This window comes from Centruroides vittatus, unplaced genomic scaffold (assembly GCF_030686945.1).
Source record: "Centruroides vittatus isolate TY-2023 unplaced genomic scaffold, ASM3068694v2 scaffold_2520, whole genome shotgun sequence".
In the NCBI taxonomy this organism is placed as follows: Eukaryota; Metazoa; Arthropoda; class Arachnida; order Scorpiones; family Buthidae; genus Centruroides; species Centruroides vittatus.
In genome coordinates this window covers 1,179,881-1,238,730 of record NW_027122689.1, presented here as the reverse complement: position 1 = coordinate 1,238,730, position 58,850 = coordinate 1,179,881, and the positions used below count along the sequence as shown (strand labels likewise).

General features: G+C 37.4%; 3 protein-coding genes and 1 long non-coding RNA gene across 5 annotated transcripts; 2 read left to right on the top strand and 2 right to left on the bottom strand.

Annotated features, from left to right (window-relative positions):
* The first annotated feature begins 3,241 nt into the window (after positions 1-3,241).
* Positions 3,242-20,197, top strand: LOC136987522 (tRNA (cytidine(32)/guanosine(34)-2'-O)-methyltransferase-like). Of its 2 annotated transcripts, none has more exons than XM_067285262.1 (3): positions 3,242-3,265; positions 7,077-7,159; positions 19,134-20,197. In XM_067285262.1, the coding sequence occupies exon 3, from the start codon at positions 19,151-19,153 to the stop codon at positions 20,093-20,095; it is 945 nt and encodes a 314-aa protein (XP_067141363.1). In that variant the 5' UTR covers positions 3,242-3,265; positions 7,077-7,159; positions 19,134-19,150; the 3' UTR covers positions 20,096-20,197. The 2 variants fall into 2 exon arrangements, with proteins under 2 accessions (XP_067141363.1, XP_067141362.1); XM_067285261.1 differs by having other exon boundaries at positions 3,255-3,389.
* On the bottom strand, positions 11,024-20,544 carry LOC136987523 (uncharacterized). Its single transcript, XR_010882620.1, has 3 exons — positions 20,401-20,544; positions 14,193-14,620; positions 11,024-11,177 (listed from the first exon to the last, which is right to left on the bottom strand). It is a non-coding gene; the product is annotated as an uncharacterized lncRNA (long non-coding RNA).
* A 2,317-nt stretch (positions 20,545-22,861) lies between these two features.
* Positions 22,862-33,249, top strand: LOC136987546 (uncharacterized). Its single transcript, XM_067285290.1, has 10 exons — positions 22,862-23,105; positions 23,191-23,379; positions 27,757-27,972; positions 28,045-28,191; positions 30,546-30,749; positions 31,440-31,628; positions 31,690-31,881; positions 31,950-32,165; positions 32,240-32,386; positions 32,455-33,249. The coding sequence occupies exons 1-10, from the start codon at positions 22,952-22,954 to the stop codon at positions 32,658-32,660; spliced, it is 1,860 nt and encodes a 619-aa protein (XP_067141391.1). The 5' UTR covers positions 22,862-22,951; the 3' UTR covers positions 32,661-33,249.
* Positions 32,958-50,815, bottom strand: LOC136987605 (E-selectin-like). Its single transcript, XM_067285369.1, has 19 exons — positions 50,464-50,815; positions 41,682-41,799; positions 41,261-41,319; positions 40,999-41,190; positions 40,467-40,553; positions 40,187-40,309; positions 39,833-40,117; positions 39,132-39,281; positions 36,407-36,589; positions 36,146-36,325; positions 35,892-36,065; positions 35,648-35,827; positions 35,401-35,580; positions 35,131-35,328; positions 33,522-33,566; positions 33,394-33,441; positions 33,255-33,327; positions 33,080-33,179; positions 32,958-33,034 (listed from the first exon to the last, which is right to left on the bottom strand). The coding sequence occupies exons 1-18, from the start codon at positions 50,528-50,530 to the stop codon at positions 33,092-33,094; spliced, it is 2,430 nt and encodes an 809-aa protein (XP_067141470.1). The 5' UTR covers positions 50,531-50,815; the 3' UTR covers positions 32,958-33,034; positions 33,080-33,091.
* Positions 50,816-58,850: the final 8,035 nt, after the last annotated feature.

Below are 58,850 nucleotides of genomic sequence, written 5' to 3'. Positions count from 1 at the left end.
TTGACAAAAAGGAAGAATTAAAAACATTAAGTTAAAATTAAAAATATATGCCTTTACGGTTACCTCGGACATCCAGAGAGATGAATCATCGCGTGACCGTGGAGAGCCAGCATTAAACTTCCATCGCAAGACCAGACATTTCGCATCTCCCACCGTTACACATCGCCGTATAGTAACTCACTTTTCGGGTTTGTTCGACGTAGCTTCAATCACGCGACCAACCAGTACGTTCGCCGTCTGCGTGGATAAGGCATCGACGTATGCAAATTATCTAAACACGTCATTAGTCGATCACTGGCAAAAGGTATCGGCGCCAAGTTAAGCCGCGAACTTTGTTTTAATTTCTTTTATGAATTGCACAAATGTTATTTTTTATTAGACTTTTTAATTAAACACGAAAATATCTGTAGCTTCTAACACCAAATGGTATACAAAGATAATTCGGTATTAAAAGAAATCGCAATCAACAGAAAATTGCCGACTGGGATGTATTTAAAGAACGAATAACGTAACCTTTCTAGATATTTGGCTGGATTCTTAATGCTTAAATGTAACGAAAACGTATGCTTAGTAAAAGTTTTCTGCTGGATATCTAAAAAGGTTTGGTTATTCTCTTTTTAGAAACGCCATTATAAAAACGAAACTTGGAAATCTTTTCCTATTAATAAACCAGACCCTAGTTGATTTTCATGCTTGGAGTGAAGCGTTGTCTCGTTGAATTATCCAATTTCTTCCACCGATTACGATCTAAATGCATTTAAATTATTTTTTAAACATACCCTGATATTTTGAATAATCCATTTTTTCATTAACAATGACAATAACTTTATAAATTTCTGAAATTTTGCAGGGCAGTTTGTATATTAGGGAAATTGATGCTGTTAAATTTTCGTGGTTAAATGTCAACAGGGTGAGAGATAAAGGGGTTAATTGGATTTACATTGATTCGTATGGAAATAATTGCCTCGGTTTTCGTCGGTTCTTTTCGGACGGATTATCGATGGAAACCGAGGTATCACTGATATCTGTCTATCGATACGATAATTTTCTCCCTGAAGGTTGGCAAGCTTCACTCTGTAGTTTGAGTTTAGTATTGGCGTTGCCCGAATGACTCTGTCGTAATATTCTATAGAACGAAAAGAGAATAATCATTTCGTTATAAGTAAATAAGAGCGATGGATGTCCTTCGTCCCGAATTAACGTGGATAGACGGTCGCTGCTATCGTAAAAATAACGTTCAGAATCGATTTAATAACGTTGAGGAGAGAAATGGTATGATTAAAGCGTTCATTTTAATTATTATTTTATTAACGTTAGTGTATTGTGACTATAATCTATTGATTTAATCAGCAACAACTGTAAAGGACGTGTCGAACCCACATCTCACTGCTGGATGAGGGAGGTAGATAAACAGAATATCTGTCTCATAGGTGTCTTCAGCATAGGAGGTAGAGTTCACAATGATGTCGGGCCTTTTCTAATATGATAAGTACGAGCGATGTGCCTCAAATGAAGATCCAGAGGTGGTTTCCTACGGATGACCTGAAGAGAATAATTCGAGGCAGTAGAATACGCTCTTGTGAGCTTGAGAAGGGCCCTGCGCTGAGCAAATTGAAGACGGCGGTAGTTGTGACTGAGAAAGACAGCGCTTTTCCAGACGGCCACAGCATACGAGATAATGGGAATGAAGACCGCATTGTAAATACAGTTTAAGGCAGCATGATTAAGCCCCCAGTGTTACAAAGGATTGCTAAATCCTTTAGCAATCCTTTGTAAGTTATTGAAAATAAGAGTGGTTTTATCAGTAATCTGATGGATGTGAGACCCTAAGACAGTTTATGCTCCAGAACACCAAAAAACCTCAGAGAGTAAAGATATGGAGAGCTGCTATAATCAATTCACATAGAGTTAGGATATGCTCGAACACTATGAGGCTGTCCATAAATTATGTCCACATTTTTCTTGAAATTTTTACTCGCCCTTCTCCTCCGGTTCCAGTTCGTACAAGTTTCCGTAAACCCCTCCTTTCCGCGGACGTCCAACAAAACCTTTATCACTTTATAAATGATAGATACCTTAACTAGAAACGAATGATACAAGAATTTTTGAAATAGATATAATAAAATGCATTAACTGTATAAAATTTAATGTAATGATTAAGTCCGACCCTATTCCCATGGGCGTAGCCAGGAAGGGGCAAGGGTGGGCACGGCCCCCCAGTTAACTGGTCAGAGCCGGATTTTAGGCGATTGGAGCGATTGGTACCAATCGGGCCCCGCATCACATCAAAATTTATATATTTAAAAATAGTACATGTTATAAAAATAAATATCTAGGTATATTGTTATGAAAAATAAAACAACATTTTTCAATATGTAAATTAATTGTTAATTAATTTTGTTATTTAAAGTTTGAGGGGCCCCGCAAAAAAGAATTCGATCGGGCCTCGCAACTATTGGAACCGGTGCTGAACTTGTTACCCCTCCCCAGAAAATTACAGCCTCTATTAGGCCCCCATAATAAAACCCTGGCTACGCCAATCCCTATTCCAGATATCACACACGATCCCCTTTATCTCTCCACCCTTTTTTTTTTTTTTTGTAACTCTTTCCGCCCAGTGGGCACTAAGAGGGCCTCTTATAGCAAGCCCATTATGGGTTCGGCCAGGCCCACAATGGGGCGGCCGGGTGGTGAGGGACGGGGACCGACATATCCGGACGGACCACCCCCCGAAAAATTCCTGGGGATTTCTCGACCCGTCCGGATTCGATCCCGGGTCCCCCAGGGCGGTAGGCTGCTAACCTTGACCGCTCGGCCATCCGGCCATCTCTCCACCCTTGCGACATTTAACCACGAAAATTTAACATCATCAATTTCCCTAATACACAAACCGCCTTGCAAAATTTCAGAAATTTATAAAGATATTGTCATTATTAATGAAAAAAATGGATTATTTAAAATATCAGGGTATGTTAAAACATAATTTAAATGCATTTAGATCCTCGTCGGTAGAATTAGATATTTCAACGAGACAACGCTTCACTTCATGCATGAAAATCAACTAAGATCTCTGGTCTCGATTTTAAATACAATTAAGAGAGAAGACGTTGGTGTATTGCTTAAACATAACTACCAAAATGGATGGCATTTAATTATTTGAAGACGAATTGTTACATTATTTTAAATCGCTATTTAGATGTAGATTCTATGATGGAACGCGAGTAGTTGGCAACACTTAACATGCCAGGAAACGAGTGGTGTACACGTGAGTAGGCCTATGGGTTTGTTATTAAACATTTTTACGGGAAAGTCAAGATTTAATCGATATTTTAATTAGGATCGACGGGCAGAGCGGAATCGAACGCCATTATCTATTGGTAAAAGTTAAAGTACGTAATGTATGAATGAACATTAGAAATCGGTAGCCAAAATAAGATTTTTCACGTAATGGTTTTAGTTTTACTTCTAATTAATGGCACTGAAAATTAACACTGACACATTAATATTATCCAACAGTAACTGAGGAACACAAGAGTGTAAACATTAGTTCTAAATCGCGGCAACTGGATTTGTGTCAGTTTCGGGTCGTAGATACAATCCTTATCATTTGTTTATTGCACTGTCGACGTTGTTGAACTCGTTATACGTTAAATAAAATGGAATGTAGTGAGTGTGGTTTAAAATATACCGGTACAATATTTGTGTTTTCTATTCATAATTATAAATGCTTTGTTCGAAATTATTAGTTAAAAGTGACAATAAAATATTTATGAATAGACACCTTGCTTAAAACAATTATTCTATAAAAACTTAATATTGTAAGATTATGAGATGGAATTATGAATAAAATAAAACATAGGGGGACTAAAATTTATGATCTATGACGGTCATGATATATAGAACTATTACGCTTAATGGTCGTTTCCAAACCGTTCGTTATAATGTACAGTACTCAGTGGTATTTGCCACTTTGTATTTCTGTCTCCATTTCTTAAAGTCACTAAATGAATTAAATGTCTGATTATAATTAGATATAGTAATATCGTGTAGCTCTCTGAAATGTAACGATACTTCTTTTTTTATGAAATTTGCCGAACACAAACTACATTTAAATAATTTTAAAACTTCATCATTCCTGTTATAGTCTTTCTTTTTATGCTTCTCTTTCATATGTCTGTTCAAATTTTGCTTATACTTGTGTATATATATATATATATATATATATACATATTGCATATATTGCATTCCATTTTCAACAAAGACAAATCTGGTTGCCGCCATTGGCACTGTTTGCCGTAGCGGCATAATTTAGAAGTAACATTTACCGGAGAGCTTGACTCTTGTATTGAGGAACCGGAATGGCTGTGAGCAAGCATCTGATAGGGGCATCACATTTTCAAAGACAGTGTTTTGCAAAAAGAATTTTGAAAATTTTGATTGTAATTTTTTTTAAAAAAATGATTACATTTGTATTAAAAATAAATGAATTGTATTTTTCCGAGTCGACGTCTAAAAATACGAAGGTGGCAAAACGTAAAGTCCCGGTCCCGTGAGGAACCTGTGGGACCGATCTTTGTGATGTTCCAAATTCTTTGCCATTTCTTGTTCTGCACGGTGACGAATATCGAAACGTGCTACGATTCCTCCGTCGGACGGCAATTCTCTTCTCGACGGCATCCGGTCCGTTGCAATTTTGCTAGAAGCCGCGCTCGGCTAACGTGAGACCGATCCGGAATCTGTTTTACCACTTTGTTTAACTTATCGTCTGATTGTCCGATACTGCAGACATCTTTAAAATGATACGATGTTGCTCTCCATTTTTTCATATTGTATTGTTATGATGTCATTCTTATTATAGAGTGGCGTTTCCCAAATTAGGGTCTGTGGATTAGTTCTAGAGTCCACAAAAGTTATATTTTCCTCTAGAAATTTAGCTTCTGTCAGTCATTCCTGGTTAATGGATAAATGACTAAGAAGAGCTTAACAATGTTTTCTCAACAACTTTATCCTTTGGTCTGGCCTTTATTTGTACCTTAAAATAAAAAAGTAATATAAAAAAAATTTTTTTAAAGTCAATTCTTACTTAGGTCAACAAAGAAAAATTTTATTCTAGTTACTTTTTATTAAATAATTACAATTAATATAAATATGTATATACATATGCTGAATATCTTATATAAGAGAAATTTTTTCTCCCATATAAAACTAAAATTAATTAATTAAATTTAACTAATGAATTAATATTTGAAAAAACTGTATTAACATCAAGTGTCATCCACTACAAGTTTTAAAAAATGTATTTGAACTTGAGTGGCTGAATAAAAAGTATTTTATTAACGATTGAAAATTTGAACAAGATATATCTTATATATAAAATTCTCGTGTCACAATGTTAGTTACCGTACTCCTCCGAAACGGCTTTACCGATTTTTACCAAATTTGATATGCATATTCAGTAGGTCTGAGAATCGGCTACTATCTATTTTTCATACCCCTACACCATCTCCCCCCTTTCAAAAATATATTTATATATAAATTAAGGCTTTTATGTCCAACAGATGGCGCTACCTTCCGACGAACTAAGTTTGCTTTTCTGTCAGGCATTATGCTTTTCTGTGAGAATGGACTGAAGCAGATCATTTTCTATCTATCTATATAAATAATATATAACGTTCGTTTGTTCTTTTCTATGTTGTTTATATTAGTTTTAGTTTACGTTGTTTAGCATCGCGCGTGAGTTCTTTTGTATTTTATTTAAATTTGAAATTGGTTATTCGGAACAGTATTCGAATGTTGTTAGCCTGACGATGGCCATGGAATGGGCCGAAAACGTTTGTTTATGATTAAAGTTAAAGGTTCTCAGCATCAAGGTGTTGTTGTCTTACAGTGTAATAGAGTCTGAGTGAGGTTAGGAGAATAACTATTAATTATTCCTATTTTATTAAAATTATTACTTAATATAAATATTAATATAAATAAAATATAACGTTCGTTTGTTCCTACCGATTCCTTTGAAATTTTGACACAACGTTGCATTCGAATACGCACGTGTTTTTATATAATATACATGTCGAAATTCCCCCCAGTGGGGGGAGATGGACGGGATTAAGGCTTACCGTGAAGAACTCGGCTTCTATTATACTATTTTACATGCGTTTTTTGCGTTTTTAATTGCGTTTTAATAGGTTATGTCAACAGAATATACACTAAAAAGAGATTTTTCGATATTCCCCAGCGGGAAAAGTGACGGGATTAAGGCTTACTGTGAAGAACTCGGCTTTTATTATACTATTTTAGATGCGTTTTTGATTGCGTTTTAATAGGGTACGTCAAGAGAATATACACTAAGAAGGAATTTTTTGAAATTTCCCCCACGGGGGAAGTGTTACACATTTATAATAGATACATTTTGAGCCACAACAACGCGTGGCCGGGTCAGCTAGTAAATATATATAGGGAGAGTGTGAACTAATAGTAAGAATTTAAAAAGAAATTAAAGGATTGTAGGTTCCGATCAATAGCGGGGTGGAAACTACGGTGATGGGAGTCTGTAAACACAACACAAAAAAATAGCTTTGAGGAGAGGTATGGATGCGTGCAAACGTGTGTAACTATAGTAGGGGCGTATCTTGTAAGCGATGCGACGTAAGAGTTTTGATGTGACGTGTAATAAAACGTGTGTTAAAAGTTAGATTTATTTTTGACTCTAATTCATATATATATATGGACGTACTACGTAGAGTCCATACGAAGTATACGTAGAGAGTCGGCAAACATTTGTCGATTTTCAAATCTGTCCTAGATATCGGTAGCGTGGGAACGGCTATTGGAGAATAAGATGGCAATCGTTATTACTAGATATATACTGTGCATTGTTTTATTTTCACTAGCTTATTCATAATAGAATGTTAACCATTACTTTTGGTACAATCCTTGAATTTGTTACCTTATATAAAAATAGTTAATACTAAACTAATATAAACAAATGAATTTCTATGAAACATTTGATCAATATTAAAGAAATAATTAAATATCATGTCATAAAACAATTATTTATTTGTTTTAATTGTTTTTAGTATGATGTTTACCTTAGAGAAGTAACTGCCACTGCTGCTCCAGTTTGTTTCTTGTTATCTACACCTATATTCAAATTTTACAGGTATTTGAAATATTTTAAATGATTAACATAAATTAATGTTTATAACCAGTTTCTTTACATTAATATTTTAATCTTACAAGCAATGAACACTATTTTCAGAAACACCATTTATGTTATTTGTAATAAATAATTTAGTCTGATCCCATAACTTAGTTTACTGTAATGAGAGTATAGTTCTATTTTTAAACATTTCTATTAAAACATTTCACAAACAGCTGTGAAAAAGTTTAGTTTCTATTTAACAAATAAATCTTGAATTTTATTTTATATGGTTTTTATACATGATATATGAAATTTTGTGACTTAAACATGGCTTAAACAGTTTGTTTCCTTGCAATATTCAGTTAAGTTGACAAATTGTATGGTTAATCATGCAAATGACTACTGTTTCTTATAAAACTATTTCTGTAATACAAACTATCAAAAGTCAAAGCATTAAAAGATATTTTAGACAATAGATACATTAATTTCAAAACTCTATACTGTTGATGTTGATAAATTTTGGGCAATCTGCAAATAAAAATTTATTCAAATAGAAAAAGCATTATACATTGAAAGATCCTTTTTCTGAATAAAATCTATAATTTTATTTGGATGGTCTAACTTTGATATTCTAAACTTTAATGAAAAACTGAATAATACCTTTGTTATCTTATATTTAAAGAAACTACTTTAGATTATTCAGTAGCATTTCATCTTATGTTTCGTATTTCTATTTCCAAATTTTCAAAATAAATATCCAAAAACTATTCCTTTGTATCTAAGTACAATATGGTGAAGTCTGATTTTGCATTTCCAAATAATGTAGTATATGTTTGTGTGGGTAAAAACCTGTACAGAACTGATATTTTGTTTGTATCACAAGAATTGAATGAAATCATTAAATCAATGCTGCTCAAAATGCATCTGCAGATCAGTTCCAGAAAATCTGCAAAGCATCATTAGGCATCTAGTAATTATTTATTTATTTATTTATTTTCCTAAAAATATACTGATAGAATAGAATAAAAATAAGAATAAATTGTGTTTTACACACAAAAACTTTGAATTGTCTTTTGAGAAAATTTAATTTTCATATAGGATCTGCAAACATTATTTCATTTTTGAAGGGATCTATAGATCTTAATAGTTTGGGAAATGCTATTATATGTGATATTTCATTATTGTGCTGCTGAAATCTTTAAGTGCCAAATCCAAAATTTTACAGGACGCATAAAAAACTACATCATAAATAACTACACATGACATGTAACAATTTTTGAGAGTAATAAAGAAATCAGTGTCAAGAAGGTAGAATAGAGTAACATTGATGACTAGTAAAATAAGGTAAACTATCACTTACATGTTTTCCATCCACAGCATATCTGCTCACTAGGGTATGTACCGTATATGATTTTATAAGGTCACAACCAAGATAATAACTTAGCTTTAAGGCTGTAAATGCTTAAAATAATTAATTATATTTCCAGATAAAATGATTATAGAGCACAATACCCATATAGAGCAGTAACAATATAAAAGAGAAGCAACAGCAGTTATTGTTTTGATATTAATGTGGCCAGTATGAGTGGCACTTGTGTGGAAATCCTTTAATTTCTTGTAAATGCTTGAAGTTATCATTCATTTTCAAATAAGAAGTATACATATGGCACACAAGAGTTGATGCATCTTTCCTGATCCTTCTTGGAAGCTCAGCCCAATTATAAACACACATTTTATAGTATAATTCCTTTCTGGGAGTGTATTTAAATGAAACATCTGTGACAGCAGGGCCTCCTATGGAATTTCCTGGCCTAACGGAAGACAAAAACTTTAATTTGGTGTAATCTGCAAAGAATTGGTGGTCAAGATAATGAATCTGGTATGGTTGGTTTGGTCTTGCTTTTATATAAACAGAGCTATAGTCAGATGATAGGTTAATTTCTCTGTTTTTTAGTTTTCTCTGTGAATATTGGATAACAGTAACAACCTTTTCTAAACACAATTTTAGCAAAGCTTTATAGTGATGGATGCACAATTTTGTGCATTCATCACTATAAAGCACAAAGACAGACAGATTTTTTTTTAGTTTGGTTTCAAGGAAATCTGTCATGCATGATGCAAATATGTAAAGACACTGAACACATCTTATGCACTTTTCTAGCAATTAAGTTTAATTAAAACAAATGTTTCCTGCTAATTAGAAAATTCTTGAGAATTCCATAATCCTGCATCTGCAAGTGTATAGGAATGTTACCGTTAATTCAATGATCCAAAACTTATGATTGAATTATGTCCATTTTGATTGATTATGTACATAACTAGATGCATTTTTGGCCGACTTATATTTTATGGTCCTTACATTTTATTTTAAATTAATTTTGTACTTATACCTAGCCCTTAATAATTTTAGTTTCTGATGAGGAGCCATAAAATGTAAGTCGGCCAGAGATGCCTCTAGTTATGTATTTAATCAATCAAAATGAACATAATTAAACTATAAGTTTTGGATCATTGAATTAACGGTAACATTCCTATACACTTGCAGATGCAGGATTATGGAATTCTCAAGAATTTTCTAATTGGAATATAGCTGGTGATCCCAACAAGAAAGGAATGTTTTCTAATAAGCCTTCATCAGGTTTTTAAATAGAGATTCTATTTTTATTAGTATGTTCCAAAAATAGTGTGTCTATTTAAAAACCTGATAGCTTATCAATCAGGCTGAAAACATTTGTTCTAATTAAAGTTAATTGCTGGAAGAGTGTAGAAGGTATGTGCAGTGTCTTTATATACTGTGATAGTTTCAGCTTTGGCTATTACTAATGCATGATGCAGACATGGATGCAGTCAAATCCTCACTTTCATTTCAAACATAACAAGACACTTCCCTGGTTATTATGTCATGTAATGTAAAATTATGAACACACAATTTTATTTTATAGCATAAGACACGTTCCTTTGACATTTATGAAAGTTTGATGGCTTGAAGATCCATTGTATAAACTGCATTATCTCCTTACTGCTTCTTTATCCCTAGACTTCCAGTTTCTCATTTCATCTTTTTGCTGTTGATGCTTTTTGCAAACTTCCTTACTTTGTGAAATAGATCCAGATTTTGAGCTTAAAGATGTCTAAGAATACTTTTCTACAAATGGGTGTTTCATTTCATTCCTTACATTTGGCAGAATAAATCTTGTACAACTCAGATTTTGGTATTATGACTGGTTCTAAATACAGTTTTGGCAGCTGTTTCAGAAACATGATTGCAATTTTTTTTTTCTAGCTTCCTTTGTTGCATCCATTTCACTTTGAGATCTTCATACAGTCTTGGTAGTGCATACGCTGCTGGTCTCTCAATACCAATTCTTAACACACCACTCCCTTAGACCCAATGTTTCCAGAAACATTCTTTTACAGACTTAATCTCATTGTTCACCTTTAATGTGTAATTAAAAGTGCCTGACTTACATCAGGTACTCATCTCATGTTTACATGGTCTTTTTTGGTGACTTTACTTTTATCAGATTGCTGATATAGACCTTTGACTCCAGTTCTTATTGTTCTGAAAATAGGTGAATAAGTTTTGTCTCTCATCTTCCAGAATATTTGCACAGGCATGACCATAATTCTTCAACATTCTGTTGACATGCAAGGTAGATCTATTTACCTCACGGTGCAGATGTTACTATGTTTTTTATCAGCCTCATCCGTTTAAAGCCATGATAAAGTCTCCTCTCCTATTCTTCTCCCCATTGATACTCTTTATCCATTCTTTTGGCTTTGATTTGCAATTCCTCTTATGCAATGTGTTGCCTTCTGAAATTGCATTGTCAGCCATATCATCAGCAATTTCTTTATTTTCAATGCAGTTGTCTTCTCAGGATCTTGTCTCTTTGGTGACTCATTTTTGCTAATAGTGAGGTTGCAGCTGAAGTTTTCAACATGAAAATGTCGGCTGTAACCTTGTTATTATCCTCACTGTTGGAGCTTTCATCTGGGATGTAACTAGATTCAATAGACAAAAAGTTTCCTTCTGCTTCCTCTTGCTCACTTTGATCTGGAAAGTCTGCTTCTCGATGGAATGTTGCTTTTGTTTGTGCTCTGAGGAATCTTGTTTTTATGTGGTTTTTTGGTGATAAATCATGATGGAATTTGTATACAGTTTTTTCGGAAGACAGGACGGACGATAATTTGTCAAGTAGGACCTTTTAAATCGAACATTTGTGAAATACGGTCGAAAACGGTACTTTTTTCGATTATCCGGTATTTCCGCAATCCGGTAAACCGGATTTGAGACGGCGTCTAACGCGTATTGTCGTCTTACTATTCGACACAAAATTTGGGGGTCCTAGGACCATTTTTCGCTGAGATAAGCGGAAAAGTGCCGATACTTCCGGTCGGTAATCGAACGCCGATATTACGCTTCCGGCTTTACGGATCCCAATTCTATCCGGTCATTTCTTCGGGGACACGATCAGTAACCTGTGTTAAAAATTTTAAGCAAATCCACCGAATAGAATTTAAATTATGGCGATTCTAGAATTTAATAAATTATCAACATCTTACTCAACATTGGTTGTCATGGCTACGGTCATTGATCTTTTGCCATAGAGCGTATAAGAACAACCGGAAGTTCGAGTCTTTATTGGAGCTGATATTTATAGTCCTACTTATTAGCTCTAATTTATTCCCATTGCACTTTATATTATTGATATAATTAGACATTTAATATTGGGATGGAATTATACATTAGGGAACAATTTTCGCAGGATGCAAAACGTATCATGGACGAAGTTAAAACATATGCCATTAATAACCCGAATGGTAAATTTCATGTTACATCACACATGAAATTTATTTTAGATCAATTCCAAAAATTAATTGACTCTGCCGAATCCTCATTTGACAAAATGAAATCTATGGAGCCTTTTATAGATAGAATTAATACATTGGCAACCAAGTCTGATTTGACTGAAATGATTAACACAGGAAAAATTTCTGATATTCAGGGTACCATATTAAGAAAACTGGACGCAATTGAACATAATCTCATTCAAACTGTAGGAGATGGGAATCAGGCAGTTATACAGAGAGAGGTATTAGAGAAAATATCTGCGATAGAAAGAAAAATTACAGAAAGTACAGATAAGGTTATTACAGATAAATTAAGAGAAACTGGAAATCGAATTAATGCCCAAATTATTCAACATTCTACAAAAATTATGAATAAATTAAATGTGGATTCCATCTTAACGAAAGCTCAAAAAATTGAGGAAAGCCTTGATAAGCTGAGGAACGAAGGCCCAATTTCTGACATCATTAACAACCAAATACATATGCAGGAACAACTGATTAATATAAAAGATAAAGTTGTTCTAAAGACAACTCAGGAGAATTTGAGTGGCCTTGGGGCGGCCTTGCCTGACGCCCCCATCTCAGAAATTCTTAAAAATCAGACATACATTCAAGAAAAACTGGAGAACTTGGCATCATACAGACACACAGACACTCCTCCACAAAGAAACTATAGTCAAGCTCTGAAAAACGGCAAGCTTTTTAACACTGATAAAAGACTGAGACACTTAGGAACAAACAGGGAGGTACTTCTCCTATACAGTAAAGACAGCGAGAAAAGTTGCAATAAAGTGCGGCAGATATTATTTGAGATGGTCAAACCATCGCAGTTAGGTATTGGAATTGACAAAGTGAGAAACATTGGAGGTGGAGGAGTTGCTATAGAGATTGGGAACCCTGAAAACGCTCTTAAGCTTGAGCGGCACATAGCTACAGAAGTTCCCCAATTATTGATAAGGAAGCCTCGGAAATTGCTGCCACATGTGGCCATTTTTTCAGTTCCTACTGAGATTACTAGGGAAGAGCTACCATTGTACATTTACAGACAAAATGACCTTATCAGTGAAACATATAAGGAAGAGGAATTCAACGAGGCTTTCAGGGCGAAATTCAGAATGGGAAGGAAAAATAAATATTACAACAATTGGGTTATTCAGGTAACACCTAGTCTAAGAAATCAACTTTTAAAGATAGAAAAACTGTCAATTCAATGGTCAAAATGTAAAACAACAGATTTTTGCCCAGTGCTCCAATGCTTTCGGTGTTGTCGGTATGGCCATTCCACAGCAATGTGCAGCCAAGAGATGCCCACATGTAGCCACTGCTCTGGACAACATACCTATAACGAATGCACAAATATAGACCAACCTCCGGTATGTTGTAACTGTAGACATGAACACACCATGGCTGGGCATAATGCCAGAGATAGTTCTTGTAGGGTATACACGAGAATCAAAACCAATCTAATAAATAGAACTGACTATGGAATTACAGCCTAAGACTAAATTAGCTTCCTGCAATACAATATAGGTAAAAGCATTGCTTCTACTTCTATCTTAACTTCTATCATCAATCAATTTGATCTCATTCTTTGCCAACAGCCATATTGTGTGTTCCTGGATTTCGTTAACTCTAGCTCACCGTGTATTCATCGTCTTCACATCTAAATACTTAGTAACTACTTTAAAAGAGCTACAAGAGTCCTACAAAAGTGCCAAGAGAGTGCTTCAAGAGTGTGACAATCATTCACGTCAAACACGCATCGAAAACGATAGTGAGATGCGTGAATGAAATAGAATTGTAGAATTTGACGTCAATATTGAAGAGAAAGGTACGAATAGCTGCAAATATAACTAGACCAAATGGAACTGACGCTAAAGAAAGTCCATATGCAGCAAAGAGACGACGCAATTTTACAAAACAATTATTGCAAGTTTACCGTCTCGGCGAAGACGCCTCTAGTTTATAAAATTGTTCGTGCTATGTTTGTTATTGTCTGTGCTCTGTGCTCTGTGTTTTTTTTTTTTTTTTTTTTTTTGTCTAATGTCACTATATTGGTAGTTGATGTTATGCTTTATTCTGGTTAAATAATTTACATATCTGTAACTCATATATTTATTGTAACTCTGTTATATTTCATCCGGTTATGTACCTTTGGTATCTTTTTAATTAAATAACTGAACTGACTGAACTGAACTGAACTCTTGCTCACTTTCTTCAGTTGTGCCTTCATCAGATAACTGACTATCTGCAATGTTATGAAATAGCCATAACTGTGTCCACAGAATTTAAATTATTTATTTATGTACTTATTAAATGCAAAGAATGTCATAGTACTTAGTCTTACGAGTGTGATCTTACAATAAAATTAAAATGATGTACTGTATAGTAATTAAACTAACCCTCAATTTGACATTAAACATTTATATCATTATTGGTACATTTCATGTTGACTTTTATTCTGTTTTGCCAATGTTTCTTACAATGCTACAGACAAGCAAGTACAATTAGGCCTAAATTAAATTACAAATGTAGAAAGTATTATTATGAAAACATTATACCTAATAACGGTACAGTAGAGCATCGATTATCCGACTCAATTGGGGACTGGGGTTGGTCGGATAACTGAAAAGTATGAAAAATACATTATTAGTGTAGTATATTAGTACATCGCTATTAACCAACTTCACGTTAAATTTTCATCGATGTTAAGCCTAACAAAATTTCTTTTTAAATAATAATCGTCACTATTGTATCGTTAAAAATTATTTCTTTATTTTGCACAAAATAAATACAGTACTGTACTGTGTATTGAAAAATATAAAACAAAAAAATATATATTCGGGTTACATATTTTACATAAAGTATTGATGATACATAAGTAAAGATACATTAGAAAAAGAAGTCCAAAATTTTCTTCTCAGCTGACACTCGTTTTTTTGCCGCTAAATCTCGCACACATTTTAAAAACAGCAATTGGATAGCGTCGTTAAATAAAATTAAGCCTGGCTTAAATACTGGCCTCCCTTTCATGGTCGAGCCAGTGTTGCCAGCTAAAAGACGCAAAAATTTAACAAAAAATAATATTAAAGTACCAAGACATAGCCAAATATTGTAGCGCCACATCACTAGCGGGCATTTGAATTTGCCGACTAGAACGCGGTCGGTTAACCGACGTGACGGTCGATCGGGGGTCGGATAATCGATGCTCTACCGTACTAACAAATTTAATATTGTCTATGCTATTAGTAACAAGAATGCATAAATTTATTGTTATAGTATTCATTTTAATGAGTAGTCCTAAATTATTATGGAACTGTATATGTTAAATCAAAAGTGCCCATATCACTGGGATTATTAGTAGAGTTGTTTCCATGATCAGTTTTGGCAGGACAGCTAATCAAGATGATGATGATAACACTGATGATAGTGTGCTTTTTACTGTAGATGTGAGAAATGAAGCATTTCCCATCCATGCTCTTGAGTTCTGATTCATTATTATTGCACTATCAACAACTGTGTAACTGACAACTTTGGCTCACAAAACATCAATTTGAAAACCACATATCTATCACTATTATACACTGGTATTATCCTCTGGAAATTGTCTGCTTAATCCCATCCACTATAATAATTGTAAGTGCTGCTGTTTCTTAACACAGTGAGATAGCACAATGTAATAGCAAGACAGACATATGTTTAATCCACTTTTGGGACAAGGCTAGAACATGCTGCAATGACTATTTGCAGCATCTTTTCACATTGCACTTATATAGTTATCAATGAGTAGTTTAGTAGACATATTCAGTAGACAAATAACAAATTATAAATGTGAATATCGTCACCAGGGGGACCTTTTTAATCTGCATTTTCCAGCGCTCTCCTCTCTGTGGATAAAAGGACGAAACACCCCGAAAAGGCAAGATGGAGAAACAAGGAGAGTCGTACATCAGCAGTTCCGATTTTAGAAAATATTTTATTTTTAATTGGAAACTTTTTTGTGTTTTAATAAGGACTTTTTAGCTTTTTTCGACGGCTCGTAGCCTAAAAAGAAAGGTCGGTCGCCGAGAATGTATCGTCTGGAACACAAACTAATGGACGGTGATCCCTACTTGGGCGAATTTGTCTGTAAATATTTAAACTTAAAAATAACCATCGGACGAAAAAATAACAAAAAAAAAGTTTAGTAGACAATTAGTATATGTGGTTGTCATACTATTTTGTTTACTGTTTTGAAGGTATCTATTGGCTCTGTTGGCTAGCTGCTTAAGTGGTTGTTGCATAACATCCATGGAAAAGAAAAGTAATCAATTTTATATTTTTAGCACACTCCACTATAGTGGTGAAGTGCTTATGTTAAAACTTTTGCCTCTGTCAGATGTCCACGCACACGCGCAATGATTTCACTTTCATTACCTACGTGTTATGTTCCGTTCAATTCATTTATTGTGCATGTACAACAACTACTTGATTCCAAAAATTTATAAAATTTATTTTAAACAAAATTAATATTTGATTCTCTTTTGTGGAGCGTGCTATTAGATCGGCTTGACCAAGCTTGTTATATCATAAGAATAATTTGTCTGTTATGTTGCTTACAAGATTTTAGCAGTGTAATAATGATTTATTTATTTTACTATAATGTACTACTAGTAATATGCAAATAGTAATATAATTTTTCTATTATATTACTCAAATATTTTTGAATATGCATGGGTTTTTTTCTTTGACCAATGACAAGTAATTTTTAGTTCTGTCATACTTTTGCACAGCAACATAGTAATTTTTTCTTTCATTTTCCTCCCTTACATCTTTTGTTTTAAGATGACAAGGTTTTTGATAGCACCTGTAAAATAGTCCAGTTTTGTTGCAATTCAAAATATTGGAATGGCTATATTTATATGACATAGCAGGCCATTTGCCTCTTATTCACAGTTCAGTGGCATTTTTTTCTGTTGAAGGTGATTTCCAATGTGATGTTTACTAAAATTTGAAAGCTATAAAATATTGTACACACTGTTGCACAAGTCATCATCAGAATAAACAAAAGTTCATTCAAAGTATAGCATGTCCATGGTATGATGGAAAGCAGTCCAAATGCAATCACTTGTTGATATATCATTTCTTTGTATTTTTCTTGAACAATGCATACCTACCTTGTGTGGAAAATTCCAGAACATGGCCATCAGAACTGTGAAATGCTCACTCACCAACTTGGTCTATGGGAGATTTTTGCAGCAAATTCTCTTTCCTTAAAACCATTCAGTTTGAGTTCTGAAATATTAAACAGGTGTTCCAAATATAAGGGCTTGTTCAATGGAATCATTTCATTTGTTGGTCTTAGCTTAAAAACAAAAAAGTAAAAATCTAAAAATGTTGATTTCTTCCCCTTATTTGCCTTTTTATCAGAGACGACACCAAGGATATTCAGAACAGAAAAACAATCGTTTATTTTTCGAGAAGGCAGCACCGAACGTCCGACGTATTGTTTTTGCATCGAAAATGTCGGCCGCAACGTCTCCATTATCAATATAAACTTAGAACTGATGTTTTTTCATTTCTTTTACAAATTTTCTGTTCGTACGCAATCAATTAACCGACATTCACTTTTACACAAACTTTTATCTCAGACAATATCCCACCACGCATCCTCTATTTTCATTCCATTATTTAAATTAATAGTATTATTTGTGTGTCCAATTTCCACACGTTCTTTAAATTTACGTAAATACACGTCTTTTTCTTTATAGAGGATTTAACATTACTTTTATCGACGGAACATAGATATTTCTCACGATACTTAAACCGTGGAGATTGGTTATATTTTAGTCTAATCTCTGCTTCATGTTCACAGATTCTAATTTTCAGTTGTCTCCTTTTCAATTGTATAATTAACAGGATTTATATCTATGCAATTTAATTTATAAACCACCCCTATTTCTATAATTTCCTTTTTGTTTTGCTAGTTTTAATTTTATTTTTTAAGTTAGCAACCGATACAATCCCATAATCTTTAAATTTATTTTTGTACTTTTCAAATAAATCTTTAATATAAAGAAAGGGCACATATATATTATTCTCATCTTTATATTTAACATTAAGTTTATATTTATTATATTCTATAGACCATTTTTTTAATAACTTGCACGGGTATCCATTTAATAAAAATTTGTATAACAACCCACGTTCTTTAATCCTTTCTTCCGACTTTGTTGGTGTAGTCCATATCTTGGATAAGGCCCTTACAAGACTGTTCTTACTTATGGACAATATGCTTTATACAAACTAATATCAATATTATAGTTGTAATGGGTTATTGTTATATCTAAATAAGTAATTTTATTACTTTTTTCTAATTTATGTTAAAATTTTAAGTGCTTAATGTATTTGCATAATTTGGAATTATACTATCATTCATTACTGCATTATCATATATCAGACATATACTATCCGCCACCACAGTACAGAACTACGGCTCCCACGCATTTTGCAAAACCTACATTTCGGCTCCCACCGAACTCTTGCTTGCCCACCCGTCCTATATAATTATTATATAATCTACATATCTTGCTATGAAAACTATATCCTTTAAAGTTATTCATTTTTTTAATCTAATTCAGTCATACAAATTTCTGCTAATTTTGGTCCAATCACTATGCCAATACTTGTTCCATTTTTCTGTTTATATGTCTTTTCTCCCACATAAAAATAGTTATTATAAAACAAAACTTAATTCAATTCAACGACCACGAATGTACTTTTAAATTAATTAAATTATTTTCTATATTATCCTATTTTCCAAATCTCTGAGACAGGTTGTTTATTTAGACTTTTCCAATTTAGTTTCAGATTTAATATTTATAGAGGCTAATTTCGTTTAGGTAAAAACTCGAAGATAGTGAGAAACTAAATGCAAAGCTAAAACTGCATAATTTAATAATGCATTACGACCAGGGACATCAGAGGTAAAGGACCCGAAAACCAGTCCATAATAATAACATTTGTACCCGAGTGTGTGGCGAACAGATTTGCATATACAAAAGCATTAGGTTTGGATTGCCGACGCACAATTAAATGTTTTAACATAGCGTATATAATTGAAGAGAATATTTTATAAATGACACTCGATTTATTTCAGGGAATTTAGCGGTCGGAATGGGACGATCGTCGAAAGACAAGAGAGACATCTACTACAGACTGGCAAAGGAAGAAGGGTGGAGAGCGAGAAGCGCGTTTAAATTGCTTCAGATAAACAAAGAATTTAACATCTTCGAAGACTGCAAGCGGGCGGTGGATCTGTGCGCCGCTCCCGGAAGCTGGAGCCAAGTTTTGTCACGGAAACTGCGAACGGGGTCGGACGATCGGGACGTCAAGATCGTGGCCGTGGATCTACAGGCCATGGCTCCGTTACCCGGAGTGATCCAGATTCAAGGAGACATTACGAAACTGTCGACGGCGCAGCAAATAATCGGTCACTTCGAGGGGGAGAGCGCGGATCTGGTGGTGTGCGACGGCGCTCCCGACGTCACCGGACTACACGACATAGACGAATACATACAGGGACAACTGTTGCTGGCCGCTTTGAATATAACGACCCACGTGCTGAAAAAGGGCGGCACCTTCGTGGCAAAGATATTCAGAGGTAAAGACATAAATCTGCTCTACTGCCAGTTAAAAATATTTTTTCCCGCGGTTTTCGTGGCGAAACCTCGAAGTAGTAGAAATTCCAGCATCGAAGCGTTTGTCGTGTGTCAGAATTATTCTCCTCCGGAAGGTTACGTGCCGACCATGTTAAGTTTATTGGACCGACGGTTTTCTTACCCTCTGGAGCACGTCGACGGTCCCAATCGCACCGTGGTTCCGTTCATCGCCTGCGGAGACCTCAGCGGTTTCGACGCAGACAGGTCCTACCCGTTAGACATCGAAGGCAGAGAATACGAATATCGCTCGCCCGTTCAGATTCCCATCGACCCTCCTTACAAGAAAGCCTGCGAACTGAAAAAGCGAGACAAACTGACCAAACCCGAAACCGTGATCGTGGAGCCCGGCGATTGTACCGCGGCGGATGTCCGAGCCTGCCAAAGCGAAAACGAACGGTGAAACGTAACAATGATTCCTTGACCGTTACCGACGTTATTCAAATTTCAAATATTTTATTAACTCATTCTTAAGTGAATAAAGTACTTTTAAGATTCGTAATAAGAGCCTACGTTAATACTGTCTTAGACAATTTTCTTATATTTGAAAAGAAATCGTATGTATATAAAATTGATTTAACTTTGTATTTATTGGAAATTAAAGTATGAAAATTAGATTTTATTTTTACTTTCTATAGAATATTCAGTATTGGACTGTACTGTAAATAGAAAAAAATAATGTGAAAATAATATATTTTTGATAGTTACCCATGCACTACAGCCTACTTGGGTTGTTTGCCAAATCAAGTTTTAATTGGGCTGCAATTTCAAAAAATATTCCCACCGTCTGCCCTTCCTTCATCTCGAGAACGGAGTTAGACGAAAGTCGAGACCAGATATGGAAAGCTTAGGGACGGGAAGCCCGGTTAACTATATACTAACTTCCCACGCAAACCGAAAGCAGTTAATAGATGACCGGTACGACTCCGTCGCTAACAGAAAAGTACGAAGTACGGAAGCAAGACACTACGGTACTAATTTGAAGTGGAGAGCATATATTTAAAATGTGATTAAAAATTGCAGCCAGGCATCGTGACTAAGTCGCGATAAGTAATTGCTGGCGGATAATTACATTTAATTATCACAGCTGTATTGTTTTATACGAGAGAACTATCTCGTATAAAATTATTACGGAATAAATATTTTTCTTGCCGACTTATTTCCGGTAAGTTCCGATAAGTGCAACGAATAAGTATTGTACTATAGCGAAGATGCAAACGAACTTTACGACAATTGATTTACCCTAACCAGCCGAATGATACGAATTAATTGCGCACTCTCGATTTAGAGAAATCGACGATCGTGTGTAACAAATCTGCTTATCGTCGATGCCACGCGGCGGTCGATACTTACGTTTCGAGCAATGGCGGATTCCAGAAATGTACTTTTCGGCAAGGGCATCGAATGAACGTATGAAGATTATCGCGCGTTAGGAGAAATGGTTCCGTCGGGTTTTTGTCTGAGGTGGGAAAAAATATATGCCATTTTGATCGAGTTGACCAAAATCGCGTTCTGGAGTAGGTTTGTCGCTACTTACGCTATCGTCGTCTATATAAAAGCGAATAAACACAAACTGACAAACTAAAATTTTTACCACCCTAAAAAGATACGGAGTTTTCCAGACATCGGGACCCCCAGTGCGATAACTATAACCGATATTGGAAACCAGTGTTGGAAAAGTGCGCATCTACATTCACCCTTATACCACAGGATGAAAAATGAATTTTTAGATAACGTATATATCGGGTGTGGCCAAACGCTTACAATCCGTATGTATATAACACTACATAATAAGCAGCAAACTTACGAAACTATTAACCTTGCGTACGTGCAAGTAGAACGGTAGAACGTCTCGAGCGTAAAGAAAAAAGATGGTACAAATATCTGTTTGGTCACCGTGGCATATACATCTGTATAAGTAGTGTACGTTTGTCACGTTCGAAATCTTTATCGTATACTAATAGTGTTGCCCGTCGTACTTATTTCGTCAAATTATATTTACTTATTTAAGGAGTATAATTGCAGAGAATTGTTTGTTACAGATTCATAATATTCCAATTAAAGAGGTGGATATTTTCTAGATAAACTTATCGACTTACCTCCCATTTCGTGTTTATCATCAGAGGCACAAACGAACGCAGCTACTAACGGGCTGCGTGCAACAGAGTCGGCCGTGTGAAAGCAACTGCATCCGAGGTCAAGTCCCGCAACTCTCGTTAAGAAATGTTTAGTGTCGGACGACTCCTATTTAATAGTGATAAGAGGTTGGGGGTAAGAACAACATCCGGTTTAACTTTTCCAGAAGAGCAACGCATTCTTCCACTTCGGAGCACCGCAATATCCACATATTTTATCCGTGCACCCGACATTAGCCGATGACGAATAGTCTAAGAGTGTCGTGGACTTTTTGCACAAAGGAATCATCGTACTCCTTGTCACTCTCGGAGACTTTCAGAACTAAGCCTGGCCTGTCTCGAAGACGGTTTTCTGAATCTCTAGTCCTACCTGTTTACTTTTCCCTGAGGTTTTGTCGTTTCCGAGTAGGCATAATCTTCGCTCACGCAAATACAATTAGGCCCAACGTTTCACGAACACAATCGGTAACGGCTCGAAAAACCCGCCATATTTACACACACTGCCATCTTACGTGACCGTGTTACTATTTTTAATATCGGAAGGTTTTGCTATGTAACTAATTATTTTTTAATATCAATTCTTCAAATATAATAGCAAACTTCGATAATACACTTTTCTTATAGATAATCCCTTGACCGGAAATACTGTATTAATTCGCGTGTCGCCATCTAGTGAAGAGAGAGATAAATAGACGTAAATCCGTTACGGGGTTTAATTAATGCAGATTTTGGGATGACGCCTATCTATACACCTTCTCCCGAACCGACAGATTTAAAATATGTTCGGACCTTTTCTAGCTACGCGGCCACAAACATTTTGACCGCTACAGTTTTATTTATACAGAAAATTATTATTATTATTGACAAAGGTAAAGGGGTCCGAGGGGGCCGGGCTCCACCGGTGACCATACCGCGCCCATCTGTGGCTTTTGAGTTAAAGGGAAGGTAGAAGAGTCATCTGGTAGCGCGTGGACTAGTTCCTTTAGTGGAACGATTTCCACCTTACGTTTCTCTATCCACGGTGTGTCATCGATATTCTTATCTATTAAGATAATACGATAAGAACGGTACGAGATCGCAGCAAAGTATAAGGTTATCGGAAATTCCGGCATCGAGACGTTAAGATGTCGATCTCCGCCGCATCACAGACAATTTTTAATTTAGGAGAAGGACCGATTTGGGAAGAAAATACCGGCAATTTGTTATTCGTCGATTTATTCGAAGGAAACTTTTGCAGATTAGACCCGGTCACTAACGAAATCGACGTAATTCATACAAGTAAATACAAACTTTTATTGTTAATTTACTCTTAACGAGGGGGATGGAAGCTTTCGAGTGTTTATTTATTTATTTTTTAATTTAGACGGAACGGCCAGTGTCGTAGTTCCTTACGTCGGCAACGATCGTCTTTGTATAGGGACGGTGGCTAGAAAAATCGTCAATGTAAACTGGGACACTAGAAAAATAGAAACGATCGGAGAAGTGGAAGAAGACGATCACTTGACTCGATTTAACGACGGAAAATGTGATTCTTACGGAAGATTATGGGCAGGTTTGCGAATTCGTTAACTTTGTAGCGATAAGGAAGCGTTTAAATTTTACTATAACAGAATCCGAAGGGCAATTACGTGTATCTATCGATGTCCTTGTGGAAGATTTGTTACGGCTGTTTTATCTTTTATCATCTATTAGATGATAAAAGATAAAACAGTCGTCGATATAAACTGAATAAACTGATGCGCGATAAAAGATTTTCGTTAAATATAGATATTACTTTTCATTTTAAGAATGATATCATTCTTTAGTCTAACGGCGCTATTTCAAATGCATTCGTTGGCCGTATTAATGCTAAAAATTTTTAAAAAGTTATAAGAACACACTGCGCAATGTCAACGATTGGAATTTTCGTTGCATTTTTGTAATTTATGAAATATCCGTGTATTGTTGCACTTGTGGAAATATGGCGCACCACTGCTGCGGTGAAAATCCATCGACAATGATATAAGAAAGTCACGTAAAGTCTTGTCCGGTTAGAAGATTTCGTGCAAATGTTTACACGAAATAAGCGCAGCCGTGTAGGAAAGTAATACCTTTTCCGTGCGACCCGCGCACGCTAAGAGCTGGCTTGTTTGAACAAATTTCGCAGCCACATTTATAACTTATTGCCATTTATAACTTTTATTGCACATTTATAATTTTAGCAGTTGCTCGCTGCCCACGGAGTGGATAAAAACACCCATCGACCCAGAGTCGGTGGCGGATTGGTGCCCGAGTAACGGGCTAGCCGCCTGCAGTTTTCCGGGTTTGCTTCCGTTGTCTAAATATCTAAATAGGGCATTTTCTCCCTGGCAGATCGTCCACACGTTGCGCAGCCTTAACCCATCGAATCGTTTCAGCAGTGACATTCGTAGTGAATGCGGTACGATACCCGGGTAAGAAAGAACTCCTGGCACAATAAGTAAAACACACTGTTCATTCTCGGTGTACCCGGTGGCCCAACTAAAAGATGTCCAAGACTGCCTTATGGTACGAGACCAAGCCCAATTAAGGCATAGTCTCTTCTAACCCTGTGGTGTCATTCGGCAGGGCAGGGCAAGAGTTTGCTTTATGAGGTTGTCCACCTCCATCGCGATTCCGATAACTGTTTATGCTAGTGAGTTTTGGAAGACATCGGGAAACATCAATAGAAGGCTCGATGTCTACCAACCTACGACGAATCCTAAAGATCCGATATTTAGATCATATCACCAATGAAGGTTCTCCGAAGGAGTGGGATGTGTAAACTTCGTAACATTGTGCCCGTAGAAGAGTCCGACTGGCCGGCCACATTTTTCGTATGGAGAACAATAGGATCCCTAAGACAGCCATGAAATGGGTTCTCCTGGTACCAAATGACCACGAGGACGCCCCAGGAACTCTTGGCGTAGAACTTTTCTTCAAGATTTGAAGATGCTCAATATGACTTGGGAGGAAGCTGAAGCCCTCGCCCATGATCGAAATCGACGGAAGATAATTGCTACCCGGTATGCTACCTAGCATTGGAGGAACCAAGTGTTTTTGCCAGTCTACTCTTCTCTCTCTCGAATGGCCTTTTTAGTACGAACTCGAACATAATGAAAAAAGGTACAGTTTACTGCATACAATAATCATAGCTTTCGTCCAATACGTTCGGAGTGCTTCTCCGTATATTTATGTACTGGACACCAGGGCACTCATGGAAATAAGAGGGCTGATGCCCTGGCCAAGGCTGCTTCTGTTGACTTTAATCTCCCCGTCTCCTACGACAAATTCAACATCAAGACTCTCAAAACAATCTTCTGGCAGGATCTGCTTCTTACTTGGCAGCATGATTGGGACAACCGCGACCATCCTGTCACCCACAAATTCATTCCCTGCATCAGTAACTTTATGTCCTTCAATCTTACATATTACATCACGCAGTTTCTCACCGGCCGTGGTCGTTTTCAGTCTTATCTCGCCAGATTTGCTGGTGCAAACAACTCTACCTGCTCTCTTTGTGGTGTCAGTGACAGTAGTGTACATTACATCTATGACTGCCCCTTGCTCGAACTAGAACGCCATTTTCTAAGGACGACAATCGACTCCCATGGGCACAACTGGACCAACCATGACTCCTGCCTACGCGACAAAGACTCTTATGAAGCCTTCCTTAACCTCATCTCTGTGTATTTCTCCCGCACCACTGTGAGTGGCTACTAGTTCTGCAGTTTTTTTTAACTCTTTCCGCCCTGTGGGCACTAAGAGGGCCTCTTTTAGTAGGCCCATTATGGGTTCGGCCAGGCCCACAATGGGGCGACCGGGTGGTGAGGGACGGGGCCTGACATATCCGAACGGACCCCCCTTGGCCCTCCTTGACCACTCGGCCATCCGGCCTACTAGTTCTGCAGTGTAATCTACATGTATACTTTGTTTAGTCTGTCCTATTCATGTCCCATCTACCTGTAACCACAGGCTAGTCATGTACAGTACATATTGTATATTTTCATTGTTCTTTTGTATTTTATGTCTTTTATGTTTATGTACTGTTTTCATGTTCTGCTTATTAGTTTTAGTCTTAGTTTAATTCTGCATTTATTCTCTCTGTTTTTTTTTCAACTCTTTTATTGTAACTGTTATTCATTGTACACCAACTGTTCAAATCCTGTACACCTGTTCTGTGCCAACACTTGGTTATGCGAAAGCGGCACCAAGTATATAGTGTTTGTAGTATGTTTTATTTAATAAAAAATCTGAATCTGAAATCTGAATCTGCTTCTCGTTGCCAAATAGAACTATAAAACGTGATGATTTTGTTGCCGCTGGAATAAATGCGTAGGTGTTTTCAAATCATCACGCTACTACGATTTTATTTCGCATTTACCTTTACCAGCCGTCGACGTAATGTCTTATTGTACACTTTTTTTCTGCAAGTTATTGTACTGCACGAGAAGCGACGTGCGTGGAAAATGGAGAATCACGTGTTTCGGGTAAATATACGTTTACACATTTATCTGAAGAAAGGAAATGGTCAAAATGTTTTTTACGTTAATTTAATGCATACAATTAACGTAGATTGTTTGAAAACGAAAAACGGCATAAATTTGACGATAAAATTATTGGTTAATGTTACCCTAGGATCCAAAATGGCGGCCGGGAAAATTTTTCCCTACTTCGGAGACTGCGACGGGGAAAAAATTTCCCCTGCATTCAAGATGGCCGCGGTTCCGGCCGCCATCTTGAATTTCTCTGCATACTCCGCGGATTTTTTAACCGAAATAAACAATAAAAAACAACAAAAAGAGGAGTTTTTTACTCACTTTTCGATTGTTCGATATTCTGAGTATGATCTCCTCTTTGGGGGTCGACGAAATTTTTCGAATGGTTGACTGTTCTATGTCCTCAATGTGCATATATCCTTTCCATTCGTCCGTTATTATCGTACTGCCGGAATTCACGTATTTACAAACGATCCAATTCACAGTGTTTTCTGATCTGTCGTTCACCTGACATATGAAGCATTTCTTATCTTCATCGCAATGAATGCAAACGGACTCGGTCGGCTGTATGCTTAATTTTACAGCAAAATTCGATGAGTTATCGATACGGGGAGGCAAACCTAGCTCCGAAAAGTCGTCTTCCATCAACTTGTAGAAATCACGGGAAGTGCATCTCGACCAAAATTCGTCGTTGCAACTCAAATCGGCAAAACTAGTCATTATCGAACAATTGGCAATAAACTAAACGCGGGGAGGTAAGGAGAGGGAAAAAAACACGGTCTTTCCTTAATTTCTGATTACTTGGTTCTCTAACTTTTAGGATTAAAAAAAAAACAGCAATTAATCCAATACGCAATTCGTCGCAACACGGCAGTAAACGATTCCAACAGGAAACTAGTCGATTTGCATAAAATTGCCCAAAAATGAACAGAAATCACGTCGCAGATCATGCATTTGCATATTCGTTCGTAACACCCCTACGAATTTCCCGCCGATTTTACTCTCGCACGACGTCACGAAAAGGCTTCCTCTACTGTCGCAAATTTACACACTACCGTCTCCGTTTCGAGGTTAAAGGATACTCGGCAACGTCGAACGCAGGGTAGAAACCGAACGGGGAAAAATCCCCACGTCGTCGACGTCTCGACTCTAGGGAAAAATTTTTTCCCCGTCGCAGTCTCCGAAGTAGGGAAAAATTTCCCCGGCCGCCATTTTGGATCCTAAAGTAACATTAACCAAATTATTTAATACGATAAAAGTAATCGTTATAAAGTATGTTGGAAATGGCAATCTCAGCAAGTTTTCTAAATAAGCATCATTTTGTGTAACACGTTACTAAATAAAATGAATAGTTTACTGTTGTTACTGGCTTCTTTCTCTAAAGTCCTTTGGAAAATGAATATTTCTCAACGGTTTTACAATTTGTATTGCAGGATCCATGTATTCGGAACATCTTCCGCCTTCGGAAAGAGAAGGACGAGGATCTCTTTATTCCTTGGATCGTTCTTTTAACTTGACCCGTCATCAGAGAAACATAGGAATATCAAACGGATTAGCTTGGAGTGGGGATAACAAATTAATGTTTTACATCGATTCGTTATGTAGAAGAGTTTACGTTTTCGACTACGATCTGCAGAAAGGAGAAATGAGTAAGGAAGCTCCTAGGAAATCCACTCGTAGTCTATAGCTTTCGATTTTCTTGATACATTTATGTGTCGCAGGTAATAGAAGAACTTTAGTCGATTATAACGTAAATCCCGAATTTTGCGAATTTGGCTTACCCGACGGGATGACCATCGACGAAAAGGGAAAGTTGTGGGTCGCTTGTTTCGATGGAGGAAGAGTCTTGAGACTCGATCCGGAAACCGGTGAGTTACGCAAACATCAGTTTTCTTTTACTAACGAAAAATATAAATAGACTTAAATATTTAAATATTTACTTACATTAATGGGATTTATCGCAAGAATAAACTGATAGATAAATGATGCAACTTTGCAACTTTACTTTCGTCTTTCTTAAATGAAACGGTTCTTGCACAGATTCGTCTAAAACTAGCCGTTAATTTTTTTCTCGGTAGAGAATGCCGTGGATAAATGCCAGTAAATATATTCTTTAGTAGGGCCTTTTAGAGTGTTCGAAAGATCCTTCTAAAGAGGTCCGAGCCGTTCGCCTTTTTGAACCGTTCAGTAAATAAAATAAAGCCGAATTAAAAATTATATATTGTATTTTTAAATAGCAAAACCTGACTAAAATATTGTTTTTAAAAAATGCAATCAAATGAATAATTTGTAAATGTTTTTTGAGCCCCCTGTAAATACGAAGCTCTATCTCGTGGTCCAAATATCCCCTCTACGATTCAGTCTATTCTTTACTTATGATCGTCGAATATCGATGATAATGCCGCTTAGTCCTCGTTTGCAAACCATAAATAGAATTACGCTATTAATGTAAAAGGTAAACTCTACAAGATAGTTAATTTTACAAAAATACTTAAAATTCAAAAATTCCCACAACCAATCAGAGCATTGCTGATAAATCGTCGAAGAATGTTATCCAATAGACGATAAGATAACACCTGTATCAATTTCATTGTTCCAGATAGCTTCGTACTTTATTGTTATTCGAGTATTATAGCAACCATAAAATAAAAAATAAACAAAAGATAGAGGCTAATTTTACAGCGATTTTCTTCTGTTAAAAAATATTCATAAAATGTATAAATTTATTTTGGTATTCGCGAAACCGTGCCAGTAATTTTTTAATAATTCGGACACAAATTATTCATTGTATTCATTCAGACACTTGGCAAATTTCATCTTTAATATTTATTTAGTTGATACGTGTTTATCGTATTCGGGCACGTTTCGGGCAGTTCATGCCCTCTTCAGTCGATTAAAAATAGAAGTTACAAGTTACAACAACACAAACCATATACGTGGTATATAAAGGTTGTGTTTTTTAAAAAAACATACCTCTGAATTACAGATCACTGAAAGTTAAAACCGTAAAATCCCTTTTCGCATTCGACTACCTCCTATCTAAAAACATTGGCCATCTAAAACAAATTTTTTTTTATACATTTGTGAGGCTCTAGACAGGTCCGAATCTCACTGAAATTCGTGTTAAAATCATTTATTTTTAAGGAAAAAATTAACTTTTTAGAGAAAAAAAAACATAGAAGTTAGAAATAGTTTTTCTTAATGAAAACTACGCGAACTTTTAAACAATAGAACAATGGAGAAATGAAGATCGTCTATCTCCGAATGGGAATCGAATTAAACTTCGATTTTAACCTCTCCCGCGCCCCCGAAAGGTTTCGAATTGTCACCAGGTGACGAGGAGAGACCAATCGGAAAGTGGAATCGGAGGAAATCGGATAAAACCCGAAAATTCAAGGACGCGACGGCTTCTTCTCCCGAAAGTTCCGAGTGACGGATCTATTGTTGTGTGTGTGTGTCTCGTGCCCATCTTCGTCTCCGTCTCCCGACTTCGGATCGACATCTTTCCATCAACGGAAGTCGATCGCATCGTCCCCGAGTCGTCCAGACGTCGAGGAAACAGGCCATTCGCGAACCCGGGACACTCCTTCAAAATGGAACTATCTTGGAAAAGAGAGGAGGACCCAGAGGCCGCTGCCGATGTAGAATTTCCAAGATCGCGGAAATCTTGTAAGCCCCTTTCGTTCAAATAAACGGTTTCTTGTAACCGTAGAGTCCACATACGACCCGTCGCGACGCTTGACCTCGACATTTATGCACGATGACGGCAAACCTTAATCATCACGTCTGAATCGACTTTTTATAATAATACCTTAATTTACATACCTAGTTATTTCATACAATGTATGTAAGTTAAGGTATTGTTATAAAAAATCGATTCAGATGTGATGATTAATGTATAAAAAATTTCTTTTAGATGGCCAATGTTTTTAGATAGGAGGTAGTCGAATGTGTTTCGGTTTGAACTTTCAGTGATCTGTAATTCAGAGGTGTGTTTTTTTTTAAAAAAAAAACACAACCTTTATATATATGGTTTGCGTTGTTGTAACTTGTAACTTCTATTTTTAATCGACTGAAGAGGGCATGAACTGCCCGAAACGTGCACAAATACGATAAACACGTATCAACTAAATAAATATTAAAGATGAAATTTGCCAAGTGTCTGAATGAATACAATGAATAATTTGTGTCCGAATTATTAAATAAATTTATTTATTTACAGCGCAAATTCTACGAACCGTAGTTCTGCCGGCTCAGAAAATCACGTCTTGTTGTTTCGGAGGGAAGAATTACGAGACGCTTTACGTCACTTCCGCATGGAAGGGGCTATCGGTAGCGGATAGAAAATCGCAACCGGAAGCTGGGAAATTGTTTAAAGTGACGGGACTGGATGTTAAAGGCTTACCTCCCAGCAAATTTAGTGTTTGAGTTTCACAAAAAGGGGATATTGCAGCAGGAATCGTATCCAGCGAATTGCACAATTAAATTGTGTAAACCGGTGAAATGTAAGCCCCGAACGGGATGAAATGATTAAAAATTCAAATTAAAATGATTGTTTTTTTAAATTTTTATATAAATTTATATTATCCCGAATAAAATTCGTTCTTTCAAACGAAATGTTTAAATGAATTTAATTTAAAGTATTAAATTTTTGCATTTTTACTATGTTATTATGTAAAATTTCATATATTTTCCGTTTGAAATTAATCTAAACAAGTAAGAACATATTTTCTATTGTCAAAATTAATGTGTTTTTGCGCGCTAAAAAGCAAAATCCATTTTAAAATGTTTTGAACGGAACATAAAATACAGAAAGGTTAAAAATTTAATTTTCTGCACATTATTTAACTATAAAAATTCGTTTAAAATATATTTAATATTTATCGTTTCATCAGTGTATAATTAATGAAAAACATTAGAACCGCTACGATGCTACATCTATGTTTTGTATAGGGAATGAACTCATCTTCAATTATAGCATCACACAATCGAAGATAAGGCTTTTATATAGATTAACATTGCATCAATACACGCGAATGTCTACGTTTGATTTAGATTCAAGGTCGATGATCCGAACCTTACGCAACCAGAGGAGGTGCGTATCTATAAAAACCGGTATCTGTATCCATGTTGACGACACAACAGTCGACAATGTCGGTGACAGCCGTGTCGAAACACCTTTTTGACTTGGGAGAAGGTCCCTTCTGGGACAACACCTCCGAATCTCTCTTCCACGCCGACTCTTTCGTGGGGGATTATTGCAAACTCAACCCTAGAACTGGAGAAACCGAATTTTTACATCTAGGTAAGGTGTTAATTTGTCGAAATTTCTTTCCAGTATTCGTTACGCCATTCCGTACTTTCAGACGGTGGACTGACCACTGTCATCATTCCGTACAATTCGCACCCCAATAAATTGCTGGTGACTCTTCAAAAGTTAATACTAAAACTCGACTGGAACACCAAAGAGACCGAATTGTTAGCGGAAGTAGAACCTAATATTTCGAGATCCAGATTCAACGATGGAAAATGTGACGCCAGTGGCAGGTTTTGGGTCGGTGAGTAGATTTAAAATGCCGCTTTTAATCAGTCGTAAAAATTTGAAATTTACATGTTTCCATTTCAGGTACCGTGTTGGAGAAGGAAGGCGGAGGGGTGACGGAGGGTGGAGGCCATTTACACAGCATGGATGTAAATTTAACAGTGAAAACACACGACGTTAAAGGTGTTAGTCTGTCTAACGGAATGGATTGGAGTTTGGACAACAGAACCATGTTTTTTAACGATTCGGAAGGGCAGAAAATATTTGCTTTCGATTTTAATTTGAGTGAAGGATCAGTCAGTAAGGGACACTTTGTCGCTGCATTTCGACGTCTTAGTTAATTCTTTAAGTTATACAATCTCGTTTTAATTAAGGTAATCAGCGAATTTTGGCCGACTTTAACGTCACACCCGGCTATAAAGATCTCGGCTATCCCGACGGTATGACCGTTGACCAGGAAGGAAAACTGTGGGTGGCGTGCTTTGCCGGAAGCCGGGTACTTCGCATCGATCCAGAAACAGGTAATGCTCGATACACCATTTCTTAAGAGTTTCCGTGCAGAATATTTACAGAAAAATTCCTACTTTAGCAAAAATACTTCAGCAAGTAGAATTTCCCGCAAAAAATATAACTTCGTGTTGTTTTGGAGGACCGGGCTACAGAGATTTGTACGTCACGTCCGCTTGGAGAGGTTTGAGCGAAGAACAACTGAAGGCCCAACCTAAGGCGGGAGCAGTTTTCAAGGTTACGGGTTTGGGTGTTGGAGGACGACCCGCAAATACCTTCCCAGGTTAATGCGCCCGGGTGGTTTCTCGATATCGGTATCGAAAACTTCTAATTTCCATTTAAATAAGATCGAATTGAAATTAATATTGTATAATAAATTATATTTATTACCTAATTATTATTTACATAAAAATACATCAAAAAGCTAATGTAGCTTTCGAAAAATATAAAATGTACTTATTAATCTGCGAACAAAAATGTTTGAATATTTTACAATTATTCTTAATTTAATATATTTTGATACCTCTCAACATTTAGCCTTTTCTTTGGGATGAATCGAAAATTATTCGTCTGTACTTACGGACGAATGTGTTGTCAGTTCGTATGACTATATAACGTGGAAAACGAGCTAAAGTTTATTTCCTCCAATTGGCTGGAGAATTGTGACGAAATTCGAATTTAATACGACGCAACAAGCCATTTCCTAGGGGATGCGCCAGTTACTTAATTCCAACGCCATACGATACCATTCCAATGTTACCGTTGTTGCGCCTTTGTTCGGGGTCTTTAACGTTTATTTTTCTTTTCCTGAATATAAAAAGATGTCATTTTGTATATTATTGAAAAAAATGATTTTAAATAAATAAATATAAATATATTTACATTTTATGGCGGATGACTATTATTGTAATCGATAATGTTAACAAACACGTAGCTCCGATAGCAATTCCTATACCTGAACGAGTATAATTGATAAGAAGTTATTGGAAAATAATTTGATATTATTACTTTATTAACGTACCAATGATAAAATACGACGGTTCTTCGTCGTTACGAGGTAAAGTAGATTCTAGAATTTCAATTAAAAACAAAAATTGTATTAAAATTCTATTTTCCACACCCGATCCGGAATATTTTAACTTTACTCACCTTCGTTATACTCAATTTTATTATCTTCTGTGCTCGAAGTAATATCTGTGTTAAAAAAATATACAGTGTATTTAATAATTAATAATAGTTATTAATTACATTGTGTTACTGTCAGCTTTTTAAGCAAATGAATAAACTATACAATTGTTGGCATCGGTTATTACGCTTTATATAAAGAATTTGGTCAATTTTTTCAATTTTAGTTCTTTATCTCTGCTTCGATTTACATTTATATGTTGATTTTTTAATAATACGAAATAAATACATGTTACTAAAGAATTAAAAGTCACTTCTAGTCAATTAATTGCGTCTTTAAATGAAATTCGTGTCAACGTAGTTAAATTCTTATTCGAATATGGGACCGTCTAGAGCGGGGGTGGACACCCGCGGCCCAATAAACGTGTAAACAAAATCGACAAATTTTTTAATTTCACTTTTATTTATTCATTTCAACGGCAAAAAAAGAAGTTTCGCAAAGCCGTAACCCTTTATACATATTTTATTTTCGAGTGGAAAGGAAATATTTTCAAATACTTGGAAATGTGTGAATGAGGAAGAAATACTAAATAAAGCGGGAGTTCTGACTGAAAGGATTATAATCCCCAAATTAAGGAAAAAGAGAGAAAGGCCAAAAGATAAAAAAGTAGTGAGATCTTCTGTTATGCAAATATTGACAAATAGGCCTATTAATTTTCCAACCTTCCTCGCTTCTTTATCTTTTTGTTTTTCCTCTCTTTTCCCCACATTTGGGTCTATAATCCTTTGAGTCCCAACTCCGGCTTTATTTAGTATTCCTTTCGGTATTGCAAGATTTGGCTACCCTTCGTTTCAGTTTGGCGTAAAAACATATCATTTGGCGCATTGGCTACTTTTTGGGCTACATATATTAGTAACATACAAATATATTAGTTGAATAAAAATGCACTTTAAAATGGTGTTTCGTCGTTTTTTTTATTAATTAGAGACCCAAAGAAAACAAATATTTCTGTTTTTCAAATACATTTTTGTTTGTCTCCTTTATAATAAATGAATTTATCTATTTCTAAGTAAAAATTGAAAATGTCTGTAGAAGTAATTTTTTAAAATATTCTCTTTCGTGATAAAGTTTTAATACTTATTACTATAATCTAGACAATATACTTGTATATTTAAGGATTGGGCCACAAGTATATACAATACACTCGTGACCTAAAACTCCACGACTTCTTCCAATGTGGCCCAGAGAAACAAAAACGTTGGACACCCCCGGTCTAGAGCTTGTCTGGAGACCGAGGATAGAGCGGACCTCTTTAGCCTTTTTTCGATTTATGTTTTGTTAGTAAAAATAACATTAATTTTATAGGAGTAGAACCCCTATTGTCTTCTAAGTTTTCTCCGAGCCGAGGAAAAATCCCCAACTTCCCCTTAAATGGCCCTGTTTGGAAATGGCGCGTTATAGGTTGATGGGGCCCGGGAAAATTTGAATTAGTGGCCCCGTGTACAGTGTTGATTTCAGACATATTTTTGGGGAATTTCCCGATATTTTCGTTGGATTTTTAACGCGATCTCTGGAAGGTTTAATGGTAGACTGGCAACATAAAAAAGTTTCGAGGCTTTTTTCAAAACTTACTTCCAATCGACTTCTTGGGACTACATAACGGGCGTGGACCGCTCCATTTTCCGGTGCCGAGACAAATATTATGAGGTGATCCGACTATCTGAAAACCCGAAGAACACTTGTATTGAACCATGCTGTTAACGTGAGTGGAGTCGTTCAGAAGATGGCTTAGTCCATTTTTTATCGTCTTTGGTTTCCCGCAATCTATAACTACATTACGAAATAAAAATCATTTAACAACTTAAAGACTTTAGCGCTGTAAAAAATTAAATAAAGACTAACCTTCGCAGCGAGGTTGAGTGTTGGACCACGATCCATTTTCTAAGCATTTTCGTATATCTGGACCATTTATCTTGTAAGTACTGGAACATTCGTATTTAACTACACTGCCGTATGTCGTACTGTGCGATTTTAAAACCGTTCTGCCATTTTTTATATCCGGCGGATGGCCGCAATCTACCACTAAACGTAATTAAACTAACTTTAACATCCGCCGTGACTAAAATTGAATGTGGTAAAGATGGCGTACCTTCGCATTTCGGAACATCTCCGCTCCATTGTCCATTTTCCAGACATTCTCTGAAGATATTTCCATTTAACCGGTAGCCAACGACGCAAGAGAAACGTGCGATGCTTCCGAGATGCGTGGTTCCATTCGGGTATACGATATGGCCTTTATGAATATTTGGCATTCGGCCGCATCTAACGTCTTTCAAATATAGCATATTTAAAAAAAATTTCGTTATAAAAGTAATTTAGAATGTAAAAATTACATTTGCAAGTGGGGGGTTTCCCGGACCATCTTCCGTCTTGTTTACAAGTTCGTACGTTGTTTCCGATCAGACGATATCCGGGTTGGCAAGAGTATTCTATCGAAGAATGAACCTCCAGAGAGAGTTTTCCAATTCTGGCGTAACGCGGTACTTCGGGACGATAACAAGTCGTTACTACCGGAGAAAATAATTAAACGATTCGTTTAAATATCTGCCCCACCCAAATGCAATTAAAATTCATTGACGTCACTTACGAGAACAGGCGGGTAGATGCCCGTGCCACTTCCCGTCCGATTTACACACGAAAATGTCGTCGTTCGACAAGGTATAGTTGACGTTGCACACGTAACGAGCCGTAGAACCCAAACTGGTTCTGTCGTTGTCGTACACGATGAAACCGTTTTCTATTTCCTGAAGAGAACCGCAGTTCACATCTTGATTTTAAAAACAATAAATAGAATTATCACAAATGCAATACAGCGTCGAGTAGTTACGGCTAATGGACTGTTGTATACATTTGCAAGACGGAGCAACTCCCTTCCAAAATCCATCCGCTCCGCATTCCCTGGTTTTGTTTCCCGTTAATATGGAACCGTCGGCACAATCGTAAGTAATTGTTTGACCTTTGGAATAGTCGTACTGGATGGGGGAATAACTGGAATTTTCTTTCCTGTCCGGAGTTCCACAGTTTAAGGATCCTGCGGCGGATAAAATATATCGAAATGAATGTTTTTCACTTTTAATTACGTTCAAATTATTTTAAAGTAATCGACGTTCGTCCGAATTCGATCGTATTTCAAAAACAGTGCGCCTTTGTTTAAAATGGCAGCGGGAGTCGACATAAACCCGTTGAAAATCTCCGATGGGGTCGATGGAAATGGAAATTTCTATACGGAGTCAATGCAAGAAAGAAAAGAAAGAAAAAAAGGTTGGGAACCCCTGGTATACGGGCTGCGACTCGCTACCACAGATACCGCCTATATTTTAGAAACTTATTTGTTAGTTCAATTTTTTACCTTCTTTTTCGTTCGTCTGTGGCTAAAGGACGGGACATCAAAAGTACGAGGTTGTAAAAGGAAAGCAGATTTACGACGATTCCGATTATTTAATTAAAAAAAGCTTACATTTAACTATTGATATACTTTGATTTATGCCAATGTCATCGTCCTAATAACTGTTTCAAAATACTACGGATGTGTATAAAAATGTTTCATTGGAAAAACTTTTCGGTAATGTTTGTCGGCCATCCCTCTTTAATATTAATGCCTAGAAGTATCGTATAACAATTCTAGAAGCACCGTTGCTTCTAGAATTGTTATACGAATACTTCGAAACCGGAAAAGCACCGAAGTATCACACTATCGCCACCATTAATAAGGGTTGACACTTTACCAGTGATGTATCTGTTCGAAAGAATCCAAAAACCGTTGTTTCGACGTTCGAACCGAGAGCGTCGTCGTCGATGGTTATTCCCGTTGAAAAGAACGAAGATGCGCGTCCACAGGAAATTTATCGAAATTCGATAGCATTTAAAAACCTTCTTTGTAAGGTTATGCAAAGTTACGTGCTCCTACAACTCGTACAATATTAACACGACTAATTTAACGGAGTTTCGTTTCCTTCGGGGATTAAAATAAGATGTTTTAAAAGTCCTTACGTCTTAGGTTTTTTAAAGAAAATCCCTAAATTCCCTGCTCCGAGGAATTAATCCCTCAAACTGACAACACTGGAAATTGACGACATTAAGTCCGTTATTGTTAAGTATCAAATAACCTGTATTTAAATAATAAAATTCCTGTTTGGGTTTGTTCGCGATAATGAACTTAAACGGAATGCATCCATTCAATATTTGTCACCCGCTAGTGGCCGAGTAAAAACCACCCAACGCCGATAGTCGGTGGTAGGTTGGGGCCTGGCCAACCGGCGGGCTAGTTGTTGGGTTGGGCCTGGCTACGTGGAATTTTCCGGGTTTCCTCGACGTTCGTAACGCCTAACTAGGGCCCGGTTTCCCTTAGAAAGCCGTATAATAATGATGATAAACTTAAATGTAGGATGGTCCAAAAGTCTGTTAACCGATGTAAAAACTAAACTGCTGTCTTATTCAAATATAGTAACTTATCTACAAACTTTGCATTTGTTCAAAATGATATCTTTCTCGTTAGATACGTAAATTGTGTCTCGGATACTAACAAATCGCTGCTTTCCATATAATAAGACGATGAACTGACTTTCGGGGCATCCTGCGTATCGGTTTCGTCGTTCTTTTCTAAGTAAAATCTGTCTAATAGTTACAGTGCACTCTTAAATTAAATAGTTGGGCTGTAATTTGAAAAAATTGTAGATCTATAAATTTCCACTGTCGTCCGTTGTCCGTCCGTCATTCCTCGATCTCGAGAACGGAATTAGATCGATGAAATCGGAGACAGATACGGACGGCTTAGGGGCAGGAGGCCCCGATTAACGATATAAAAACTTCCGATACAAACCGGAAGTCACGTTATTTCGATTCAAAACTTCTCCCCCGAAAGCAATTAATAGGTGACCAGTTTGACTCTACTGTTAAAGGAAAAGTATGGTGTACGGGGGTATGCCACTATTAATTTTAGGCGAGAGGATGTATTTTAAATGAAATAAATTAAAAATATGATTAAAATTGCAGCCCGGTATTGTGACCACGTCACAATAAATACTCGTTCGTTTTGAATTCATAATTTTTACCTCGTAAGTGTTTCTTACGTTTCCGATTAGAGGCTGTCCATATATTACATCGTGGGAAAATGGGTCGATTTGTTTTATCCCTCCATCCCTTCCCGTCATCAAACGTCGCGGGTGTAAAAGTCCTCCCCGATATTACATCACACTCGGCACAACTCCATTTTATTAATAAAATAGACAAATCGAAGTATAATCAATTTCGTATTGTTATCGGAATTTACAGCGCGCACATAAAATATTAAGTTCTAGGGGTTTCGACCCACTCTCCAGTTATTCAATCATTCCGATTGATTCTGCGTGCTTCGAGCGGATGGCACTTTTCTTCGATTGGGAAGGAAGAACGTTAAATTGTCAAAAGACAATAAAAATGTTAAATAGATGACATCATCTCGACGTCACCGACCTTCGCGGATGTTTATCAGCTCTCCGCTGTTAACCACCAGGTAACATATGGAAGGCCCTTTAGCGGAAGTTAAAATTTTGAATCAAATCTGCCGGGAGATGTCGAATGGAAGAGTGACTTACCGTACTGACAAATCCAGGAAATGTCGTCCAAATCGCATCTGATGTCATTCCACAACCAATTATTATTACCGTCTAAGACGATACAATTCTGTTGTTTGTTGTAATTGTTGGGTTGATCGTCGGCCCACGAAAACCTCTCGATTTTCATTTCTAAAATTCAAAAATATTCACTAAAATGGTAAAAAATTCTCTACTTTTTCTTTTTGGACACTCCACGAAGTGCCGTTACTAAAACACTAGACTATTCGACGTCCTTTATTCATCCTTTTCGGACCAAAGGATGCCGAATAATGTAGTGCGGGGATGGGCAACCCGCGGCCCGCGTCGCACAAAATTTGAATAAATATATCGATTTCCCAGCTTAAGAAAGTACGCGGCAGAAATTCAAACGTTATTTTCTACAACTTATGTAAAATAGAAGTGATTAATATTTAACGTTTACATCAGTTCCAGAAGCTAAATTAAATATACCCATGTTAATTTATAATTATATACGAATAAATAATTGCGATTTACCAACATTTTTTTTCTCTTTTCTCTTGTATGCGGCCCCGTTAGTTCAAAAGTTTTGAAATGCGGCTCTTACATAGAAAAAGGTTGCTCATCCCTGGTGTAGTGGTTTAGTAAAAACACTTTATCCTGTCGAAAATAGCAATTTTGCCCCTTTATTAAGTGCCGGTAGTGTCGGAGAGCGAACTTACTGTTAATCCAGTACCAGTCGGAAGATCGATACTTTTCCTCCAGTTGAGCTCCCAACCAAAAAAACAGAGACTTTAAATCGTCGTTTCTCTTTTTCAGTTCGGCCGAGACGAAGTTTTGGGTGCTGTTTTTGAGGTCGTGGATCAGATCACTCCGATGACTTCTACAGTAATTTCTGGCCGCTTGAAAGGAATCGCTGAGATGCGTGACGAACTCGTAACAGGTGCGGTTGAAAACGGCGAAATTCGTTAGATTCTTCTCTCGGCCGCATCTACTAACCGCTAATTCTGTCCAATTGTATAAATTACAATTAGTAATTTCATACGCGAGTATTTAAACGTGAGAAAAATCAAAACCTTGAGTAGTAAATATCTTGACGTCGCATAAAGAGAGAATTCCCCGTACTCCCACTAATTGAATGTAAACGTATCTTCCCACGTTGGGATAGGTGCACTTCAACGTTTTCGTCACTCCGTTACCTTCCAAAATATAATATAATTAACGAATAAGATAGGAAACACAAAATTCGACTAAAAATTGCGTAGTCGTTAGTCTTTTTCGATAGTTTACGGTTGTAATTATATAATATAGTATTAATAATAAATAAATAGCAGATTAAAAATTCGTCCGACTTACGTAATATATCGGGATGCCAGATACACAGTTTAGCGTCTGAACTGCTGTTACCCACGCGGATTTCGATGTCGTATAAATGGTATTCGGCTGAATAAATAAAGAAAATCTCCGGTTAAGTCGTTATAAAACGCTGGAACACGAGTAAATGTAACATAGGGCGGTGACGATATTTCCCACGTCGTCGGAAAAGGTTTGTCTTTCCCTCGATACTCAAACGGTTCCGGTGACGGTCGACGAACTTCTCGCGTGCTGTAGGTACCGTACGATGCCTTTTTTATAGTCTGCGGGCGGCGCCGATGGTAATAATACGGTTCGTTCGTCGTAGGAAAGCACGTTTCTTATGTTTTTAATGCGTAAAGACAAATAACCCACTCGGTTTAAGCCGTCTTCCTGCGCGGACAATAGAAAACAAAACTGTGACGGAAGCCCGTCGCGCGCTTTGAAAAACTACGAACGTCTCGGGATTTTTAAGCCACGTGACCCGAGAAGCGGACACGCGAGGATAAAAGAAGACGGGGAACGAAAGAATTACCGCAACAGTTTCGACTGGTGACTTGTACGTATTTCACTCGGTAGGGACGCAACAGATCCACGCTCCACCAGGGGGACGTTTGTAGTTTGGTTTCGCTGCAAGACTGCGCCGGTCCGTCGTTGGCTCGAAACGATTCTCCGTTCTTGGCCGTGCTCGATTGGTTGGAGGGTTTTCCGTGGGCCACGTTGACCGCTTCCGAATTCCAATGGTTGAATTAAAGTTAGAAAATGTAAATTTACAGAAACTTTTATTAGTATTTTACCACAGACAGGTTCTTCTCCGCTCCACGTCCCCGTCGAAAGACAATTACGCCTCGAAGATCTATAAATTTAAGTATCAAAAATATATTCGTTTTTGTAATTATTAAATTGTACTTGGTTCTATACGAATACCATAAAACCTGTCTATGACGGAACTCTTCCGGAAAGGAACGGTATCGTAACCACTAAACTGTTTACCAGCTTTTATCTCCGCTAGTTACGGTATTAATTGAGATTTAAAATTCGTTGGCCGTCACGCCGAAAAATTCCGCCCGACTGGAATTATTTTGGATCGTGGATGGCCGAAACGTCTTCCCTTTCCGCCCCGGACCGGTCGACGTAGCCGAGAGGTTTCGACGTTTCTGTTTTGTGGAGTGTCCGTTTTAGACAGGTTTGAGAATAATAATAAAAAAATAAACGTACCCGAAGAGCCGGTAACCTTCTTCGCAGGAATAAGAAGCGGCGGTCCCGGGTATTAAATTATTGTCGGAGACGTTAACGCGGCTGTACAGGGATTGGGAAGGCATCGAACATCTCGCTCCTGCCAAAACAATAGATTATTGTGGTATATAAGGAAGGTGCAGTTTCTCTTCTCGGTTTTTAGGAATTTCGTTCGAGTTTTGTGGTTTCTTGTTCTTTTCGAAACAACTACAGTCGGTTTGTATTGACGTTTGGTGTTATTAGTGATTGTTTGGCCTAAAGGACGAATTGGAGAGCCACCTAGGAAGATGCGTTCCTTCGAATTCGGTTATACGTCGGCCTTGGCCCGGTGGCCCCGGTATAAAAATACCAAGAATTGACGGCAACTTTTCGTTTCGCCCGAATATGCAAACGAGAAACCAACCAAGCAAAACGGAATTTCTTGTGTTTTTGCTTTGTTGGAACGGAAATGTCGATGTTCGTAGATTGGTCGACTGATCCAGCCGTATTAAGCCGCGCACCAACGAGAGAGAAAGTAGAATTAAGCCAGACGTTTTTCGATCTAGCTGCCGATAGCCAAAACTTGGGACCATTTGCCGTTTTTACCAGAAAATGGGCGAATTGGTAAAAGGGTTTTCTTAAGAGTCGACGAAATTCGATCTCACAAGAAATTGGGCTGTACTATAGATTACCACCTATGGAATTTCGAGACTTTGAGTATATATTTGAACTCAGGGGACCGAGACGAGTTCAACGATACCCTACTTTTGGACCGGAGACGAAAAATAAGAAAGTTATAATATTTACAATTTCTTGCCTTTCACAATACAGTACATTCTACGCGAGGCCGGATGGCCGAGCGGTCAAGGTGGCAGCCTACCGCTCTGGGGAACCCGGGATCGACGGTCGAATAATCCCCAGGAATTTTTCGGGGGTGGTCCGTTCGGATATGTCGGGCCCCGTCCCTCACCACCCGGTCGCCCCATTGTGGGCCTGGCCGAACCCATAATGGGCCTTCTAAAAGAGGCCCTCTTAGTGCCCACAGGGCGGAAAGAGTTTTAAAAAAAAAGTACATTCTATGCCATTTTAGTTTTCCACTAGGTGGCGTTCGACTGTTCGCGCTCCCTACGGACCTCCCGGAGGGGGACCGCCGGCAGGCCTCCGAGTGTTTAACGTCACTGATTCACCGTAGTTCTTGAACAAAAGAAAAAAAAGGAAGTGGCGTTCGTGCAATTTCTTGTCGCGCAAGCGACGCGACTCCCGATCGCGATAGCCGGAAACTTAACTCAAGATTTTGATGACTTACATCCTTCACTATCGAATCCGCTGTAAAAAATAGAAGAGTTAGTAACTCACCTTTACTGTTTATAACCTAGGTGATGTTTCTCTCGTATTCCGAGGCCGAAGCTCCCCATAGGCTTAAATTTATACTTACACTCCAGGCAAATCCTGTTCGAACCACTGACGTATCCAATTTCGTAATTCACTAGGTCCGGTTATCGATGGTTTTGAGGTAGCCGATTTTAAACACGCGATAGGCTTAGCGGAGAGAGCGACTCGACTCCCGATCATCGCGCGATCGCCGGAAAAAAGTACGATAACTTTCTTATTTTTCGTCTCCGGTCCAAAAGTAGGGTATCGTTGAACTCGTCTCGGTCCCCTCAGTTCAAAAATATACTCAAAGTCCCGAGATTCCATAGGTGGCAATCTATATAATCCCCAGAAATGATTCTGTCGTCGATTATCGAGACGCTACCGGGCCATTTATATTCCACCTCTGTGATGAGATTCGGCTAAATAGTCCACTCCCGTCCACTGCAATTCTGTCGAAATGTACCCTCGAAATTATCGTCCCATTTCTTCTCCTTCATTCGACTTTGCACTTATTTTAGCAGAAAAACTGATTAAAAGTCGTCGATTTGGATTTCGATCGGAAAATGGTGGCGTCAGGCGTTTGTTATCCACCGGGTTCTTTGTGGAGAAATAATTGTTGAGGTCAAAGCTTCTTGTCTTATTCTATTGCGCTTCTTAAATCTCTCAACTGAACAAACGTAGCACTTATTATGCGGGGACGTGTGTTTAGAAGAGCGCGGTAAAATGAATCACTTTGAACAATTGTTTTAGTATGCATTCCGGGTCTTGACAATTATGGTTTTAACCCATTGTTCTATTTTAATTCATATTTTTAGTTTTCGCGTCACATTTTTCGACATAAAATCTACAATAATGATTCCCTGCCAGGTAGATTCGTTTTGATTTTAATTTTTTGGATTTTTAAGAAATTCCATAAATTTTGTACTCCGCATATGATACTTATACGTGTCAATTTTTCACGTGTCAATTTTAAAATAAAAATATTTCTTTCTGGCTTTAATCGGGGCCAGATTTTTAAGGAAATCGTCGAGTGCCGAAGAGGGGTTTAGACCCGAAAAACGATAATTCGAGATTAATTTTACCACGCTCTTCTAAACACACATCCCGTATAAGTGCTACATTTATCGAGTTACGAGATTTAAGAAGTAGAGAGAGGATTGTCTGGCGGGGATCCTCGGGGCCCGATTTTCTTCTCGATGATTAGTAGATTAAGTACGTAGCCTTAACTATCGGCAATCTACTACACAATCTGAATATCGTCGGGTCGGTCGACGAAAAGTCGTTACCTCGTCTTTACAAATGTCGACAATCTCGTCGTCTACCACGAACTCCTTACAAATGGCCACGTCTAATAATAACGATTCGGCGCAGACTCTGTACGGGGATTATATTTTCATAAAAAGTAAAAAAAAAAATGACCGTTTCGCTCGGCTAGTATAATTTTTCGTCGAATTCGATGGTTATTTATACGTACTGTAGCGTGTCCTTCCTCTTTCTACCCCCCGTTTGCCTTTAAGGAACGAAGGAATAATAATTATTATTATTGTAGATAACGTAACGACTAGCGACCTTTTTCCGATACTCGCAACGCACATTTTACAGGGAAACCCGCTAAGCACGGACGCCAATCGTAATTTTTGTAAGGACCGTTTCTATCGGAAACCGTAGAAACCCGACTCTTAGTGGATTTACGTTTACGGGGTATTCGCCTATAGCCTAATACGTAAAAGTTAGGCGAAAGACACTTAAGACGGCCATCTTCCGTCCTTCTCGACGTCGCGTAGTAATTTAAATTCAATTCTTTATTCTACGAACCTTCGTTACAAGGGGTTAAAATATTACGTAAAAACTGAAATTACTAAAATTTAACAAATTAATGAAATAGCTTAGCACGGGACAACACAAAATAAAATACACAGTAATAATAGATTTTTGAGATACGATACATTAATTACATCTTTCCGGGGTTTAAATCTCGTCGAACATTCTTCCCTGTTTGTTTCAAATTTGATGCGGTGAAAGAACACGCGTTCCCCAGTTTCATACGTTCGCGAACTACAGTTACTGCAAAGTCTCTCGGGGTCTATTATTAGTCTAGTGTTATACGTCGGAATGTAATTTCGACCACATCTCGGCTGTAGAATTAACCGTTTTACACGATAATTTATGTCCGTAAACAAATAATCCTCACGCGAGTTGTTTTAAAAATGCGATATAATTGAAAATTCTTGTTATTTTCCAACAAAGACCGATGTTGTATTCTCTGTTCGCAACACACTTTCATAATTAATGTTTGATAACTTTCGATCGAATGAGAATCTCGGGACAACCACAGAAATGAGAAACCGTGTGGGTCTAACAGATTTTTCAATGCCAACGTCCAGTTATATGTAGAATTATCCATCATTGAACACAGTTTATGCAATTGTTATACGCTACTTTAACATAACTGTTATCATGTAGTTTCAACAGTCTAATTCAAAGAAACTATTGCTTTTGTTATTAATACCGATATCCTAGAAACACCAAACTCCAATCGCAACACGTAAGCTGGAATTTTATGGTAAAACATAAAAATACTTCGAAGATATAAAGCGAGGACAATTTCCATTTTATCGTGATAATTGCCCATATAGGAGCAGCATAAAGTAGTACAGATGAAATCATCGAGTGAAATAATTTTATACGAATATGAGCGGAATTAATTTTAGCTTTTGAAAGAATAGGCCACATAGAACCCAGTGCCCCTTTAGTCTTACGAATACTATAATTTTTAGCCCGTAAAAACTTTCCAGAAGACGAAAATAATTCTCCCACTTGTACAGGCTGATTATTGAAAGACCATCTCTCTCGGACGATAGTCTACAACCTTCTCGAACACCATCGCTGTTGTTTTGAAACATTTATAGTTAAGCCAGAATTCCCGTAGAATTGTGATTTTCTTTCGCAACATTTGTGGAGTATCATCAGGATTTACAGTGTCGTCGAGTTACACGTACTAATGTATGCCGACTCGATCAGCGAGTCCCACTATCAACCCATTAACGTATAAATAAAAAAGCAGCTTAGAATCTCACCCTGCAAAACTCCGACGTTAATAGCAAACGAATCAGTCGATTCGGCTAAAATCTTTACTCTCGCAGTGGTTTTGGAGTATATGTCAATTATAAGGCCAAGAAACTGTTTATTCATACCCAATCTTTCTAACGGAGGCCACGAAACTTTAAATCTACCTTCGATACCGTTAATCGTAAAGTCTACAAAAAACAGCGTAAATTTTTCCTCTTTTTTGCAATTTCGATTGCACCAATGCATTTAATAGAAATGTTTGATCCCGGTTCGAAAACCTGCTCGGTCCCGACACAAAATATCGTATTTAATAATCCAATCTTCTAATTTTTTATTCAATAAAGACGTAAATAGTTTACCAATTACAGGAACCAAAGACGTAAGCCGATGAAATTTGGGGTCGTACGCATCGCGTTTTTTATATATTGAAATAATCAAAGATTCAATCCATTTTTCCAGGAAAGTAGAATTTCTTTTTATAGAGTTAACGTTATGACGAAAGCAATTACACCGCCTCCCTTTGTCGCGTGGTAAGTACAATCATCTTTATCTCCCGGCAGTAATCCATTTAAACACAAAACTTATTTTCACAAAAATGATAGAGAAGTTTTTCCTCTATTATTAAAATCAGCGTATAAAATCGAGTTAGTTCCACGTAGCGAGTAGTTTTCTATAAGTAACAAAGTATTCTCGAAATCAACGTCGTAGTCATTATCGGGCGGAATATAGAATGCTAACTGAATATTGGTTAATTTGTCGGTATCTAGTTGTAAAGTCGATACGAATCGTGTCCGAAATATCAGTTTGAGCTTAAATACTGCATTTAATCTAAGTCCGACAATTAAGCCCCCACCGAGTCTTCCGGGTCTCTCGCAGCTACAACATATCTGACGATAAATTTTATAATCATCGGAGAATATCGATTCGACTACCGAAGACGTATGCCTCGTTTCCACAGACGTGTGCCCATTTTGTATATCACATTCCAGAAATCAGGGAAATAGTATTTATTACGTAAACCCGCAATACTGTAGAAGTTTCGTATTACCATCTTTATCGGATCGTCATTTCCTATAGGTTAACGTACGAGAAGCCAAGTTCGGAATGAAAATTAAAAGTCGGATGGCCGACGAATGGGCTTTACTATTTTCCGTCCATATCGCCGTTATATTTTCCTACGTTGGCGTCTTCCGGGCGCCCGCGTACCCGGCAATTTTAAAAGCCGCCTTAACGATTTTTACCATCGACGCGGGACGACCCGACGTAAAATAATACGTAACGTCTAAGATATTGTTTAAAGTGGATATCTAGGCAATAAATCCTAATTATAAACTGCATACAAACTGGTCGGTGGAAATCGTTATTGGCATTCGGCCGGAGTTTTAGGCCGATGCCAATTCGAGTTACGAACTCACGATGGAAATATTCGTAAAAGAAAAGCGAAACAATTTGCACCGACGAAAGGAAAACGCAAATTCTACTACGATAAATCACGCGTCCGTAGAAAGAATAATTGAAAACCTAAACAAAGACTGGCTTTTCCATCGTATAAGGTCAATTAAACCCCCGGGCAGAGAAAACAAAGAATAGAAAATTTGCAAAATTAAAATAAGTTACGTTTTTAGTTGCTATTTTTTGCATCGAATTTCGACGGGGAAGGTGAAAAGTCTTCGTAAGCGGCGATGGAGAAACTCGTTTGACCACTCGGATTCTTCCGACCCGTAACTAGATCGGGTGGCGAGAATTAGATAATTATTTCCCGTAGTTTACCTCCGTTAATTGGGTTTCGGTGCCCATTTTTCGTTTCGCGTACTCCTCGTTTCCTCGGAAAAACGCCTTATTTCGGCCCGTTCTTGGCTTAAACATTTTATAATAAATTACCACAAGTCGGCTCTTAAATTAACTAGGCAATATTTTGCCAACGATTAGGTTATATAAAAATACTAATTTTAATAATTGTCTCGTATAAAACGGGATCGTTTATAACCCTCTTCGCCGGTGGAACGACGCAGATTCTATCGTCTAACCGGACTGACTAAACACCTTTAACTACGTCACGAGTTGGCGCCATCGAATTTAAGCCATTAGAAGGGAGCGGGTTCGAATCCGTCGGACAAGAAATGTTTAAAATCGAATTTACGCAATTACCGCATTCGATCTAATTTCCAGATCAGAATTATATATTTAATAAATGACGTAATTTTTCCGCCTTCTTTCTTTCCCGCGTTTTCTTTAAGAATTTAGCAATCGACGTTCACGAAAGCGATATTTTTATTGTGGCCGCGCCGGTGTTTTTAGTGTGACGTTCGAGTTCGATGCGATAAAAAAAAACTCGTTTAATTGGCGCGGGCAGAGGAGTAAAAAGTTAAGAAACGTAACGAAAATTCTAATTATTCAAACTGGTTATTAATTCGAGCGACGGATTAGAATTAGATCGCATTTGGCAACGGGAGGCAATAAAGAGTGGGAACCGGACAGAAATTGGGTGTAGAGTGTGGCGCGTGCCGCTCCCAAACTGCGGCGCGAGAGGTTTACTTCGTATAAATCTCACGTAGGCAAACAAAACCCGACCGGAAGAGATTGGTTGGGCCGAGAATGCGAACCCACGTCCCGGCCGCGTCGCAACTATTTAAAAATTCGAATGCCCGAGATTTATTTACGCCGCACAAACAGAATATTTAAACTAACTTTTGTGGCAATTTTACTTATAAATTTCCAACGATTTCGAAAGTAAACGTCGCGGTCGAACGCGGTTTAAGGCCTTAATTTCGCGATATCGGAGTCGAATTTTAAATATTGTCGGGTAAACGACGGAAAACCACATTTGTTTTTTAAATTTAAATCTGTTAAAATTATTTTATACGAATTTCGTAAAGGCGAAAAGTAAAGCGAAAGAGGGCGATAAAGGGCGCGATTGTAAGGGGAAGCGGTTTAAATTTGCGGACGAAACGACGGGGAGAGTAACACGCTAGTCTCCGACGTCACGGAATGGTCGCCGACGAACGGTGTGGCTAATTGGAGAGGTTGGCCGACGACGGAAATTTTAAAGTAAAAATATATATTTTTACACCGAGTTTTATTTAAGATTATTAAATAGAAAAAAAAGCGCCTTTACGCGTTAACCTATTTGAAAATTAGATCGCGGATAATAAAACGAATGACACAAAAATGACAGCGTAACGAGCCGTCGCGCGTTTGAGTTTCGAGGGAATTACATTAAGAAATTAATTACGCTTCCGTTCGTATGGCCTTTACAGCCTAATTTCGAGTTTTTCGAATATTTTAAAAAGCGAAATGCTCGCGCAATCTCATTTCACGTTCGGAACCGCGAAAAATGATTAAAGAATGCGGAAAATTTTTGATTTAAAAGATCATTTAGCTGGCTTCGAAAACATACTCGGCATTTTATAGCCTAGGGGAAAGGGTAGGAAGCGATAAATAATTGCGAAATTCGTGAATAACCTCAAACTGTAGTCAAAGTTAAACGCATTTCGTTTTTCCTCCGGTTTTTTGTCCTTTTCAAGGTCCGAAACGATTTTAATTTTAGAATTACCGTTTAATGCAAATATCGTTTAAACTAGACGAGCCGGTTAACGACTTTTTTCGTAGACGTTAAAAAATAATTGCTAAATTCTCCAGTCACTTCGTAACGCGTCGCAAGCGGGGATACGCGATACGGGCCTAAGCACCGTAAACTGGCTCTTGTCGGAATTTTTTTCTTATTAATTGGTAAGAAGTTAACGAGTTTCCCACCACTCGGATTGCCAATTAAAGGACGAAAAGGTAGCGCACAATCGGACTCCGGACAAAGCGTACAATCGACCGAATTAAACAATGAAATCCCTTTTAAATGCTAAACGGGAATCAAAAAATAAAGAAAAAGCCCGGCAAAAACTAGTTTCGCCCGACCTTATTTAAACAAACGAGAGCTACTTTACTTTCTCCGTATCGATATCAAAGAGATAAAATGGAGCGCTTCATTGTCTTCCACACAAAAATAATCCAATCTCCGGCGGAGGAAAGAGGGAAAAGCTCGAACCGGGTTCGTTTTTTACGCGCCGGATATCCTCTTCTCCTCGATCCGTCCCTTAACTCCCGAAAGAAAAAATGCACTTTCACACGGGAACCCGCAATAATTCGGAAAAATTCGTCGTCCGGGAACGTAACGCGCGCGTTAAATTAATTTCCGCAACCTTTAGTCTCGTTCGTCCTTCCACGGGCGTAAAAGTTAACAAATAATCCAGACATTTCGTTCAAAATCTGGCCACCTCCGGGAGACTTTTACCGCGTCGTCCGTCCCTTTCGTCCGACGAGAAAAACGAACGGAAATAAAAGTACTCACCGTTAACTTTGGGAGCGAGAAGGACCAGAAGGAAAACTTGCGAAAGTTTGGCTAAAATCTTGTCCATAGTCGAGTGGCCTTTCGGGCGTATCGACGGTAATAATCATAATAAGGAGAGAAGAAACTGGCGGAGAGGCGGGCCGAGAGAAAACGTGGCGTTTTCACGCACCGCGGATCGTATTCTTCGCGTCGGGACGACAATCCCGAGCGAATTTCGAGGCAAAGGTAGGAGCGAGCGCTCTCCTTGAAATCTGGTTCGCAGATAAAAACCAACGTGCAAGGCCGTACCCACTCCCCATACAAACGAGGGTGGAGTAGAGGTTCCGTCGGCCCGACAGCCGGTCGCGTAACACTTCCCGAGTTTCCTAACCTCTCGAACGGCGGGAAGCTCGGGAGCTCGGAAAAGTTCACCGGACATCTTCGATTACTCTTTTTAATCGGATTAATTTCCCGACGGATACGGGAAAAACCCGTTTAAAGGTTGCGCTAATAAACGAGATAAGGGAAATTTCGTTCCCTATACAAATAAATTCGCTTTTTGGAAAAATTTCGCCCCGTTCCGGGGATTTTTTACAGGCAGAATATCGCTTTTAATCGGGACTAGTGAAATTTCGTTCGGACGGAAACGAAAACGGAGATAATTTCACGCTTAACGGAATAATCGGAATTAAAAATGTAAGAAAGCTGCTTATTATTCTGTCGGGTGAACGATTTCCACTTTCGGGAAATTCCGTGAATTTTCTTCAAACGGGGTGAAGCACTCCGAGTTTTAAAACTCGCGAACGGAAGGGGGAGAGAGAATTTGATCAGAACTCGTCGATTCGTTACTCTCGCAATCTTACGTCGTCGCATTCCTTTTCTCGAAATTTCAAAAAATTCTCGAATGCCGAAATGGCGGACGAAAAATTGAAACGAAAGGAGCGGTCCGCCATTTCGGCGCTTCTTCCCGAACGGAACGAAATTGCTTCCGCATTCTCCGAAAATCTATGCAAATATTCGTTACTCTCTTAGCGTAACTTCTGTCTTTCCCATTATTTGCAAACGGGTAACTCGTTAATCGTTACGCCGACGTCCTCGTACCCGCCGCGGCACCCGTCGAGTATAAAATTTATACCCCGCGATTTATAAAGTGGCCTATTTTTTCGGACGTTTCGGTGGGTCGTTACTTAGTTACGACTCTTTCCGGAGGAGACTCGGGGTCGCCCTTCTCGTCTAAGAAATACCCACTTCGACTTACGACGACGTTCCGATTATGTCGTAAAACGCGTGAAACGTATAAGTATCTGGTCTACAAATAACTCGTTTACATACACGAGTGGGAAAAAGTCTAACAATTTTATTTTCCCCGCCGTTATAACTTAAGACGGAAAAATATCGATGAGGTAAAGATTAAGAAACGAAATGTTACGCGAAAACTCGTAAGGGGCATCGACGTTATTAATGTTTGGAGCGCGGAACGCGAGAGAGTCTCTATCCTCCAAATTAAGTCTTCTTTTTTGTCTTTTTATAATAATTAATAATAATATAGAAGTTAGTTTTTAATAACATCTGGTTACGGCCGTACATAATGTTAACTTTGCGCTAGTGTCGTAGTGTTTTTGAAATTTAAACATTTTTACTTTCGTGGCTGTTTTATACAACGATGGAAAGTATGGCGATGGGTCGAAAAATGATTTCCCGAGACTTTTACATTATTAGACTCGAGAAACGAAAAAAATTCGGGGTATTTTTCTGCATTTATGTTTGTTTGTGGGACACGATTTTGTTCACCCACTTTCAAGTCGAAAATTTATAAAATTTTATGGGGAGGTTTGCGTATTAGGGGATCCGTGTCGTTAAAGTTCGATGGTTAAAGGTCGAGGGGTGGGGAGATAAAGGGGATCTCGAGTAGGATCGAACTTAATGACAATCTTACTCGTTATTTATTTTATTTACTTAACGAAAGACAACGGCCGTATACAAAGTATTTAGCTAGCGAAAGAAGGAAAGGGAAGATGGGAGGAGGGCGAAAAGATAGAAAGAAGAGAAAAGAAGGATCCCCGTGAGAGGCGTACGTAAAGTTACTACTCTCTCTACGGTTAATGTTGGCGCGCAGTTTTTGGAATGCCAGGCCGCGGGTCTAAAAGAAAACCAGAGTTATAGCACACGCCAATAAGTAGTGTAGCTATACAAAGCTAGACAAGTAAAGTCGAATGCTTAAAACTAAAGCAAAAGCTTCGAACTAATACCGAAATAATACAGAAACGAAGTTAGACAGCCTTATAAGAAGCGGAATAACCTAACCGAAACAACTAGGAGAAACTGCAAATATACCGGTAAGTAACTTAAAATTAACTTATTAGCGAGTTTGCGCACGACCTACCGTACGTTACGTTATAATTATAAACGTATGACGTTAGATGGCGTTGGGCATCCAAGCCCGTTGTGGTAAAAATGTAACGAAATTTTGAATTTTCTAATCCGATCCAGGGTACGCTTTGTCATCAGTGGTCGATAACAAAATTTAAACCTCGGGATTTATTTAAAAATAATAAACAGATTCAACTGTCTAGGCATAAAACAACGAATATTCTGCCACGGTTCCGCGTTCGTAGCCGTGGCGGAATAATCAGAATTAAGAATTTAAGAAAGCTGCATATTGTTCTTTTGGGTGAATTATTGGCTGTACTATAGATTACTCCCTATTGAATTTCGGGAATTCGAGTATACTTGAACTGAGAGGACCGAGACGAGTTTCGGTCCCCCGAGTTCAAATATATACTCAAAATCCCGAAATTCCATAGGGAGTAATCTATAGTATATCCGAATGATTTCTACTTTTGGGAGATCGGGACGAATTTTTACGATTTATATATAAAACAGATGGCGACATTGGCCATCGTTATATAAAACAGCCGTAAAATAGCGAGTTTTTTATGCGGATTGTAATTAGCGGATGATAACTAGAAGCAAAATTGCAAACACACGTACGAAGCAAAAACATTACACCCGTCATGCTCTTATTTGCATGCGCGGACGACGTTGATAAATCGTCGTCAAATACGACGGGTGCCGCAATTTTATAAAGTTCTAATGCGAAACTTTTCTTACGCTTATACTGGCACGTTAGGCATAAAGTTATAACGGACTTTTTTTTATAACGTAACGCGTGTCGTGCGCAAACTCGCTATTACTAACTTAAAACTAGTTATACTAACTTAACTCATTACTAAACAAGAATACCGACAAGGACGATGCGAGGTCCGAATCCACCATCACTCGTTTACGTTTTTGTCTTTCCTTTTTCCTCTCTTCGAAAACACAGTTGTAAGGTTAATGTATTTTGTCAAAGTGGGAAAGAGATTAAGACGGACGAAAAAGTCCAGATTCATAAAATTGGCAACTTCCGGCCGAAATACAGTCCGTAAAGAAATTATAAACTCGAGTGAAAACTTTCTGTGTTTTAATTTCTTTTCATCCACAGTCAATTGTTGCTATATGAGATGATTTTAATTAGTCTTAAGAATATATAATGAAATAAACAAGTCTTTGCATTGTATCATTTTAATAAACAATCAAAAGTTTGAATTGTTATAATTTTTTGTTGTAAACAATTTATAAACTCGAGGGTGAAAACTGATTATTACCGTTGAATGGAACAATCCACTATGCGTGTATTTATGTAAATTAGTATGTGTAACATTTTGGGTGAGTCTGAGAATTCAAACTAAAAAAGTGACAAAAATGCCAAGGGGAGTAACCTTAACTGAAAGTGAAATACGAAAAATCTATTTCATTAAGGGAAAAGGATGGCCAACTCGTAAAATTGCTTCAAAACTTGGAAGATCTCAAACTGCAGTACAAAATGTACTAAAAAAGGGTGATAATTATAGCAAAATTAAACGTACAGGATGAAAACCGAGTCTGCAGCCTCGTGATCATCGCCGCATTGCTAGTCTTGCAACAAATGAATCATTGTCTACTCGTGAGATAGCTGCAGTTTTACCAACTCCAGTGTTCCACCAAACTGTGTGGAAAAGCTCGAGAAAGAATAAAACAATAAACTTTATGAAAGTGAAGTCCAAAGCTAACAGAGTTACATCGGTCAACAAGGCTGCAGTGGGCAAAAGATCGTGTTACCTGGACAACTGAATGAAGAAAAATAGTTTTCTCAGATGAGAAAAAGTTTAATTTGGATGGCCCGGATGGCCAAGCATATTATTGGCACGATACAAGAAAGAATCCCAGGGTCAAATTCAGTAGACAACAAGGTGTAGGTTCAGTAATGATCTGGGCAGCAATCGGATATGAAGGGAAAACAGATTTGGCATTTATAATGGGCGAATGAATTCTGAGACCAAGCTATGTTATATGAACATGCTAATCCCATTTGGTCCTCTCGTTGGTGGTCGAGACTGGATCTATTAACAGGACAATGCATCTGTTCACAAGTCAGCCAGTACTACAAAGTGGTTTTCACGTGAAAAAATTGAAGCGATGGTTTGGCCAGCGCATAGTCCAGACCTTAATCCCATCGAAAACCTTTGGAGTCAACTTGTGGCATTAGTTTATCGCCACGAAAACAATACAACACATCCGACGAGCTTACAGTTGCGTTGTATAATGCCTGGGACAAAATTAAACTAAGTGACATTCAAAACCTGCTTGATTCAATGCCTAAACGAGCTGTGGAAGTAATTGAAAACAAGGGAGGGTCCATAAAGTATTAAAAACTTACTAAATCACCCTCGAGTTTATAAATTATAACAATTCACATTTTTGATTGTTTATTAAAATGATACAATGCAAAGACTTGTTTATTTCATTATATATTCTTAAGACTAATTAAAATAAGGCTACTCAAAGTGCTAATCCTAAGCTTCCCTCACAAACAGCTAGGGTAATAAAAATTATTAGAAGAGAGTTGTCTGCTCTTTTTAGAACTGTTGTTCTTATCAGAAGAATTAGGATACTTAATATAGCTATTTCTAGGCTTAGTAATATAGATAACAAATGTTTGAAGCGAGAAGTGAGACTCATTAAGCTTATTAATAAAAGGATAATACCTGTAGATAGGGAGTAGTTTATCATAGTTTTAGTAGTTTAATAAAAATTTTAGTTTTGTAAACTAAAGATGTTTTCCTAAAATAACAGAAAAAGATGCCTATTTTTAATATCCAAAATCAATGTTTTTATTAAACTATTTTCTGTTATATTTGGTGTTCTTATTTTGTTGTCTGCGTTTTTCTTTTTTTCTACACATCCTTTGGTTATGGGCTTGATTTTACTTCTTTCTACTGTTTTTCTTTCTTTTCATGTGTTTCTTATTTTTGGGTTTGGGTGATTTTCTTATGTAATTTTTTTAGTTTTTTTGGGAGGCATGTTGGTTCTTTTTATTTATGTTGCTTCGCTAGCTTCAAATGAGGTTGTTAGTTTTGAATTAAAATATGTTATATCTTTTTTAGGTTTTTTGATTTTTGCTGGGATCTATTTTCTATAAGTCGGGGGCCGCATGTTTTCAATGTTCAAAAAATGGTAGAAGTTTACTATCTGGGATAATCATGGCCGCCTTCCGGAATCTCGAGCACAGGCGCGATTAAAAATGGTCGGTTTCAGCAAACAGAAGAAAGGAAACAGTGGGGACGCACGTTTTAACCTAACCTAACCTATTCTAATAAATTACCATAATTATTACCAACCAAATTATTAGAATAGGTTAGGTTAGGTTAGGTTAGGTTAGAACGTGCGTCTATACTCGAGATTCCCGAAGGGCGGCCATGATTGTCCCAGATAGTAAACTTCTACCCAAAAAATTAATAATACGATTTTTAGAATGATTATATTATGTATTTATTAGACTCAATGTATTGTATATTATATACCAGAATGTCAAAGTTCCAGAAGTCAGTATTTCTGAACAGATCCGTCGAAAAGACACCTTGCGACGTATACTTCCGATACGTATAGTCACTCGTCACGGCAATAGTAGACGAAACACCTTAAAATACAGCACACAAACGTCGGCCTTGAAGTGCCAGCAAAAACTTGATTTTCGCGCCAAAACCTTTCCTTTCATACGGATGTAGCAATCGCTGATGGACCAATCAGCGCGTAGCAGTCTTCCACGACCTCCGCTCTCGTAGGATGTTCGCCGGCCAATCATCGTTCGTAGATTCAAAGCCGCGGCCGTTATCCAACCGTCTTTCGTAGCGTCGACCAATTTGAATTGGTTGGACAAAATACGGAACGAACAAACACAAAAAGGGCGGGAATCGTACAGTTCAAAAAAGTTCAAACTTTCCAACTTCAAGTGTCAGCTTGATATTTAAAAATTTTTAAAAAGTCTCGGCGGGCCGCAACCCGTGTATTGGTGGGCCGCGTGTTTGACATGCCTGGTTTAGACTATGATGTTTCTAAATTTAGGTATTTTGGGAAGATTGTTATGCCGAATATCACAATTAGTGCCAATGATTTTCTGACAAATCTCTATTTCCATTAGAATTAGTCGGTCGTTGCGCGGTTTTTTCTACTTATTTTAGGACATACTTTTCACTCCTCTCATTGTTAATTTTCGTTAAGTCCAAATCCAATGGAATTGTCTACTACTCTGGGGATCCAAGATCAACTCCGGACAGTTCAAAAACCCCTCGAATTATTTTGATGGCCTATTCCAGATATGCCAGACTCCATTTCTCATCACCCGGCCTCATCATTTTGGACCTTGCCAAATCCAGGCCCACAATAAGTTAACTCATTGAGGACCCCGATTTGGAGGTTACTCCGAACAGCTTCCAGCGTCCGTGGAGTCTCAGAATTGAGAAAGTTACTAGATACGACGAGAAAGCACGGACGAGCAGTCAAGGTGTCAGAGGCACACCGGATAAATGGGACCATTCTTCTGGACAGCAATTCTGCCCTTGCGTTTCCACAGCCCCGCTAAACACTAAAATCTTTTAAGAAAATAAAAAAAAGAAACAACAAAAATATGTTCACATGGTGACAAAAATTTTGACTTTGACGAAGTCACTTCTCACAACAGACCCTTCTCTGTAGGGTACTGTTGGAGCCTGAGCTTCTTCTTCTCCACGTATTCGATCTTCGTCGAAATGTCCCAATTAATTTACATAATAGTTATTTACAAATTTCTTAAAAGTTGTAAAAAAACAGCAACTTTTCGTCACGAGGAACCTTTTTTTAAGAAATTAAAATGTGACGAGGTTATTTTACATTTTTTATTTTGGTATCTTTAAAACAGCATCTCATAAACGAAACCTTAAATATTTTACGTCATTCGAACTGTCTCACGCGCTTTGGCTTCTAATCCTTTAAATTACGTAATCGAAGATTCATCGCAAAGGATTAGAAGCCAAAGCGCGTGAGACAGTTCGAATTAGAGAATATCTTCATTCGGTCAGCAACGAATACAATAGAAGCGTTCGTCATGAGTGAAAGTTCCGAAGAAAAGAAAGAGAGAGAGTTTTGTGAAGAGCAGCTCGTTGATCCTCCCAAAATTAAGCAAATGAAGTCGGGTAGAAGTGAAAAGGGAGCCTGCGTTCGTATAACACCAATGAAGAAGGGCCAGAAAAAAAGAAGTCGCCGAAGCAAAAAAGGTCGAATGAAGCCGAAACGCTCCCGCAGTCGCAAGCCTAAGAGGAAACGGGTGTCGAAGAGGAAGAAATCCGGGAGGAAAAAAAGGAAGATTTGCTAAATCCGGTAGTTGAATAGGAATTCGTTGCCACGAGAAAGGCCCCAATTGCCGATTTCTTGCAAACGGCTCTTTTCAGAGCCATTCTTTCTTGGCAAAGAGTAGTTTAATCGTATCGTTTAGAACATAATTTAATATACGTAAACATCAAAAATTTTAAAAATAAGTTAACACAGATTTTAAATTTCTAATAAAATGTTCTGGAAATTTATTTTAAAACGTTCCGTTTCTTGTCCTATTTTTAAATCTTTTTATCAAAAATTATGTTCTTCGTATTGATTTAATGTTAAATATTTGCAATTTCTGTTGCCGAAAATATTCGATTATCAATCAATTCCTCCAACGTTATTCTTCCATTGAAAATGGCGAATACGTTTGAAATCGAACTTCATTAAAAAAATTCTATTTTTAATTTAAATCTAGAATATATAATAGTTTTTAAAAAGTAAATTATTTTAAATATTATATTATATATAAAATTACTTAAATTATTATTTTATAACAACAGGTAGCTGGGAAATTGTTACACCGTGTCAACCGAGAATAATATTTCTCCACTAAAAGCAATGTTTAGTTGCGAACAAGATAGTTTCTCAACTGTACAGAAGAAAATGATAAAACACTTCTTTTACAACAGGTACTTTAACTTTATTCTCATTTGTTTCTTCTCTGCTTGAAATAAAAAGTGTTACTTGAGGTCTCG

What these genes read in the sequence shown, in the direction of transcription:
- LOC136987522 (XM_067285262.1), top strand. Translation starts at nt 19,151, where the DNA reads ATGGGACGATCGTCGAAAGACAAGAGAGACATCTACTACAGACTGGCA.
- LOC136987546 (XM_067285290.1), top strand. Translation starts at nt 22,952, where the DNA reads ATGTCGATCTCCGCCGCATCACAGACAATTTTTAATTTAGGAGAAGGA. An exon ending in AATCGACGTAATTCATACAA is followed by an intron (nt 23,106 to 23,190) that starts GTAAATACAAAC and finishes TTTTTAATTTAG; the next exon opens with ACGGAACGGCCAGTGTCGTA. An exon ending in TTACGGAAGATTATGGGCAG is followed by an intron (nt 23,380 to 27,756) that starts GTTTGCGAATTC and finishes TTTGTATTGCAG; the next exon opens with GATCCATGTATTCGGAACAT.
- LOC136987605 (XM_067285369.1), bottom strand. Translation starts at nt 50,530, where the DNA reads ATGGACAAGATTTTAGCCAAACTTTCGCAAGTTTTCCTTCTGGTCCTT. An exon ending in CTGGCATCCCGATATATTAC is followed by an intron (nt 40,310 to 40,466) that starts GTAAGTCGGACG and finishes ATATTTTGGAAG; the next exon opens with GTAACGGAGTGACGAAAACG. An exon ending in CAAGATATTTACTACTCAAG is followed by an intron (nt 40,118 to 40,186) that starts GTTTTGATTTTT and finishes ACAATTGGACAG; the next exon opens with AATTAGCGGTTAGTAGATGC.